This window comes from Lissotriton vulgaris, chromosome 3_1, assembly GCF_964263255.1.
Source record: "Lissotriton vulgaris chromosome 3_1, aLisVul1.2, whole genome shotgun sequence".
Classification (NCBI taxonomy): domain Eukaryota; kingdom Metazoa; phylum Chordata; class Amphibia; order Caudata; family Salamandridae; genus Lissotriton; species Lissotriton vulgaris.
This window is the reverse complement of record NC_141689.1, coordinates 158630685-158702773: the sequence shown is the minus strand read 5'-3', so window position 1 is coordinate 158702773 and position 72089 is coordinate 158630685. Positions and strand designations below refer to the sequence as shown.

The 72089-nt window shown below is 45.7% G+C and overlaps 1 protein-coding gene across 2 annotated transcripts; it reads right to left on the bottom strand.

Annotated features, from left to right (window-relative positions):
• Positions 1-27950: 27950 nt before the first annotated feature.
• Positions 27951-63154, bottom strand: LOC147726146 (mitochondrial amidoxime reducing component 2-like). Of its 2 annotated transcripts, none has more exons than XM_086960252.1 (2): positions 62869-63154; positions 27951-29471 (listed from the first exon to the last, which is right to left on the bottom strand). In XM_086960252.1, the coding sequence occupies exon 2, from the start codon at positions 29237-29239 to the stop codon at positions 28232-28234; it is 1008 nt and encodes a 335-aa protein (XP_086816378.1). In that variant the 5' UTR covers positions 29240-29471; positions 62869-63154; the 3' UTR covers positions 27951-28231. The 2 variants fall into 2 exon arrangements, with proteins under 2 accessions (XP_086816378.1, XP_086816379.1); XM_086960253.1 differs by having other exon boundaries at positions 62611-62933.
• Positions 63155-72089: the final 8935 nt, after the last annotated feature.

Below are 72089 nucleotides of genomic sequence, written 5' to 3'. Positions count from 1 at the left end.
ACAAATCCTTTTAAGAGTGATTGAACAATTGGATAGTAAGATGATAAAGCTTCAATTTCATTGAAATGAGGGGGGTGGGGGGGTGGCATATGTCTCACCAGACTAAGAATTGGATAATTTTAACAAAAAGTCCCAAAATGCTTTTTTTTTCCTGCCCTGAGTTCTATGCAAATCCATCCTAGATATCTCAAACAGTGAGGCCAACCACTCAGAATGCTGGAGGGGATGTGGCTTCCACCCATCTTTTACATATTTGCCTCCTAGCCAGCAGCTTAGCATAAAACGGGAAGGATCTGGCGGGACCTGTGGGTATGCCAAAAATTATCAAAGCCAAGTTTATTTGAATCAGGCCTAGAATATCCGCCACAGAATCCCCTATTCCTTCCCAAAATTCTGCTATGGCCGCACTCTCCTTGAACATGTGTATGTCAGAGGCTCCCACCAAATCACATTTCCTACCACTAACTGGAGGCCCCTTTGACATTTTAGTCCGCCTCAATGGAGATAGGTATGGTCTATATTCCTCTTGAGCCAAGCTCTGGCAAATAAGATCTTAAACAAACTTTGCCACAAATGCTCCCACTGTTCGTTTTGTAAAGAGTCCTCCCACAAATATTCGGCCAATTTAAATTCTCCGTCTATGGCCTCCTCGATGATCCAATACCAGTAGGAGACCTCCTTCCTCTCAACGGGTCTTGGCACTAACTGCGCCTTTAAGATGTTTCCTCAGCCAATGGGTATTTTCAAGTTTTGGGACCAACTCTGCAGCTGAATATATTAAGACCTAGAGAGTCCGGCTTCGACCCTGCTGCATAATGATACCCATGATATAAGCACTCCCTCATAGGCCAAGTCCCCCCACACCTTCAGTCCAGCTGCTCTAAGAGGTAATGCCACATTGTCCTTCAAGCAGTCTGGTGCACCTGGGGAGTCCCAGAGAGAGGCCTAGCTAGAGAAGTAATTAAGCCCCGTAAGCCGCTTAAGACTGGCCCACGTTCTAGCCATTGCTTGTAGAACTTTCAGCTTAAACTATTTGAAGAATTTTGGTTCTCTAAATTTAAACAAAAAACTGGGACAAGCTAGCACGCCTAAGCATTGCAGAAACATGGCCCGACCCCTGTGCTTGCTGGAGTTTTTAACAACATCCTAAAATGTGATAGTTGGAAAGGCCATACATAATACTGCCGGTCCGGCAAGGCCAGTCCACCCTTTTCCCTCCTCCGCCCCAACTTCTTCCAGGCTATTCTAGTAGACCTAAATGCCTAGACAAACAAAATAATGGTCTGCTGAAGCTTATCAATAGTTGGTTTATCAAAATGCAGAGGGATGGCATTGAAGAAGAATGTGATCTTGGGGAGCACCATCAAGTTAAACCTCCCGAAAATAGTTAAAGGGAGATGAGCCCAGGACTTCATAAGCTTCTGACACTCCATTGAGCCACTCCCTAAATTTGTCCCTGAGGTCTTGTCGATGTCCTGCACTATTCTAACCCCCAAATACTGCCTACTGTGCTTGGTATGGTGCTGACCCCCGCAAGATTCCAAGTCATAACCTAGTTTTCTCGGCATTAACCTCAAAACCAGAAACCCGTCCGAAATCCTGTGCCACCTTATAACTGCAGGTAGGGTCGTGGCGAGGTCTGCGGACAGAATCAAGATATCATCCACATACAGGGCCACCCTCCTCTCACAAGCCTCATACAAATACTAGACTTTTCTCTCAACCGCTGAGCAAAAGGCTCAATATACACGTCGAAGAGGAGAGGACAAAGAGGGCAGCCCCGCCTGGTCCCCCTGGTAATCATAAAAGGTCTAGTCAAGTTGCCATTAACCTGAAGTCTGGCCAATGGGTTTTGATAAATCAGCTGGATGGCTCGACAGAACTTCCTGCCCAAGTTGAATGTCTCCATGACTGCCGACAGGTAAAACCAGTTGACCCTGTCGAAAGCTTTGGTGGCATCAAGCATCATAGCTGCAAGAGGGAGCGAGTAGGTAGTGGCGAGATCTATTGCGCCCATAAAATCGTAGGTGAGGTCAGATAGATTCCTACCTTTAACAAAACCCTTCTGATAAGAGTGAAGCATATCTCCTGTGACCGAACCCAGCCTGGCCATCAGAATCCCGGCAAAGATTTCATAATCAGCATTCAACTACGAGATGGGCCTATAAGACCCACAGCTCGCTGGATTCATACTGGTTTTCAAAATCAGGCGTAATTATGGGCTCTCCCCAAGAACCTGGAAGCTTTAAGCCTTCTAATAGAATCTCATTAAAAAGTAATTTCAAAGTCGGAATTATCGCCTCACACAGGGATTTATAGAGTTCTATAGGGAGCCCACCCCCCCCTGCAACTTTCCCAGGCAAGAATAACCTTTTTCACCTCTTCCTGCGAAAAATGCTGCTCTAGATCTTCCTGCTGTATAGGACTCAAGGGGGTGAGCATGGTCCCACATAGCCACTCCATAGCCTCAGTCTTGTCAACGACACAGACTTCCTGGTACAAATCCTGGAACAAGTCAAAGAAGGCTCCTCTATCTTTTCATCCGTGGGCATAGCAGTGACCCCATCTGGGCAGATAATTCGTTTAATATGATTACGCAACCTGTCAGACTCAGCTTTCCATTCCAAGAGTTTGCCTGCACCCTCTCCGTACTCAAAATGGGCGAGCTTACTTGCCTCCCATCTGCTCAAAACCCTAGTTTGAAGAATGGCGACCAACTGCTTCCTTAATTGACTTAATTTGGCCAGATTCTATTGCTGCCCCTCCGAACCGCGCCCCCCCCCCCATCAAACCCAACTCTACTACATTCATATCTACCTTATTCTGTGCTACCCCCTCTGTATATTGTCAATTCATGAAGCTCGTCCTGCTTGTGAACAAACTCCTTTAAGGAGTCCCAAACCCCAGAAGTTGTAGCCGAACCTAGATTACCCTTCAAAAAACATTTGTTCTCATACGATAAATACGTTGTCTCCTCTGCATCGAGAAGTAGAGTTCGATCGAGAGCCCAGGCTCTGGGATGGTGACAATCCACCAGGTCCAGATCCATCAATACTGCTGAGCAGACAAATGAGGAGTCAAGTATCCGATGACTTTGACCTTGCCCCTCAGACCATGGCCGACCAGAATATAGTCAATTCTTGACTTATGGCCATACTTGTTATTGTAGTATGAGTGTCCTCAAGATCCATCTTGTTTCATGTCAAGCCAAGGGCATCTAAACTGGATCCTACTGGTTCGATACTGAGACTCATTGACACACAAAACCCTGACTTGTGAACGTGACACAGATACACATCTCTTACATGCATTTGACAGATAAAATGCCTTTACAGGGTTCTGGCCATGCACATAACAATAGAACTTTATACATCAGGGGTATCTGAGCCACACTCAGTAACACAGATAAAAAGGTTAGTTCATATATAAACCTCAAAAACGCAGGGTGCTGCCACCGCAGCTGTTTGAGCTATACCCAAGACAGCCAGTGTTCCTCTGTCTACTATGACGACATGCTTGCTGCACCTCTCCAGGTCACAGGATAGGTCCACCCGCTTACAGTAATATGACCCTAGGACCAAAATAGAAGAAAGGACACCAGATATACAAACAGTTGAGCACTTCCATCCCAAGGTGAAGTGCAGGGCTCAGCTGAACGGAGTTCATATAAGCTAATCGGGCTGTTGGTATTCTTGATTACCTGACAGAACTGGGGCAACTCTTGATGGGCTCGTCATGAAAAGGCTGAGGAGTGCAGCCTATTTACATCATTTCCTGGCCAGCCCATGTGAATCTCTCCAAGGCGCAATAACAAATGCAGAAAGACTTTTGCGCAGACCTGCTGCCCGGCACCTCGCCTGCTGCACAGTGGGTATGTTGCAGCTGTTGAAGTAGGACGCTTGGCATTTACTTTACCACTTCACATAAATAAGCTGAGTATTTCGAATCAATCTAAACCTGCTAGTAGAAATGTGGATGGACTGGATGTTACCTAAGGGAGGGTCAAGGGGACAGTACATAATCTCACTATACATTCAACCCAAATTGCAATATGGTGCTAAATGTGTGGTCTTTGGAGCAAGTACTAGTGTTTTGCAGTCTCAGATCTACTTTGGAAACTGTTTGATCTTGGCACGTGAGGCTCTTCCTGTGCCTCTGTCTACTAATCTGACAACATGTGAGCACTTTGCAACACGCTTAAGTGGAAGAAGAAATAAACACCAAAAGCATTTTTCCAGTACATGCTCCCAGCATGGTGTTCATGGCTGTTTGCCAGTTGGCTGTATTCTGAGATTGCATCTATAAAGCTGAACATGCCCCTACAGCTGCTCTGTGCAGGATCCTACCTGACCTGCAGCTGAGCTCCTTCCTCCCAGCCACCTCTTTTACAGCTCATTGAAGTACGAAAGAATGAAAGCTGGACTCCCTGCCTGACCGCTTGAGGTGTACCGCATGGTAGCTCGTCTTCCTTCCTTGCATGTGCTCTGAGGATATAAGTGACTTCAGTGGAGCCCTGCAGCAACCTCTTGTAGACCGCAGCACAAACAACTCAAAAGCTGGACACATTTGAAGAAAAGAGGACTGTCGCCCATACAAAGAAAAAAGTAATTATCTGGTGAATCTTGAACGAAAATATTGGTCAGGTGCTTACTTCATCCAGTCGTTTTCACCTCATTACAAATAACTGATCATTTATGTGATTTGTATAGCATAAGCGTAGCCAAAAGGTAGCCTCGGTGCAAGGAAAAATACAATAATTGAGTAATTGGTGGCGTAGCTGGGTTCTAGGAGCAGATGTATATTTTTACTGCATTGTGATGCAGTGTTCTTTAAAGAGGTGCATCTTCAACCCTTTAATGAATTGAAGCAGATCTGTGAGAAAGTGCAACATATTTTAGTCTTTGACTGTGTGGTCCAGATAGAGACAATAAATGCACTTTTTATGAGTATCATCAATATAAAGTCTCTTTTTGCCACGGTTGTTCCACTGCCTGAATAATCCCTTCTTAGAATGCTCTGGCATGGTCAGAATGTCCCAAGGGAATATTATAAAGAAATATATATCTGACCTGAGAAGATGTTTCTTGAAATCAGAAGGTTTGAATAACTAAGCAGAGCTCAGGGAGACTCCTTTCACACGACCTGCGAGGTTATGTTATTCTTAGACTCGGCTAGTGGTATTTTTCTAGGTTATGGCGCCGCAAGGGAATATCCACCTTAAGTGATTCTAGATAGATATTTCTTAGGACGGTGCTAAAAGGAGAAGAGAACCACACTCCCTCTTCTAGGTTTGGCCTGGGCCACAAAGTACTTAAGACTCCTTAGCATACGTTTTGTATTTTTAGTTTAAGCAGTATACATGTGTTTCCACCTTACATCAATCTTTCACTCATAAATAAATCAGATCCTTTTAATCAGGATTGTCGTTGATGTTGTTTAATTTCTGGAGACGTCACAGCCAACACGTGTTTCGTCGTTACGGGAATGTAACCCACGACTTTCTCAAGGCTATTCTCCAATTTGATGCTCTTTATTTGTTGAGGTGATATTTCCAACCCTCAAAGGGGTTCTGTTAGGGGACTTTATTCTTTGCGTATATCTCCTTTGTGGTAACCAGTGTGTTGGTTTCCTCAGTTGGTCAGCTTTCGCTGTAACAGTCGTGCTTGGACCTCTGTCCCCTCTGCCGTTTTACAAACAGTAAATTAGATTGGTTGTAGATTAAGTTTGGTCCTTTTTAGGTTTTGCCTGGCGAAAGCTGCGCTCTGCGCAGCTTTTTCGCGCAGGCGAAAACCTAATGAGTACTGTAGTGTGGGTTTGGGTCGGCCCTCGTCATTTATTGGCTGGCTCCATAAATGGAGCCTAGCCATTGGACGAGGGGCCTGTCCGTCAATGCCGGACCAGATTCGGGGGCGTTCCCGAGATTCTTTGGCTTTTGCCGACGTCACGCGACGTCAGCTGAAAGCCGGGAACGCCCCCGAATCTGGTCCTGCATTGTCGACACCTGTCTCTGCCTTCCTGCTCGGGACATTGCACAAAAGTCGCTCGATAGCCCCTCCCTCCCGCTCCGTGGCAGCCCGTCTCCCTCCCTCTCCTCAGGCCGGCCAGCCAAAGGAAGCAGCCGTCCGCCTCCAGCCAGGGCCGCGCTGGGATTGGCCCAGCCGGCCGAGCCTCCACCACGTCATCGGGAGGAGGAGTGGAGAGCAGGAAGCAAGAGATCTGCCGGAAGATGTCCAGGTTAGTGCTTTGTTTTTTAGTTTGTTGCTTTGTCCGTGTGTGTGTGTCTGTTCCCGCCCCTCACCCTCCCGCTGTCAGTGTGTGGCCGTTCCCGACCCCCCTCCCGCTCTTCGTGCCTTTCCGCCCCCCCCTCCTCCGTTTACCTCGTGTGTGGCCGTTCCCGACCCCCTCCCGCTCTTCGTGCCTTTCCGCCCCCCCCCTCCTCCGTTTACCTCGTGTGTGGCCGTTCCCGACCCCCTCCCGCTCTCCGTGCCTTCCCCCCCCTCCCCCTCCCTCCGTTTACCTCGTGTCATATTCACAGAATACTCCGACATCACAGTCGACCCTAGTTTCTTCTTGCTGCAATCCATAGGAGTGCATGTGTCTTTAAGCCGGCCCCTACGCTCCCCCTCCTTGTTATTGTTTCTTGCCCCGTTGGTTGTTTCTTGCCCCGTTGGTTGTTGCTTGCCTCGTTGCCCTGGCTTGCCTCGTTGTCATGGCTTGCCCTGTTGTCGTGGCTTACCCGTTGTTAGCCATGTTGTACTGCAGCGTGTCGGCTGTGCAGCTTGGTAGAAATTAAAGAAAAAAATAGTGTTATGACACAGCCAGGGCCGAGTATGGCATAGCAGTTTTTTTCCTTAACGTGCAGCTATGTTTAACAGCAGCCGCGGATACAACTTAGCTCATTCCTGCACGTTTATTTTGTATCTCACTCCAAAAACGTACAGTGACTCTCTTTATCTGAGTTGTGTAATTAATCTCGTTCTCAGAGGCATGCAGTGTATCTCGTTATCTGAGATTTACATTGCATCTCATTTTCTGAGGTGTACAACACGCCTCCTAGGCTCTGAGGTGTAAAAATGTATGTCATTCATGGGAGTGTATATGTATAATATATTTTGTGCTCTGAGCAGCACACTCGTTGCATTCTGAAAAGCTTCTAGGAATTTGCTTCTGTGAGATTTATAATGTGCTTACATGCTGCCTCTTGTTATCTGAGGTGGGCGTGCCTCCAGTTCGGAAAATAAAATGCCCTCAAACCGAAATATCTTAAAGCTACATTTCTTGGGGCTGACTCGGATGTATACTTTGGACACCAGATAAAAGAGTAGTGTGCCCTAGCAACACAATATTTTACATCATGTTGCTGTCCTCCTAAAGAAGTGACAACAGCGTGTGCTCCTGGATCTGCTGCAGACTGCTTCCATTAATTAATCTTAGTAAGATGGCCTTGGGAAAATCACCATTTATTTTTTTTCGAAATGAAGTGCCGATTAACATTACTTTTACAGAACAACTATTGAAATTTGTAGCAACATCAACTTCAGAATTCCACAGCAACCCCTCCTCCCCCGTACCCCTACTTTCAACGCCTCAGGTCTGGTGGGCAGGTTTTTACCTTTGATTTCTCTTATATGACCACAAATATTGCCTGCAGCAAACTCAAATGCATGCAGTCGTCCATACCTTGCAAGACACTTATACAGCAAGTCTTTGCAAGGTTAAAACTGTCCTGATTTGCAAACGGCAAGAGTCTATTTTCTGTCCCACTCCGACGCTGCTACATAGATCCTTTCTAGAACTTAGTTGTGGATTTCTGCGGATGTTGTGAATCAGAGTGGAGTGGGTTGGATTAGAGTGGAGTGGATTGGAGTGGGCTGTGTTGGAGTGGAATATATTAGAGTGGAGTGTGGTGGCGTGGAGAGAAGGACAAAACAAATGCACACACAAGGGGTCTTCCTTGTAGAATTAATGTCCAGTACAAATCTCCTGGAACTTTGCCCCCAAAAGCACATGGTAAAAAAATAATGAATGTGACCTTGTGTAATGTGACTTGTGCTCATGTTAAGCGCTCCGGTCGAGTTTGTGCTATTGAGAAAAAAATAATAATAATAAATCAATTACAGCATGTACCTCGTCCATGCGCCACACATGGAAATTGATGCCTGTGGTGCTTCCAATTTAGGCGGCAGTTGAGAAGAGTGAAAATGATGCCAAAGTATGGTAAAAATTGGGCGAGCTAAAAGCCTCTTTTTAAGGTTTTTATTTTTTTAGATACAACAGGTCACTAAGCGACGCCAGCGCATGCATCTGCCTGCAGGTTCGACCTACTTATTTTTTTTTTTAGATTCAGTAGGTCACCAAGCAACTGCAGCCCATGCACGCTGCTTGCAGGCACGACCTAAAAAGTGCCTTACCAACCAGACTCTGTTAGATAACTGTGCCTCACAGGGTACCTACTTATCCTCTGTGGTGCACTCCTCCTCGTAAATACCACAGTCAATTTGTTCATGTTTTATGATTGCCAACCCTTTAAGCTTGGTAATCACTCTTGTTTGACACCGAGCTGCCCTGAAAAGTGTGATGCACACATTTGTAATATTGCTGCACTTCTTGAGAGAATGTTTTTTCAAAAGTAAACCTTCTTTTCTACCTACGGCGTTTATCCTATTGGGATTTCTGCAGAGAGGTGGGTTTGATCCCAAATGCAGCTACATTTCAAGTATTGAAGACTCGTTACTTATTTTTCACTGAGGCACTCATTTCTTTTTAGTTGGAAGGGGAATGCTTAGCCAATATGTCTTGGTCTGAGGATGACGACAAATGTGGTATTTTGTGCAGTCAAATGCAGGGACTGGGCAAGTATTGCGGTCTATCCGGGGTGCTTGTGACTGCTATAATTTTACAATAAGTAAGAATCTTTCTGTGGGCTTGGACATAACTAACATTATGCCCGAAGAGGGGCTGATTTTGTTACCCATTTTTTGTTGGACTTTTTTTTATAGCCCCATGCATTAAAATCAAGTAGATGAACTTGTGTGTCTTCTGTTGATGCAGCTAAAAGTGGACAAAATTCTCAGCTATATTTTTGGTATATAGCGCGGATGTTACCCGAAGGTGTCGGAGCGCGTCACAATAGGAAGAGTAATGAGAAAATTACAAGGGAAAAAATACAAAAGAAAACGATAAGTTACTTGAGGCAAAAGTGACAATTGTGAGCACACAAAATACAAGAGGTAGCAAACGGTACATTACAGGAGGAAAAAGTGACGTGTTCAAGTTACAAAGGCGTACAAAGTACAAGTAGAGGTATAATACTGCAATAAATGGCAGACACTCAAGCACAAGAACAAACGTAACGTAGGCAATGGTGGCACTTTGGCAAGTATCTAAAGCAAACAAAATGAGGTCTCGGGAACGCTCCTACCCCCAGGGAAAGGAGAAGGAGGGCGTTGGATGAGGCCGGGGGAGGAGGGGGGGGGGACATTCCAACACCCCCCCCGAAAAAAAGGAGTGTAGTTTAAGGACGGTGATACTCGCCACATCTTCTAATGCAGACAGGAACCAAAAATAAACTGCGGGCACTTATAATGTCCCTAGCATCTTCAGGGATGACGGCAGACTATATAATACAATATATCCAATGCCGAATATGTTCATACTGCAGAGGGCCACGGAGGTGCTTCGGTACAAGCGATTCCTATTCCCAGTCACGTTTTACACATAATTCAAAGAAGTTAGAAAAGACCATTTGTCAAAAGCAATACCAAAAGCTCAAACTTTAACAAAGGCAAAACCATTGCATTGTAAATGCTTGTTTTAAAAAGTAACAGATAGGATATATAATTCATGGACTAGTGCCATTGTAGCCTATGCTACTTATATAATTGTTTTGATATAATACCGTGGGACTCTCACATCGACAACAGGGAATGATTCAAGCATGTGAATCTCTGAATAATACCAATAGTGGTTCTTAATTCCACAGAGCCTATTCAGGTGGTCCTTTGACCCATATGATCTCTAATCCGTATTTTCTGTCCATAGTCACAAGCATGTTAACTGAAAGAACTGTATAATTATGGTTTCACTTACAATGATACGTTTAATCATCTAACAATATTGCTTACTTGAAGTATACTGTATTGTCTCCCCAATTGTATTGTAACCTCAGCGCCGTGATATCCTACCTAGGATGATTGTTAGCGCTTTATAAATAAATTAAATACAAAAAATACAAATGTATTTGATATGTGTTTATAAAATCAATAAAAAGGTTTAAATAATGCTAGATATTTAAAAGAGGGTTTTAATCTGCAGCTCATTGCTAATTCAGTACTTAGCATTTGTGAATATGCACAGTCACTGTTCACATTCAGATGCTCTCCAATAAATGGCTGCGGGTTGAACGGTTGCTGTTGGCATTTGGCTGCAAAGTGCAAACTACATGTCGCAGGTTCGCATCCCGAGAAAGGTCACGCATTTTATCAGTGCAGATAAAATGAGTATCACAGAGCTGGACATCTTTCACCAGGTCCAATAGACTTGAGCGCTAACAAATAGTATGTTGGTGTCCGCTGCTAGCTCGGGCAGCAGTTCCCAAAAGGAACTTAGGTGCCAAATTAATTTTTACTCCGGTTATCTAGTATTTATTGATTTGTTTCTCCTTTCCTCCAATGCATATTACAGGACAGATTTTACAACATAAATATCGCTTCCTGAATGATTTTGGGGAAAGTTGCCCTTACCCCAAATATCCTAGGGCTGAACTAGGACTATTGTATCCGTTTTCTCTGCATCGCAGCTGCTTTGCTGTTCTGATGGCGCTAAGGCAGCGCAGAGGCTCGTATTAACTGTCCCCCTACGCTTCCTGGGGGGAGACTGGAAACGACAGAGCCAACCGGGACAATGAAAGAAAGAGCTGGCATCTGTTACTGTACGTGGGATTTGCAACTAAGACACCCAAAAGGGATAACCTGTAAAGAGCATAATTTGCATAACACAACAATCTTATTTTTAAAAGACACGCTTTTACACTTTTATTTAAAGACGCAAACGGAAGGTTTATATCGCTACGGCCCGCAGGAAAAACTCAGAACATTTGTCACAATTAATGGTAGCCCGGCCTGAGCCCCTATTCAGGTCTCAGTTACTAGAAAAACAAACCTGGTGTGCGCTCATTTGATTTCACGGCTGCAGGCGCCTTTCTTTTTCCAACAACTTGATTCGTATAGTGTCCCAGAAAGACGTGCTGCCAAGCTCATGCATACGCCACGCCCCCAAGCTTGCCTTACCCAATTAGGAGGCTTATTAATTTACGACGCGAAACTTCGACAGGAGTGCCAGCAATTCTATGGCAGGACGGAGGCTCCGATTATGCTTTCTCATTTCTTTACTGAAAAAACACAGAAGCCAATAAGAACACAGTAAAGAAACAAAAAACTAAATTTCCCATGAGTACCACTGATGACCATAGAGGCTAGATAGTATAAAAGGTACCATAGAGGACAACACTTCCTCTTTCTTTGCTGCTTCGCAGCCAGTTAAGTGCACTTTTCTTTATGCTAATGCTATTGTGTTTTTGCTGTTATTAATATCCTGTGCGCTACTTGTATTTTAGTTCGCCGTGTTCGCTGCTTAATTACTAGCCGTTTTCTTGCAGGTGTTATCTCGCCGCTTGTGCTTTGGCGTTGCTTCGGGGGCATGTGTTCACCCCAACGTTGAAGGCACGCGTCGCCCGCGCCTGTTTTTTTTTTTTTTTTAATTTGTTTTTATTGTTGCCATCTCATGTTATACATCAACGGTTTACATCAACGGTTAGTCATTCTTCAATGCAGCGTCAACATTCAGCTGCAGTCAAGCAGTAGAGCAACTTTTCAAAGTTTTGTTTTTCTCCCAAACTCTTAACTTACTACTAAAAGGGTCAAGATACACGATCCGTGTCATAAATCAAATACAACATTGGCGTGAATAGAAGCATCTAAAGGCATTTTACATATTCACTAGCAAAAACAAGCCTGCCTGCATTTTCAGTTCACAGGGCCCTGTGCATTTCGCTGTTTCTAATGCCTTCTCCCTTGCTCCCCCCTACTACTCCATATCCTCGTCCTCCCCTGAGCTGTCCCCATCTTCATCTTCAGGCAGAGGCTCACAAATATCCCCCCTGTACGTGTTCCAAGGTGACCATATTTTGTTCCATTTGCGTGGATTAAGCCTCTGTTGGTAAATCGCCCTCTCTGTCAACATAAGCATGTCCATGTTCCTGCACCACTGAGCCAGGGTCGTGGTCTCACGCGCCCCCCAATTTTTTGCGGTATCCCGTTTTGCCAGCATCATCCCAATGATCACCCATCGTTTCCCATGCAGTGGCAGGTCGGTTGGGCCCCACACATTCAGTAGGCAAAACCCGCGCCTGTTTTAAGTCTTGTGGGCGGGAGTTGGGGGCTGAGAGACTCGCGCGTCTCTCTATCGACCTGCACCGTTGTTCACGCGCATGCGCAGTGCCTTTGTTATTATTCTGCTCCGGCAGACGTCTTTGGGTGCGCAGTGACAGCGTTTCTCCTCAGGAGACAATTGAATACGGCTTCCTCAGCCTGTGCACATTTGCCTGGTCGACTTGCCTCCTCAAACGCCCCTGTTCATAATAGGATAGGGGTTGTAAAATCGTGCATAGGCTTTGCCTAGAGTGTTATTAGTTTGAAGCAAGCCCTCCCTCTACACTTAATATTCAGGTACTGTCAGGCTCGTTCCTGCATTGCTTTGGCTTGCTTTGGGGTTACACTCCCCCTGCATTGTCCTTTGGGTCGTTAATATTCATTCTTCTCCTCAAGTGGGCATACTCCATTTTTCCTATTGGAATAATGGGAGACTATTATGAAGATGAGGAGTACTATTACGATGAAGTTGAGCCCTCAGGCTCAGTAGATGCCAACTTGATAGGTCAAGCCTTATTCCATGCCATTGCCCATCTGAAACGGCATTTGTCGGAATATGCCACTCAACAAGGTTGGTTGCCTCCTTCCTCTAGGCATTCGAAAAAGTCTCCGAAAAATCCTCATCATGCGGATTTTGCTAAACTTGCAAAGACTCTGTCCACTTCGCGTCCTGCTAAGAAATCTTCAAAGCCTGTGCCTACGCCACAGGACTCTCCTCCGACCCTGTGGTTCCTCCGCCAAAAAAGAAGGCTTGTAAGGAGGACTTTGTGGATGCCCCTTCTAACCCCCAGGTTCTAACCTTTGATCCTACAGACATTGTACATCCAAACTCCAAAACCTGGCTTCCCTCCCCAGAGGTGGGAGAATATGTGCAGACGCATATTCGACATCCATTTGACAAGGATGTTCGGGACCGATTAAGAATGTCCCCGTCCGGATCTTTCGGATAAGTTGGCAGATACGCCTGACTTTGACCCAACAATGGTGACCTACATGAGGAAATATTCCAAGGATCCAAAGAAGGGTCTAGACAGGTCTTGGAGGTCCTGTCAGGACAAGATGCTAGACCTTCTCGGTCCACTGACTAAGATTCTGGATCTAGCGTTCCGCGCAAAAGAGTCAGATGCTCTCATCGACCCAGATGAGCTAGAGGGATGGTCACAGAGAGCTATCTGAGCAATGCCAATTGAGCAATTTCGTGTGAGCACCGTCGCTCTATCCTCCTGAAGCTGGACCCAAAACTGACTGATTTAGCTCTATCTAAATCTGGTTCCCTGGCCCAGGGTTTGCTTTTTGGTCATCCCTTTCTTAAGGAACTTACCAAGTTTGTGGCGACTCAGTGGCCTGGACAAAGCACAATCCAATTTGCGTTGGGCTTTCCGCCCGGTTTTCAAAAGGGCGGGACGAAAGTGACGTTCGTCCGGCCAGGGAGCCAACCAACAAAATCAACGTGGTGGCCAGTCCCAGAGAGGTGGCGGACAAGATAACTACAGTTCGAACAAGTCCAACTTCTATCCCTCGCGCAAAGGGAGAGGACAGTATAAAAAAAGGAGGTTACGGCGGAACCCAAGGTGGACGTCACGATTCCTCAAACTCAGGTGAGCTTGATTCTACCCTCAGAGGTTGTTTTGGGGGGCAGGTTGAAGTTTTTCCTCCACAATTGGCAACAAATCTTAAGCGATGCTTGGGTGTTGGAGACGGTGCAAGGTTACAGCCTCTGTAGTGTAGTTCCTATTTCCCTATAGGCCCTGCGCATTGGAATAACAAACAGCAGTGTAGACGTAGGACTGAGGTCTTTTAGGTCTCTACTGACTATGTTAGACTTAATTTAGGTTTGCACCAGCTAGCTCAGAGGTCACTGGAAACTTTCTTGACTGAATAGGAAGTGATCAGCTTCCCTGGCTCAGACAAGAAGGGATTCAGCTTCCGACAACCGCATAAACATGACAACTTTGCTCCTCAGAATAAGAGTCAATCTCTAGAGTCATGTGAAACAATAGACAGCTATTTCACTCAGTCAGTTGTGCAGATTTACTTTCACCAGAATGCAGAGAATAGAGAGACGGGCGTTTTCAATAAAATATATTATTTATTAAGCAGTCTTCCTTCTCATGCAAAAGAAATGAATTGCCACAATTGCAAGACTTGTTATTATAAAAAATGCGTACAGTAAAAGGAGTATTACGAAATAATACTGTAAAAGCATTGATATGGTTTCTTAGCCATAAGATAGTTAAAATGAATAAAATATATACATTCATATATACATTGGCTAACGACATCAACTGGTGCTTCTAACTACGCCTACCCCGGTGTACCTGACCTAAGCCTAATACATGGCAGGGAGTAAGTAGGTAGCAATTTAAGTTAAGTTGGTTTTGCCAAGAGTTTGTTTCAAGAATTCTCTTTAAGGGTTTAGTCAGCACCGTACCTCTGGAATAGAATGTAGGAGGTCTGGTATCTCCTTCTTAGGACCGGATATCCCAGTCACCCGCAAGGGTAGGCTGGAAACGCCGGAGCTGGATTTTCTCGGCAGGAAAAAAGACAGCGTCTTTCTCAGCGCATCAAGGAGGAGGGGCAGCGTCCGTGGGCTTCTCGCATCTGCTGGGCTCTCTGCAAGGGGACAGCTGTTCTGCTCCAGTATTCACCACCACTGTGTGCTTGCTTAAGGCAACGTTGGTATATTTATACCTGAAAGGTGCCGAGTTTGACGTACGTTTTTGGACAGAAGACGTCAATAAAGATGTCACTAAGAACTGGTCGTTCTTACAGTGCTCGCAGGAGTTCTATTACTAATCAAAACAAAGCAAGGGGGGCTTTCCCAGGTTGCTGGGGGTTTGGTATGTCGAAAGAACTCGGTGTGCTATCTAGGAATCTAAGGAAGTGGTTTCTGCTGTGTCATGGACTGTCATGGACTGCAGAGGCGAGTTACTGAAATATGGCTCTGATTGTTATGCCATTATAGGGATATGTATTGATTATAGCCGTATAGGGGCATGAGGTCACAATATTGATCGGGGTCCTAGATAAAACACTTCACCTCGAGCTCTACGAACATCCTCACCAACACCGCCTTCCTCTACCATTGTTTTTTCCCAACAAGATCAGGTGTTCATCTCCGAGGAAATCGATTCTCTTCTGGCCAAAGTGGCCATCGTTCCCACTTCTCTGCATCCCAACGGATTCGTCAGCAATGATGTTTTTCTGGTGGAGAAAAAGGGAGGCGGTTCACGCTTGGTCCTCAATCTGAAGGACTTCAACGGCAGCATGGTATACCGTCACTTCAAGATGGAAGGAATCCATCTTCTAAGGGACCTTTTTCAGGAAGGGGACTGGGTGGTCCGTCTCGACCTGAAAGACGCTTATCTGTCGGTTCCAATATATGGGCCTCATCGCCGCTTCCTCCAATTTCAATGGCTGGGGAAGTGGTTCGAGTACACTGTCCTCCCATTCGGTCTCTCCTCAGCTCCGTGGTGTTTCATGAAGCTTCTGCGTCTAGTGGTGGAGTCTTTGCGAGCCCGTGGGGTTCGCCTGATAGTGTACCTAGACGACATTCTTCTCATGGCTCAATGCCCTCTCCTTTTGCAGACTCATTTACAGTGGTCCATAGAACTCTTACAATCTCTCGTTTTTTTTTGTGAATCCACTGAAGTCCAATTTCCAACCCTCTCAGACAATGAACTTCCTCGGGTTCCAAATCGACTCGGTTACCTGCCAACTCCTTCTGCCTGGTCAGAAAATCAGAACCATCAAGCGGGAATTGCGGATGGTGCTGTTCAAACAGATGGTCTCATTGAGATCGGTGGCTCGAATTGTAGGTCTGTTGTCCTCTTCGATCCAAGCGATCTTCCCTGGTCCGTTACAGTATAGGGCTCTTCAACGCCTCAAGATCAGGCATCTTCAGAGGGGTCTTCGATACTCCGACCTCATTCCTCTTTCGGAGGATGCACGGTGGGAGATGTTGTGGTAGTTGGAGCACATGGAGTCTTGGAACGGTCGAGCGCTGTTCGGGAAGACTCCGGATGTGGTGATAGAATCGGACGCAAGCCTTTGGGGTTGGGGAGCCTGGTGCGGCCCTGTGGCAACGGGGGGCCGTTGGTCCCAGGAGGAGTTGTCCCTTCACAGCAATTGCTTGGAGCTTCTAGCGGGCTCTTTCGCAATTCGTTGCCTTACCCCTCAAGCGTCGAATTGATGCATTCTCCTCCACATGGACAATATCTCGGCAGTGAGCTATGTCAACAAACTAGGGGGTACCAAGTCCAGACCCCTGGCGGAGATTGCGAAGGACTTTTGGCATCTTTGCCTGAAACGACAGATCACAGTTATTGCAGAGTACCTTCCTGGTCGCGACCATCGAATAGCAGACTGGAACTCTCGCCATCTGCGGGATTACAGCGATTGGAGGCTTCACCCTCTGGTATTTCGGGCATTCTCCCGTATTTGGGGGCGCTGTCACCTCGACCTGTTTGCCTCTCGCCTCAACAAACAGCTTCCCCCGTTTTACAGTTGGCGCCCGGATCCGGAGGCCCTGGCCACGGATGCCTTTCTCCAGTCTTGGCCTCCTATCCTGTGCTATGCCTTTCCACCTTTTGTGATGATTACCAGAGTTCTGGCCCGCACAAGGCACTTTCTATCGGAGCTCATTCTCATCACTCCTCTTTGGAGAGCCCATGCGTGGTTTCCGGTTCTTCTGGAGATGTGCTGCTCAACGCGGCTCCTTCTCCCCCACAAGTGGAACCTGTTGCTGGAACCTCACCCCCTCGTACTATCGGGTTATCTCCGTCTAGTGGCTTGGCAGATTTCAGGGGTCACTGGCAAATCCCAGGCCTTTCTTTGGACTCTGTCAGATTTATCGGTGAAGCTTGGGCCCCCAGCACACACAAACGTTACGCGTCAGCTTGGAAACAATGGTGTGATTGGTGATCACAACGGACGGTGGATCCCGCTTCTGCAGATATCACTTTAGTTCTAAATTTTCTAGCATCCATTGCTTCGTCTGGTTTGGCATACAAAACTGTAAATAATTTTCGTTCTGCCATTTTATCTGGCCATGTTTCTGTTGATGGTAAGCCTGTTGGGGAACATCCTTTGGTTTCCAAATTACTCAGAGGCATTCGGATGGTAAAACCTCCTTGTCCTAAGTATGTCGCTTTATGGGATGTCTCAGTTGTTCTATTTTTCTTAGAATCATGGTCTTCCAACTCTTTGCTGACACGCAAGCAATTGTCTGCCAAGCTCACTATGTTGTTGTGCCTGTTGTCCTGCAAACGCGTTTCAGATGTTCGAGCTTTAGACCTTGCTGGATGCACGTTCTTCCTGGAGGGAGTTTCCTTTGTAATTTCTCAACGTACTAAATGTAACACGTCTTCTGTGTCTTACCCTTCTTTTCCACAGAATACAAAACTTTGTGTGGTTCAATGCATCAAGGATTACGAGGAGAGTACTGCTCCTTTTCGACATGATTTAAAGGGTCAACTGTTAATTGCTTTGCAAAAGCCTTTCAGGCCTGTGACTCCTGCAACATTGGCGCGATGGTTGCGTTGGCTCATGTTGGAGGCTGGCATTGACCTTTCCATCTTCGGTGCTCACTCTGCACGGGGGGCTATGGCCTCTAAGGCTTTTTCCTTGGGTGTCGGTCTCCATGATATCATGAAGGCCGCTGATTGGTCTTCGCAGTCCGTGTTTAAAACATTTTATTTCAAACCTATTGTGGATGTTGCTTCAGTTGTGGTGGCTAAGCTTTGAACAAGCATTTTCGGAGCTTCCGTCCTGCCATAGAATAAAAAATTTGCTAACATTTGTGCCAAGAATTTTCAATTCTATTAAGGACAGGAGGCGAGGATTATCCCACCTTTGTTTATATCAGCATTGCATTGTTCTTTACCACTGCTTTGTATGCAATTGTTATGCTATGCTTCATGCTGTTCTATGCCTTATTTTTTGCACACCCTATTTGTTTATTATATGTCTCGTACATTCATGGGTGTTCGGTATCACAGCTCTGTTTTACCTTTCAGGTTCAGACCCTAAATGAGATGCTGCTCTCGTGTTCCACGTTGCAAAGAGATGGTGCCTTGCACGGACGATCCTCTGCTTCAGTTTCCTCGTTCTGCCTTTCAGTGGCCTGTTCTTCGTGATCTCCTTCATGGATTCTTTTGCTTCTTGAGACTTTATTCTTGTTGTTGAACTGTTCTGGACAAAGAAAGAGGAAGTGTTGTCCTCTATGGTACCTTTTATACTATCTAGCCACTATGGTCATCAGTGGTACTCATGGGAAATGTAGTTTTTTGTTTCTTTACTGTGTTCTTATTGGCTGCTGTGTTTTTTCAGTAAAGAAATGAGAAAGCATAATCCTCGCCTCCTGTCCTTAATAGAATTGAAAATTCTTGGCACGAATGTTAGCAAATGTTTAATTGTTACCACCCCCTGCACTGTACGCCAGCACTGCCCATTCCCATTATTGTGAATGCAGATTTACTGACCGCGCCCTGGGCCATTTCATAAGCGCCCCATTGTAAATCCATACACTGCACTTTATCCAGACACTCCCACAAAGCTAATGTTCCCGCCTCCTCACTTGTACCTCGAGGGCGAGGAATGTCCTCGCACGGCCCAGCGCCACCTAGCTAGCACATGTGCAGCCTGCAGGAAGACTTTGCGCACCAAAAGATATTTTAAATCGTTTCTCGGGGGATCAACAAACAGTGAGCAGCACTTCTTTCAAAGCTGCTCAATGGTGTTTATCCTTCTCTCCCTTTCCCCGATGCTGGTAGGGCAACGGCCCCTCCGCTCCTTAATACCAGCAGCCACTTGAGTGATAGTCAAAGAATAGAAAATCCTAAATGTGTATGACAAGTGTGGGTGGTACACATGTATAGCTAGGACTACCAATAGAATGTGGCTATTAAGAACATGTTGCATTCATATAAAAGGGGACCACTAGGGCTGGGTGAAATTTTGCATACTATCCTTTGTGGAAATTACACGAAATGTCCAAAAATAATACGATCCAATATGTTACAGAATTTGTTAGCATGAAATACATCCTAGCATCCATTTTGGACACAAGACGGCATTACGTGCTACAAAAAAATCTAAAACTCGCATGTGACACAAGCTACAGCCGCTCAAATTCCATTCATTCTTGTTGCCGCGCTCCTGAGTTCTAACCCGAACGAACCCTCAGTTACATGACACTGTGTAATGGCGTCATCTCAGCCATTTCGAATAACAAACAACACAAAATGCTGGAAATGACACCGGTGTGAACAAAATTCCGCACGGCTGTGGCAAAACTGGGGTTACAGATGTGCAGGATGAAGACAAAGAACCGGAAGTGCCTTTTCATCGCCAGGTTTTGGTAGTGCAAGGGAGAAGGGCTAGAACTCACCACCCAGGGCTGTGATATTATTCTTGGCGAAAAAACTGTTTGTAATGGCGGACGATGTCTGGAAGTGAAGCAATTTGTTAAAAATTAACACAATGTGAAGGCATTGGTAGTTGCAGATGTTGTAATCTGTGCTTTTTTTTTTATAGAACCAAGATAAGCTTGTCTGGGTCCATTAGGCCAAAGGCTCTTTACATAGTTTACAGGAATGAGACAAAGCAGAAAAGGTCATTAATAGGCCTGGGAGTCATTTTAATTACACCAGATTGATCGGAGTAATTCTGTGTTACTCTTTGACATGAAATTACAGAAAAATAAGCCTGCTCACGTCATGCAATTAAGAGTGTTGAGGGTGTGGGATGGTTAGCACAAAAACAATTAATATTGTTAGCACAAGTATCTGCTCGTGCTGCTGTTCGTGTTGTTTTGCCCATTGCACTAAGAAAATAGTGCTAAATACCAGGAGTAAATTGGAGGGGGGGGAATCCTATCCCCAAGAACAAATTTAGCAAGTGCAATCGTATACTCACACAACTCTTCATATTCTGTTGCATTCAGCACTAGGTCTTCGTGCAAAATACACCCTTGTGTCGATTTCTGACAAGAGGGGCGTTTTTGCGCAAATACAAAAGCGTTAAATGCAGAATTACTCTTCTTGCGTAATTCCCTATAGTCACGAGGAATTTTCGGTAATTCTGAGTGATTAAGCTACACAGAAATGCACGCGATATGCCCACCCCTAGTAATGAACAATTTCCAGATTTTTGTTGGAAATTGTTCTTGTATACAATTTGTTTCCAAGGAATAATAGAGGAAGTAGAAGTATCAAAATTATTTTTCTCTATTGCTGTGGTTCAGAAGGCTGGAAGCAGTTTAAGGTTGTGCATATCCTGAAGGGATTAAATGGTAATTTCTAGGTGAACGCACACCCTTTTCACTAGTGAGGTTTCATCGCGCTGGGATTTGGGAGTACAGCTGTCTCATCCCTTCCAGGCCAGTATGGATTACTACAATGCTGGTTGGTCTGGCATCTTTTTCCTCGGTTTTCAGAGCAATGCACAACATAAACAACAGGATGTGGGAGCACAACATATTCATAATGCACAACATATTCAAGGACACAAGTCCTAATGTTAAATATTTCCATTATGATGTTCTTGTGTACACCAGAGATGAAAGGTCACATGAAGAAATGTTGAACAAAGTTTGCTGGAGGATGAAGTATAACGGTCTGTTGTCAGATACATGGGACATACAATTATGGAGCATGGAATCAGTCTGAAACGTTGAAAAGGCACCCCTAGCCACTGAACAAAAAACATTTCCTAAAATTGCAGGGCCCGTGTGATTATTATTCTACATCTGTAGGGGATTTTGATGACAAGATGAAAGCACTGACGAATCCACTGTAAAGGGGTACAGTGCGAGGGTGGTACCGAGCAGTGAGAACCTTTAACTGATGTGAAAAGGCAAATATCAAAGGCACCCAAATTAAGACTCCTTACCGTTGGGGTGTGTGAATGGCAAGGCTAGGTTGTATCCTATACTGGAAGGCCAAGCTCTCCTGCCGAACACCATACCTGGCATTTGAAGAACAATCTCACCGTGTAAAGAGGGGCGGGCCACGTACCAAGTACCTACGCAGCATTTTGAACACTGAGCCCCCCACCCCAAAAAAAGCTTGCTGATGCCGATGTCCTGGGGTGTGTACACACCCCTTAATGTACATCTGCAGTTTGAAGGCTCGGAAAACCACTATTTAAAGTAATTTTTTTTTTGGGAGACCCTTAGGGGTCTTGGACATCAGGAGGGTATCATCCGCAAAGAGGAGTGTGGGGGTTTTCTCCCCGGCAAGGACAGGGGCATCCGCAGGGTCCTCCCTCAAATGGTCCACCACCCCATTTATAAAAAGGGAGAACAGTTTCGGAGCCATCACACATCCCTGCCGCACCCCTCTATTGACTGGTACCCTCCCTGTCAATTGACCCTGGCTCCCCCACCGAATCCTTGCATAATTATCCTCGTGGAGCTTGATGATGAATTGCAGCAAATAGCTAGGAAAACCCATGTCCAATAAGACCCCCCAGAGTTTGGCACGTGGAATAACATCAAACGCTGTTTTCAGGTCTATGAAAGCCAAGTAGAGGTTACCCTTGGTGATAGACACTGACTTCCAATAGACCGCACAAAACCGGAATACCTGATCCATCTCACCAACATTACGCCTAAACCCCGCCTGGAAATGGGTCAAAATTGTGTCATCTATTAGCCATGTCTCTATTCGTTTTATAATGACCCTGCCAACTACCTTTTGAATGGTATCAATTAAACTTATTGGTCTGTAGTTGGCAGGGACCTCTCTATCACCTTTCTTGTAAATAGTGATAACCTCCGCGCCCTTCCAGGATTCAGGGACAGGATGGCCATGCTGAATTAAGTTCATTAAACAGGCTATAAGGTCTGTCCATATTTTGGGGTCATGCAGTAGTAAATCCCCAGGCAGGCCGTCTGGGCCGGCCGCCTTCCCTGGTAATATTTTTAAAATAGCATCTTGGACTTCCCGCGGGGAGAATGGCTCTTCCTTGCTTACTATTTCCATACTCGGTTCACTCTGAATTTCCACTCCTGGAGCTATTAGTTAACCCTGAACACTATCCTCACAGTGCAATTTTAAAAAAATGGGAATACCATTGGTGTTCATTTATATGATTTAAAATCGGCTCTGCCCCCTTCTATCAAGGGCATTGATCAGTTTCCAAAACAGAATAGAGTTTTTGCCTAAGGGTCTCCAAAAATTGCTTGACCGCTTCAGCGTTTTCTCTAAAGACCGTGGGTTAACAGTTAACACCACGAAAACGAAGCTGATGGTATTATCTGCCAATAGAAATCCTAGGAAAGTTTATCTTTCCTTGAATGGGTCCTCTTTAGAGGTGGTGGATGAATTTGATTACCTTGGGGTTAGGCTATGTAAAAACATGAGATGGGACTCCCATATATCAAAAATGGTCCTAAACCTTAAAAGGGCTTCTGGAGCCATATTGAAAAATCAGTGCCTCTCTATTAGTAGACCAGTAGCCCCTGCCCTGGCAGTTTACGAGGGGAAAGCTCTAGCCTCGGCAGTTTATGGCTCCAAACTGTGGGGTGCCGAGAATACTAAGGCATTGGTAACTGCAGAGAACAAGTTCATGAGAGACATAGTTTCACTTCCTCCCTCGACCCCTTTGTAACCATTATTCCTTGATATGGGTAAAAGATCAATTTCAGAAATAGTTCAACTCCGCCCTTTGCTATTCTGGGTGCGCCTTAGAAGGACCCCTGAATTAGCAAAATATGCTCTAGTGTTGGACGAGTTAATTATTTTGAATGTATCCAACAAAATAAAGTGGCTCAATAATCTAAAGAAGTTGGTAGAGTCTATAGGTTTGGCTGAGTTTTGGGCCTCACAGTCCCCCCCCGGCTAAACAAATTGTTAAAAAATTATACTGGGATTGGGTAGAGGCCAAGGACCTCAATAGTATAAGTTGGGGACCTTTGACGAATAACTTTCTTGAACATAAACCTTCCAGAAAGCTAGAACCATTCCTGGACTTCATCCAGACCCCTGGAGATAGAACTTTGTTCCTGAAACTAAGATACGGTACCCTGCCCCTCAAAAAATGTATGGAAGGATGGAAGGTCAGGAGGGTGCATGATTTAAATTGTCCAGGTTGTCCATGTCTGGAAGAATCCCTTGGCCACTTTTTGTTTGCATGCAAAGCCTATAAGCAGGTTAGAGCAAAATGGTTAAAACCCGTGTGTAGGGAGTTGGGAGTTAGGGATCATAGATCAGCTCTGCGTATTATTTTAACCAACACTACCTCTTTGTACATTGTTTGCGGGGTCGCCAAGTACCTTGCCAGTGCTTGGTTTATTCGATCAAGGTTGCTAACCAATGTCTGATCAGATTTTCACCAAGATGTATTTTTAATTCTGTGTAGACCTCCCTCTATTTTTTAAAAACTTGCTTGTAGTGTTGATTTTTAATGAATTTGTAGTAATACCTGGTAAACTGTCTTATGTTTTTTTATGTCTGTACTTTTATGATATATTTATCGAATAAAGTATTACAACAACAACAACTATTTAAAGTAGTTTTCAGCTCGTTTTCCCTACCACCGTGTGATATCAACTTCTCACCGAGAGACCGTGTGATGGGAGCCGCTATCGTGTGTCACAGTGGTACCGTATGACTTGGCAGGTGTGCAACACTCCTGCTGCACTGGCTAGTGCTTGGTGCTTACATCACTATTCAAAGATATGTAATGCCTCAATCTTTAGTGATGTTCAGGAGATAAACAGAACTATAAACAAATTTGATATAACAATGCCTTTTATAAAGGTGTGGACCTTATAAAAGGCATTCTTACATCAAATGTGTCTATAGTACTGTATTACAACAAGGTTACGTGCCCAGATAACCACTGGTGGATCATTTGTCATCAGATGGCTTGGGCTTTCTCACAGATCTTAATGCAACAACCTACTTTGAAACATGCATCTGCAACCCATATCAGATGTGATCAGCCTCTAGCTTGTTTAATATGGAGTACTGCTTGCACCCCAAACTTTAGTGATTTGGAAATGGTACACCATATAACTTACAATATGCACAACCACACTTGCCTCTAGAGCTCACGCTATGTGCCCACTTGCATACACAGTAACTCCATGCTGGATAGGACTATGGTGTTATCAGTGATGTCATCAATGATGTCATTTAACATGTCATGAGTGATCTAATAAATGAGGCCATACACAGTTAACAGCAGGTACACACGTTATTGTTAGCTCAGTAAACTAGAACCTGTGAATTTCAGTGTTTCTTAACTGTTTTAAATGTTGTTATCTCATTTAAACACCTAACTATAATTGTGTGTGTGTGTGTGTGTGTTTACACACACATACAGACATGCAGGAAGTGTTTGTCGAGTTCAGGGCTAGAATAAGTGTAGGTGTAATTATGTCTGGGATCGTAGGGGTTGGGAATAGGCTAAAGTGCAGGGATTGTTAGGGGTGTATTTGAGTATAGGGTAAAACATATGTTCTATGTTTCTTTTAACCTCTTTAAAAAGACAGTAAAACATATATACATTTATAGTGCTAAATAAAAAAAATAAAAAAAGAGTTAAGGTAATCCAAAATAATCGTACAAAACCCTACTAATCTGAACTCATTACCATTCTAAGTAACGAATTCAAAGTCATGGTATGTTTTGTAAAGGAAAACAGGTTATAAGACCTGCTTCGAAGCTTGCAAGTAGAGAAGTTGACCTACATCCTTCAAAAGCAGGCAAGTGAAATCAAGATATTTATACCAGGTTTTAGGGGAATTCAGGAGTTGTTTTGTTGCTAAAAGATGGGAACTGTAATCTTTGTGAGAGGTTTGAGGGTCAAACTAATATTACATACTCTTAAGTAACATCCTAGGAGATCAACAGCATTTAAGCTGCTATGTGACTTCTATGGGTGGCCTGATTTAGATTTGGAGGCTAGCACTGCGGGTGAGGAGTTGGGAGATGCGTGGAAGTGATTGGATGTTGAGGGTTCTCACTTCCCTAATGGTACAAGTTGAGGGGTTGGCAATCCCAAGCCTTTGATACTGCTGGACCAAGAAACGCTTTACCTGCAAGAGACAGTTGTGTTCTGGCCCTTGTTGCTTGCCTTCCAAGTGATTGGACTGAATCTGGGCAGAGATGCTTCACCAAGAAACACAACAGAATGGCAGAAAAGGGTTTCACAGGGTGGGATTTCCCAAGATATTGGCCTTCAGTTATGAAGTACAACTGCTGTAAAGAGATTTTTTGGTCAAATCTGGAATACCACATGTCACACCTGCACATTGCACTGGCATGGTGGAGGGTATCTGTGTATTTAAAGCCTGTGTCTGGATCTTGATAACCTGGTACACACTGTATATCTGGGCGGCGGAGACATGGCCGTAGAACTTAGTTAGTAGGGTGACTTTCACATAGGAGTTAGGTGTCCCTTGATTGTTCTTCTCCTACAGGATGGGGCCACCCATCGGATACGAGTACTGGAGCGTTCCAGAGGGACCTAGTAATAATGCTTGCAAACAGAGTACAAGCATGCACCGGATGCTTGTTTAAAAAGATGATGGAGAGGTTAGGCTGGTCAGCTGTTGAAATGTCATACATTATTTAATGCTAAAGAATTGCAAAATAAGCTTCCTGAGGGGTAGAAAGAAGTGATTATACAGTGATAAAAAGTCTTTGAATCTAGATTAAAATGGGTCTAGTTGCCTGCACAGGGTTTACCTGAGAAGAGAAACGCTGGCTCAGATCCACAATGACTGATGAAAAGGAGTGAAGTTGTGAGGATGCCTGTAGTGTCAGAAGTCCCCAGGATACCAGTGGTCATTATTCAGGATGGGCAGGGTATGTTTTCCTGTACATTCACACTATTGTCTCAAATGCCCCACATACCGTCTACTAGAGTGCTCAAAGCAGTTGGAGCAGGTGCAGCCAAGTGTACTCATATGCAAGGGAGACCCCTGCCCAGGTTATGACTTGTCCGGTGGTTCCTGGAAGATGATCGCGGCTAGCGTGGGGGTCTCTTTAGCGTGGATCTGGAAGCAGTATCCTGGCCCTGCTTAACAAAACCAAGTTTGGTGCAAATGAAACCCTCACTTCCATGGCAGAAAGCAACATGAATGTGATGCGCGTGTACACGCATGATTGGATGGGTGCTGGGGGGGGTTAGGGTGGTGTGTGTTCTGAAACTACAAATACTGCAATGGATCACGGAGGAGCCTTTTGTCTTCCCACACTGGTAGGTAAGACTATATGGAGGCTGATTCCTGTTTCCAGGGTCAGCAGTGAGGACTGCAGAGCCATGCCACTCCCATCTTGGTCATACAAATGCCAGCTGCAGGAAACCCTAACTGGGAACCACATGCCGTTGGGCGTCGCCTTGTTCTACAGTCGAAAGGAGTATTCTAGGTATTTCAATATTCAAATCAGAAAGTTATATTAATTACATAAAGGCAGATGTACTTGTTCTGATCACCTGGTATGGTCATGAAATTGGTGCATAACCAACAATGCATTATTACATTTATCCCTGTAATGCTTAGAATGTAGTCAGGAATGTCCCCTCGAGGATATTCAAGGGCTTTAGGAGTGTAATTGACAGAGTTTAACCCCTTCTGCAAGTCTCCCTATTACTGATACATGTAGAAGCCTGTTGGCCTGTTGCCTATTCGCATTGTTAACCTTAAGCGTACCGTTCTGGCATTAATGGAAATACGCTCCGTTGTCCTTTTCCAAGTATTCCCATCTATAGAACAACTGATTTTCCAAGTTTATAAAGTGTATTATGTTGGAATCAGGCCTTGTTCCACGATTCTCTAGCTGTAAAGCCCCTCCCTCAGCTATATCACAATGTACATCTGTTAAAAACGGTATCTTTTTTTTGAGTTGCAAATCTTCCATATCGCCAGCCCTCGCTCGGTCGGTCGTCCCTACTCACAGCCTTCTCCTTTAAAGTGCTGCTATGCCTCACGGGGAGACATGTGAATAAACAGTTTGAAGAAAGAAGGAAAAAAAATATGATTAAATAAAAGAAATTGGAAACTTTTGTGAGTTAAAAACATCTGGAGAAAACAGATACATTTAAGGGGTAACGAAAAACTAGAAAAAGGACACGTAAATATATAAATGCGCATAGATGTGTACTTGTATGTATGTGCATATCTATTCTACATGCACATATATAAATATGTATATACACAAACATATGTGTGTGTATGTGTGTATAATGCAATGGAAGTATATAGAGGGGGTGGGAAATAAGCTCTCTCCATGAATAAACAAATGAATGCAGTAATAGGTACCATCTACGGTTAAAAGAACGACAATATCACAATTTCAGATTAAAACAATATACTTAATGCTATATTTTTCCAAATAGATGAATACAGCATTCTGAAATGAATTACTCCATTACCCCCCACCCCCCGAGATTAAAAAAAAGCAATTGTTGAGTCATCAAAATATATAACAGAAAGCCAGACACACGAAGGTTAGTTAGAATATAGCAACACAAATTTAAAATATGCAATGAGAGGCCCACAATCTCTTTGATTAGCAAAGTTTATGAAAGTATTTATTCAGGAAACAATGTCCTGCTCAAGCAAGACTTTAGCAAAAAGTAGTTGATTATTACAAATCATTACAAAATTTTAGACCACGTTTGCGGACCATAGTCAGTAGTTGCTATACATAGACAATTACTACCTTCAAAATAAGTTTACGGTCACAATTCAGTGAAAATTCAGTGACATCTGCTTATAAATCTACGTCAAGATTAGAAGGCGCTTGTGAGAATCCAATTACGCTCTACACTTGGGAGATCTTCGGTTATTGGATAATTTTGAACACTGGGTCACCAACATGAAGTACTCCTGTTTTATCAACACCAAAATACTGTCCAAACAGAGGAGAAGATTTGTATAGTGGTTTCTCAGAGGGATCACACATCCGGTAAGTCTTCAGTGTGTCCAGGGGCTCTTTACGATCCAAGATTCCAGTGTCCGGGTCCACGGTGGTGAGGATGCACCTCGAGCAGGCCATTACTCTTTTCAGCTCCACGTTGCCAATGAGGATTTGATCCCATGAATCCTCCTGAAATGCATTGCAATTTGAAACTACAATGCAAGGTCTGAAATTGTGTATGGACACTTTTTTATCCAGCTTTGTGTTTAGATCTTTAAGAGAGGTCTCCGAGAGAAGCATGACTGGGCTGGCGTCTGGATATGCCACCTTATCAGTGGATCGAAAAACATCAGCAATGTCCTTTGAGGACCTCGGTGTCATGTTGAGCTCAAACTGGACCAAACGATACGGTTCACTGCTCTTCAGGAAGGTGGTGATCCAGTCGCCAACTTCATCCCCGCAGTCTCTGCCCCGGATGTCTAAGCCAAACACCCGGCAATCCTTGACTGGGTTCGATTTAGACAGCTTGAGTGGAACATGTAGATCTTCTTTGTCAGGAGCATGGAGCACCAAGTGGCCTTTTTCTTCGGAGATCGATATAAAGACCATGCGAGGCTCCTGTCGAGCAGTGACCATGTGCCCATCTTCTTTTACCACGAGCCAGTGTCTATCCCGGAGTGCTCCATTCTTCAGTCCCAGCGGCGTGCACTCTGCTTCGGAGACAGAAACTCCTTTGCAGGACTTGATGGGGTAAATCAAAAGTTGTGAGACTACACCAACCTGTTCCAGCTTGCCTCTCCTTTTTGTGCCATTCTCTCTCTTCCACAGCCACACAGCAGCAATGGAAGTTCCCAACCCTGCTGCGCACAGCCAAGCCACGCGATGCTGAGACAGATGCTGAAGGCCAGCCTGAAGAGTAGCAGAAATACCCATGGCTTGTAGACTGGGGACCAAATTGCAATTAAAAAAGGAGTTGTATTAGGCCTGGATCTGCTCCGTATTAAAGATGGGACGTAGTATCAAATATTGCTTGGTGGTTTGTCCTCTTCTCTGTTGAACTGCAGTGGAGGTTGAATTACATTTAGTATCAGGCAGGTTAGACCCAGTTACAAGACATCTGTTCTCAGTCCAGATGAATAGTTCAGTCGTGAGTGCTGGGCTGGACCTGTTAACAATTAATAAAAAGGAGATTTCAATATACCACTTTGCAATAGCTCTATCAAAACAGGCACTTCATTGAATTTATCTAAACTGCTGTTTGCTTAAATATATTAAGAAAACATTACATATCTACCCATTTCTGAGCAGTTTATTTTTTCACAATTATGAGAAATGGGCGATAGAGAGACATAGTGAGTTGCTGAAGATTGCACAAATGAGTAAACCAGGATTTCTGCCTACCTGTGTCACACTCTACAATGTATCTGCTAGACCATGTCTCCTATTGAATGGTGGTTCTCATTAGTTACAATAAATTACTGCAAAGACAAATACAGACAAAGTAAATGCAACAGACTCGCACTCGAGCTTGGCGTGGTAGAAGAGGCAATGCAGACTTGGCGTTTGTCGGATACGGATTAGAGTTTGGACCACTGATATTGGGCCATCAGATACTACCTCCACATCCTGCAGAGACTAACTTATCACACGCCACGGGACCATGTGGCCTGGAATTATCGCCACATGAAAGAAACACATCAATGACCATATATACAGCCATGAACAAGTCGCATGTTCTTATCTGTACAAGAATCGACGAAAGACGTGTTAGCTTGGCTTGGAACACATGGACCCCAAACTCCGGGATGTCTGAATAAATGAGAAGAACATAAAGAATAAGACTCATCACTTTCTGTTGCATTTACTTTGTCTGTAATTAGACTGAATTGAATTTTACTTGTGCTAGGGTACCCGAAATGTGCTCTGTTCTATTGGGTTTCCAATCAGAGGTTTAAGGAGGCAGGTGGTTCTCCTCTACCTTATAGCAACGTCAATTAATAGTGCCAGAACACACAAATAGCTACGAGTGGATTGCCCATCAGCGCCTGTGGACCTATCAAAAATACCACCTTTCTTTCTCCAGAAAAAATGCAAAGACAATTAGTTTGGGACTCTGAGCCCTTACTCAGCTTCCACTGTGAGCAAATTCTCCATTTAATTTTATTCCAACAAAAAAATATTTAATTTGTCAGCATTCAACAAACCTATTTCAAAATGCGGCGATCTAGGCTGCTATGTGTGAATTACTCTTTGTGAAACTGACTAGCTGAATAATAGCTTCTTAACGCGGCTCCTCCGCATTTAGCGCTGTGAATATTTTTAAAATCATTGTTTCTTTTAATTGCAACTGGCTATTGGTGTTGCTTATTGTGAGTCATCCTACCTGTTTCCCTTCGCTCCAGACCCCGTTCCGCCCCGGCTGAGTGCCGTTTGTGCGGAGGGTCGAACTCCAGAGCGCCATTCCCCGCCTTTTCTTCTCCACTTCCGCCCTGCTGCACCCAGCGCAGGTTAGCGGTCTAGTGGCTATCAACCATAGAGTATATATTGGTTGTCAATGCAGGGTCACAGTTGACAGACGCGGCGATCTAGGCTGCTATGTGTGAATTACTCTTTGTGAAACTGACTAGCTGAATAATAGCTTCTTAACGCGGCTCCGCCGCATTTAGCGCTGTGAATATTTTTAAAATCATTGTTTCTTTTAATTGCAACTGGCTATTGGTGTTGCTTATTGTGAGTCATCCTACCTGTTTCCCTTCGCTCCAGACCCCGTTCCGCCCCGGCTGAGTGCCGGTTGTGCGGAGGGTCGAACTCCAGAGCGCCATTCCCCGCCTTTTCTTCTCCACTTCCGCCCTGCCGCACCCAGCGCAGGTTAGCGGTCTAGTGGCTATACGTCCCTTCCTACAAAATGACGGTGTGGCGGAAGCGCAGCAGACGAGCGCAGCGGGAGCGCCGACTTCGCGCCGAAGTCAAGCCAAAGTCCTGCCCGTCTGCGCCCGTCCGCGGCCGGCCGCGACCTGCGGCCTTACACCCTGCCCAAACATTCCTGTATTCTTCTGCGGATTTATGCTCTCTCCAACATGCCGTCCCTTTACCGCCTGATGCTATCCGGAGGGCCCAGGTGTGTGGTATTTTTTGCCCCCCGAGCATGTCTTCTCCTCTCCCGCCCGGTCCTGCCGCCTCCTCTGTACCCTTCAATATCCCTCCTCCCACTCCTGTCATCCGTGCCCTATCTATTCTTTATCTAAATACACGCTCCCTGGTGAAACACCAATTAGAGATTTTCCGTCTACTAGATGACACTAACATAGATATCCTCTTCCTGTCCGAGACCTGGCTAACAGAGGACTCCGTGCCTGATATCCTAGCCGCTATCCCAAACGGCTGCTATATTTTACACGTTAACCGTCCCACGGGACAAGTTGGTGGTGGAGTCGCTGCCATCATCCGTAAAGAATATGTTTTTTCAATATTGGACTGCTCTCCCATCCCCAATACTCAAACCCTCGTTATACAGCTCCGCTCCATCACTACCTCCCTTATCTGTGTTGTTATGTACAGACCTCCCTCCTACATGCCTTCCTTCGCTCAATCAGTTGGGGAGTTGGTCTCTCAGCTTTTTATTAATCACTCCAGGATCCTCATCCTAGGTGATTTCAATTATTGGCTTAATGACCCGCAAGAAAGCCGACTGTCTGAGCTGTACTCAGAAACCCTTACCAGCTTGAACTGCCAGCAATTGATTTCCACCCCGACCCACTGTAAGGGACATATACTTGATCAGGTTTGGAGGGCTAATCTTGACATCGACCCTCCACTGATCACCCCTTGCACCTGGTCAGATCACCACCTTATCTCCTTCTCTGTTGATCTTCCTAGCTTCCATCGCCCTCCTCGCCCGGCTAACATCACGGCCCGCAATTGGAAAAATGCCGATTTGCCAAAACTTCACTCTCTATTGGCAGCCTCAGTTCCCCCAGTCTCTGAATCTGTCTCTCACCAAGCCGCTATTCTTGAGCACTGGCTGAAAGCAGCAGCCGACACTGTAGCTCCTCTAAAAACTATAAAAGTTCAGTGCCCCCATGACGCCCAGCGATGGTTTAATGACCAGTTTAAACTCGACAAATTAGCCCTCCGCCAAGCTGAACGTCGTTGGCGCCACAAGTACGACCCTTTACTCAAGACAGAGTTTACCACTCTACTTAACAAATATAAATCCTCGATACTTGAGGCTAAGACCTCCTACTTTTCCTGTAAAATCTTGGAGTCGGCTTCTAAAGCTAAAGACATCTTCTCGATAGTCAATGAGCTCTCCCTTCCCGATCGCATCACTCTCCCTCCTGTGCCCACCCAGGCACTGTGTGATGAGCATAATGCCTTCTTTCGAGATAAAATCTCCTCTATTAAAAACAACATCCATCCACCTTCCCCTTCCAAATCAATTCCCCCTCCCCTCCGAAAACTCCCAGAAATTTCACACTTTTCCTCCCATTACCATTACTGACCTCCACAGTCTCCTTCACAAAATCTGTTCCGGTTCTCCTAAGGACTGCTGCCCCCCACATATTCTTAAAGAAATCTTCATGGCCTGTCCTGAGCCTGCCCTGGCTCTTCTCAACTCCTCCTTAACATCAGGAGTTGTTCCAGACGCTTTTAAGCAAGCAGTGGTACTACCCATTCTGAAAAAACCCAACCCAGACCCACTTGTGCTGAGCAATTACAGACCCATTTCCCTTCTCCCTTTTCTTGGAAAGATCCTAGAAACTTATGTTACTAGATGTCTGAGTACGTTTGTTGAGACTTCCCTTTGCCTGGATCCCCTACAGGCTGGTTTTCGCCCCCTTCACTCCACAGAGAGGGTGATTGCGGCTGTCATGGATACTCTTAGAGCCGGAGCTGACAATAACATCCCCCAAGCCCTTGTACTGTTGGATCTCTCGGCGGCTTTTGACACGGTCGATCATATTATCCTGATCAACCGTGTCAAGAACGCCGGCATCCAGGGCTTTGCCCTTGACTGGGTTCGATCCTTCCTGCAAGGCCGCTCCCAGGCAGTCCACCTTTCTACCTTCTCTGCTCCTTTCTCCCCCCTCACTTGTGGTGTCCCCCAGGGTTCAGCTCTTTCCCCGCTCCTTTTTAATTTATATATGCCACCACTTATGGTCGCCCTTCGTCACTCCCCTGCCACTATATATAATTATGCAGATGACCTGCAGTTGGTCTTCCCTTTGGACACTTCACCATCCTCCGGTTCTAATTTTCAAACAACAATGTTGCTCATCTCTGACTGGATGGCTCACAGCCAGCTCAAGCTGAACCCGTCTAAGACGGAACTTGTTCTGGTGGGTGGTCCTACCAATCCATGGGATGACAATTACTAGCCCCCTTCTCTTGGCACTCCCCCTTGCCCGGTCAGCTCTGTGAAAAGCCTTGGAGTGGTCATCTCTGAGGACCTATCTATGAAATCCCAGATCTCGGCTGTTACATCATCCTGCTTTTTTCAACTGCGTAGGATCCGTAAGATCTGCCGATTTCTTACCAGAGAGGCTCTCATACTGGTCATACTGGCTTTGGTCATCTCCAGGATTGACTTTGCTAACATCTTGTACGTGGGGATACCTACCTATCAGCTTCAAAAACTCCAGCTAATTCAGAACCAGGCCGTCCGTTTGGTGTTCCACCAACCTAAACACCAGCATGTCTCTCCCCTTTTAAGGAGCCTCCATTGGCTCCCAGTGGCCAAACGGTGCTTCTTCAAACTTGGATGCACCATATTCAAATCTCTCCATAACCGCACCCCTGAATTCCTCTCCTCCAAGCTAAAGAGATACCTTCCCACCCGTAATCTCAGATCTTCTGCTGATAATCTTCTCTGCATCCCATCTAACCGCCGCAAAAAACACGGCGGAATGCGTTTTTCTTTTTTAGGCCCTTCCTTCTGGAACTCCCTCCCTTCTTCTTTTCGCCACTGCCCCTCTTATGAGTCATTCAGGAAAACCTTAAAAACATTCCTCTTCAAAGCAGGCTCAGAATAATAACCTTTGCCCTGGCTCGTTATGTCTGTTATGAGCGCCAAGAAACCGTCTCGGTGTACGTGCGCGGTATAAACTTTTTAACATAACATAACAATGTATGTGACTGCATTTCACATTTTAATATGCAGCTCATCCAATTCGAAAACACAGACATTAAGAGCAAACTTTTTACTTTAAAATGATCTTGTGTAGGTTATGAACAAATATAGGATTCAGATTAGAACTTCATATTGGATGCAAGGACATGATTTACAAGGACCAAACATATCTTCATCAGGAGCTTGACTCAGTATGCCCTCAAAAGTAACTCTCCTTCAAACTATCACCTCTTCTCCTCAGCCGGTAACCAGCAGGCTTCCTTCATACTCCAACACAGCAGCTTTAACACGTATCATGAATCAGGATTTGAATAGCCCCTTTTTATCATCATCTTATTTTCCTCTTAAGTATACCCCTTTTTGAATTATATACGTTGATTACTGAAATACAGAATGCCCTTTTATTCACACCATTATACACTGCAATGTCATAATCAAGGGTGCTTGAATATATGCATGTGGTTTAGTATGAATCAAAATTCTCTGTTTTCAATAATGAACAAGGTTCCAAGGAGGATGATCAGTTCACTTCTCGTTGACTGTTTTTACACAAAGAGCAGGGTTCTAAAGAATGTAAATAAGTGAAAGAGTGCCAAGGCCTGATCTGCCAACTGTTTCTTCTGAAAGGTTCAGCAATGATCAGACAGACAGGTTGTGTAAACTAAGAACAGAATGTGAAGAAACAGAGAGGAACTTTGTATATAAGCTACAGACACGCCATACAGATCAGTTATCATATGCCTTTGCTGAAGGCTATCGGGAGGCGATTTACGGAACAGTGGTTCTATTGTTCAGACGAGGTATGGGGTTGGGTCAACCTCTTTAGACTTGAATTAGGCCCCTTTTTTAGTGCTAAGATTAGTTGAGTTATCCAAAGAAACGAGTGTGGGATTGTAAATATTGCGACAAACAAAACCTTATGATTTTATCAATATGTACAATATAAACTGTTATTCACCCTTTTGGTAAATTTTGCTGCCACTATTTTGTTGATTTTCATAACAGTTGCTATTCATATTGAATACACTAGGATATGATTTTGCTTTTAAAAAAAATCTTTAAAGCATATCTATGGTTTCCCAGATTTCTTGTGTGTGCCTTCCCATAATGAAAGGGCATCTGAATTCCAGTAATTAGGCCTGTGACATTCAATAGGACTTTATCGTTATTCAAAACCCATCTCACTCCAATAGTGCAGAGTGGGTTGCGAGGTGGTTGCAATTAAATTGGTTCTCTCTATCGGGTTAGCACATTGACAAGGTCCTTAGGTGGCAGGACTCCTAGCAAGACAATTCTCGGACTGTACACTGAAAAATATCTATTACACGCATCATTGTCTTGGAACACATATTTCTGTGACACTTTAACTCTAGAAACATTTTACATCATCTGGGTGCAAGGTGGATTACACATTCAAGGAAGGATCAACCTTCTAGACTGAAGGCATATAGCACCCATTTTTTATACTTTTATGAGAACTCCTAATTATTTAGGATTAAGATAAGAGTGCTCATTAATATTCAGTGACCACTTAGACCAACCTTATCATGCCGTTACTTACATCACTTACTATGAGAGAAGTGTCCTGGTTACTTAAAGTAATCTTCATTACTCTGTGATATACCTCATCCCAGTCCTTACCGAATAAGGAAATGTTTCTCCTAGCAGAAACTGTTTAGCTATATCAGCAAATAACTTAAATATAATTAGGGCCTATATTACTTCGTGTGCTGTAAAGGGGGAGGAACCATAAAACATTCCTATTATACACCAGGCTGATGAGCTTTTCTCTGGTTGTTGTCTCATATCCTGGGAAAGGGCAGAGAGGCAATCTTGGATTGAGATGGGGAGAGACCTGAGCTCAGAGTAATAAAGGTTATCAGTATAACTGGGTTATTACTTTCTCAACTGTTTTACTTATCCCAGTTCATATTGAATGAAGGTATATCCAAACAGTGATGCACAACCAGAAAAAGAACATACAACATATATACTGCATTCACCCCATTACTTAATGAGCATTTATCATCCAAAACTAAATTCAAAACTATTTCATGAAAGTTTGTCGAAACACCACCTATAATCTGAAGACTGTAATGTACCATGACCATATATGGGGTTGCCCAGGTAACAGCTCAGAAGATCTCTCTCATGGTTGCACGCTTTAACAATATCCAAGAATCATCTACGCCCCGGAATATCTTACATGTACAGTTGAGACCAAAAGACAAGCCCCCAAAGGCCATTAGAATTGTCTGCTTCAGCCACCCACTCAAAGCTGATGAAGAGGTGCATAATCCTTGCTTTGCAAAGCCAAAAGTTACACACAGTGAAACCATCTTTATAAACGAAGCACTCCTGTCCACATAAACCATTAATGCCCTCTGGACATCAAGCGTGTGTTCTACACCTCCTCAGGATACCAGGAAATGTGTAACTACTGGTAACACCAAATCTTCTGAGACGTAGACTGGAGAAGCAACCTTTGACAAAGAAGGTGGGACTATCAGGGTTACCTTATCAGCAAAAGAACCAAAGAAAAGGTTTAGCACACAACAAGGCACCAAGTTCTTCTATTCTTCTACCAGAACAGATAGCAGTCAAACAAGAACCATAAAGCCAGAAATGTTAAATCTGCAGAATCCAAATGTTCATAAGGAGGTTCCTAAGAAACCTCAAAACTAAAAAGGTAAGTATCAAGAACCAACATGAGAAAGTAGCAGTGATCTTGTAAGAAAAAACTGTCTTAATGAGCCACTAACCAAGGTGTCTAAAAAATTAACACAAGTGTCTGAAAGATCGAATTGCATTCACATGGCTGCAGAAACTAGACACAGACAGACCCAGCACAAACCTATCTCTCAAAAAATCAAGAATGGTCATGGACTCACAAGTACTGGGATGGAAAGACTTAGAAAACCACCAGTTCAAAAATATTGCCAATGTCCGGCATAGACATTTACAGCGACCGATCATTATATATTTGCAGCCATCTCTGCAGAACAGACAAGGGATTGCAATGTCATCCTCTCAAGGTCAAAACCTATAATTGGAAACAAAGCAAGGTTGCTGTGCTCAAGATTGGGAACTTGAGAGGGGAGTGTTTGAGAGAAAGTAGCCCTTGTGGGCTGACAGATAAACAAACAAGTAGGGGGTACCAGGGATGTCGAGGCCAGCAGGAAACTACTAGCAGTACCTCTGTTCAAGGTCCCTGGATCTTTTGCAGAACATTTGATATAAGTAGGTTAGGTGGAAATGAATTAAATAGACCCTTGCCCATATAATTGTCAATGCGCCCGCCTCCCAAACTTCTCTACAGTTGCAAACAGGTCCGGACAAGGGGCTGAGAACCTCTGAATAATCTGGTGGAATAGTATGCAATGGAGACATATAGAGGAGGTAGATGGCAAGGACAGGCACAGTTGGTCCACTTGCCCATTATCTCTCCCCAGAAAATGCACTGTATGCCCCTGAGAAGACTGTCCTCCACCATACAGACATATCTTGTGCACCAGCAGAGCTCGATGGAAAGACTACCTAGTAGACTTTTCTTACCAACACGGCCTGATCGTTCAGGAGAGGATCAAAGCGAAGAAGAGCCAGTTGAACCACTGTCAATTTCTTGACAAACTGTTATATCCTGCTCTTCCTCTCTCTTTGTGCTCTTCCTCTCTCTTTGTCCCTCCTTAGTGTTAGTGTCTGCTTGTCTAGGTCATGTCTCTGTGATGTCATCCAGGATTCTAACTGTTGCTGTTCAAGGGATTTATCAGTTACCTGGAGGCTGAGCAGGAAGTTATCTGCTCCCAGTGGGGTTTCTTACCATATTACATTCCTACCTGAATGCTGTACCTTCTATCTAATCTCAAGAATAAATATACTATATGTACATTACAACAAGGACCCTTCATCTTTATTTTACTGAATGCAACACTGGCGACGAGGTAAAAAAGGACCCATTTAAAAGAAAAAGGACTTCATTGAATTTAAAAAGACATTATTGCAACCAAAGACAAGAAGAGAAACGTTTAAAATTACTTTCCTGCTTCTGGGTACCCCACCGGTGTCTAAATCCAATTGACAGCCTCAACCCAGAGCATTGGAATAACCTTTGCTGAAATAATACTACTACTATATCATCTGGCACTAGAGCAAACTTAAAGGACTCCCTGTTTTCATCTAGTGAGTCAGCGTTTTACGTGAGTAACGTTGCTGCTGCTGTCTGTCCTAAGTGTGCCTGTGCTACTTCTGCAACCTCCTGATTAAATGGAAGTGTGCCTGTGCTATTTCTGGAATCTGCTGTTTAAAAGATTGTCAGCTCAATTTGTGACTTCCGTTTATTGCCTGTGCAACTTGTGTCAATCTGCTGTTTAAAGGTCTCCTGTTTACAAAAGCGCTACTTACTGGGACCGTTACAACCTGCAGTTAAACTTAAAGTCTGCCTGCATCAATCTGTGTGAACTCCGTGTTTCGGTACCTTTGAGGTTGTGCACTGGCAGTTTGAGTGAAGAGACGGCTATTCTACTTTGTTATTTGGCTTGCCGTGCGGCCTACGCTGAGACCTGATGCCTATTTCTGCCAACCACGTCCTGAGCATACTCTGCAAACTGTGCTGGAATTCACATGCCAGCGCTTGGATCTACACCATTTGGGAGTTTGTCTACATTCCTGACTTCGAGAATTGGAACTTGATCTGCACACCATTAACTTCTGACATTACACTACGTTTGGATCTGTAACCCGGGTGAGAGATCGCTCACCGGTGTTTGCTGTTTCGTGATTTATTTATTTATTTTCCTTGAAAAAAAGGGTGTTCTTCAACAAGGTACTGTTTGATTTTCTTTACATTTTCCCATGGAGATTTCTACAGAGCTGTTTGTGTCTCCCTTCATTCAAATGACAACGGTGACTACTTTTATTATTTTGATTTGTTATGTTTAAGATGTTGTGTACAATTTAGCATTTTTCCTAATTTATGCAATGTGTAGTTGGCTCTGTAATTTACCATGGAGTGCATTTCTTCTCAGTACTGTGGTGTGCTAAATATCGATTTATATGCTCAATGCTTAAAATTCTGTTTCTAGGTTATTTATGTATGCAGTTTCATGTTCTTTTCTGTGTGGATTTGCAAGTGATGCATTTTGAAATAATGTATTCTATTATTGCCTACTATACTGGAGCCACGTTTGTGCTCAACCTTTGTTGAGGTGCTCATTTGCTTTCATTTTGGTGATGATTTGTAGGCGTTATGCTTATTGGGGTCATTTATGTGCTCTACTATGTTGAGGGGCTCCAGTTTGTTTTCATTCTTAGTGATGATGAGCTAGAGTGATGCTCAATTTTGATGTTTATTTCTGTTATGAACCACTTTATAGTGCTCTATTGTTAGAGGTGTTCATGTGCTTGCTATTAGAAGCCATAGGGGCTCAATTTTATTGTCATTTCAGATGAACCACTTATAGTGCTCTATGGTTAGAGGAGTTCATCTATTTACTGTCAGGAGCCGCAGGGCTCAGTTTTATTGCTGATTTTCTGTTACTTACTGTGAGGAGCTGCATGGTCTCAGTTTTATTCTATTGATAGAGAAGTTGTACATTTTCTGTGGAGAGCCGTTTTGTCATGAACCACTTTTACTGTGCTCTATTTTTAGAGGCGTTCATGTATTTACTGTGAGGAATTGGGTTCATTTTTATTGCCGTTTTATTGTCATGAACCAATTTTACTGTGCTCTATGTTTAGAGGAGTTCATGTATTTACTTTGAGGAGTTGGGCTCATTTTTATTGTGCTTTATTTTAGAGGAATCAAAAATATTCGAATTTGAGGAGTTGATATTTCATTTTCTATCTACGGTACTGAGCCATACTGTACCTTTGTTATGTTATGTTATATGGATATTTATTGCGCGCACAACTACTCAAGAGTATCCTGGCGCGAAGCATAACCACAGAGAAGTCAAGAGCTGAACAGCAGAGCAAAACAACTTTAATAGGCTATGTTAAAAAGATGGGTCTTAAGGAGTTTCTTAAAGCAACCAAGGTCTCTAGTGTCCCTAAGAGTGAATGGGAGGGAATTCCAGAGGGCAGCGGCTTTGACCGAAAAGGATTGACCGCCCAATCTGGTTCGCCGGAAGCGGGGAACTACCATCCTTCGTTGGGAAGCCGACCTTAGGTGGCGGCTTGGGACATGGAAAGTCACTCTTTTCTTGAGGTAGGCAGGACCAGTATCGTGAAGGGCTCGATGCGTGAGTACCAGGGCCTTGAATTGGACTCTTTGGGCCACCGGCAGCCAGTGAAGAGTAGCCAGTTGATGTCTTATGCTGTTTCTTCTAGAAATACCCAGCAGGAGTCTTGCGGCAGCATTCTGGATAAGCTGAAGTTTATTAACCAGAAAGGAAGGGGAGCCCAGATACAAAGCGTTAGCGTAGTCCAAGCGGGACAATATGAGGGCCCTAGCGACCGTTTCTTTAGCTGGCTGGGGTAAGAGAGGAAAGAATCTACTCAGAGATCTGAGGGTCCCGAAGCAGGCACCCGTCAATCGCTTGATCTGCTCTGCGAACCTCAGATCTTCGTTAAACCATATGCCCAGATTCTTGGCTGGGCCACCTTCAGAGAGGGGACGGGGAAAATCAGGTGGCCAAATTAATTCAGTGAATTGGCTTGGAAATTGGCCGTATAGTAAAATCTCTGATTTTCCCTCATTGCATTTAAGTTTGGCATGAGCTAACCAGGTGAAAACGGCAGCCAGGCATTTTAGTGCGACATCAGTTTCTAATGTCGTGTTGCCCCATGTAAACAGGAGCTGGGTGTCATCGGCATAGGCCATAATTTTTGCACCCAGCTCCTCGGCCAGGTAGATCAGCGGGGTCATATAGATGTTAAAAAGAAGTGGGCTCAAAGTAGAGCCCTGTGGGACCCCTGTCTGAACAGACCTGGCCGAAGAAGAGTACGGGGGCATCCAGACTTGTTGATAGCGGGAGTCCAGGAAAGATTCCAGCCAGGACCACACAGCCCCAGTGATGCCAATCTCAGTGAGGCGGGCCAGGAGGAGTTGGTGAGGAACCGTATCAAAGGCGGCAGAGAGGTCCAATAAAATTAGCGCCGCTCTGCCACCCTTGTCCGTACACTCCCTAATGGCTTCCACCACCTCCACCAAAGCTGTCTCAGTGCTGAAGGATGACCTAAAGCCCGACTGGGCTGGATGTAACGCACCAGATTCCTCCACAAAGGCATTTAGCTGCCGAAAGACAACCTTTTCGCAGACTTTCGCCAGTGCCGGGAGCAGGGAGATGGGGCGGTAGTTGGCTGCAATAGCGGGGTCTGCCGAAGGTTTCTTCAGGAGAGGCAAGAGTTTGGCTTGCTTCCACTGCTTAGGTACCACTGCCGATTGTAAAGACCAATTGATCAAAGTAGTGACCTCAGAGCCTACACAGTCCGCTACTCCCGCCAGAACTCTTGCCGGGCAGGGATCCGAGGGGGAGCCTGATTTTAAAGATTTTAGAAGTGTTAGGGTGTCCAATTGATCCACCATAGTGAATTTGGTAAGGCAGCTACTAGCGGGGGCGCCGGGTGCCAGCTCCGGGGGGAGTGAGGCAGCAGTACTCATAGCTAATCCCTCTTCAATAAGCCTGATTTTATTGATAAAGAAGGAAGAGAGCTCCTCACACCATTCGGCGGAAACCGGGATCTTTTTATGCTCCGCTATAGGTGAAAGAAAGCTTTGAACTATAGCAAAGATTTCCTTATCGTTGTTATCTGCTTTTAGGATCCTAGCCGCAAAGTAAGCCCCTTTCGCAGTCTTGACTGCTGTGTAGTACTCTCTTTGGGCTACACGAAGGTCTGCTTTAGTTTGCGGGGAGTATGCAACCCTCCAGAGCCGCTCCAATTTTTTGCAAGACCATTTTAGTTCTTTTAATGCTGGCGTGTACCAGGGTTGGGAAGGAAGCACGCGTTGGGAAATGTTCCGAGCCGGTTTGGAGGCAGTCACAACCCCCCGACTGACCCAGCTGTTGAAAAGATCCACTTGGCTCTCTAGGTTGGTGGACCGGTCAATTTGGGAGTGCATGAGGGCCTCCACCAGTCCAGGAATATTAATTTTTCGTGCTAAAGGGCCTGACTGGGTGGGAGGGTGGTGGGATGACAATGTCACATACCAGGAGAAAATAATCACAGCATGGTCGGACCAGGTAACAGGCTGGGGGTCTTTGAGGACTAAAGCAAAGTTGGAACAAACCAAGTCCAACACGTGACCTAGTGAGTGCGTCGGTTTGGAGACCCACTGAGTTAGGTGCGTTATGGCCAAAAGGTCTTGAAGACCCAATGAGTCTGAGGAACTAGTGGAATCTAAATGAATGTTAAAATCTCCTAAAAGGAGAAATTTTGGAAACCGTAATGCACGGTCTGTCAAAGTGTCTCCCAAAGAGTTCAGGAAGGAGCCGATCGGCCCCGGCGGTCTGTAGATCAAGGTCCCTCCCAGGGTAAAATGGGGAGAGAGAGTAAAGGAGAAATCAAGGGCTTCACCATCCAGCACACTCAGAGATTTATCACAGGAGAAATCCCATGTTTCTCTGAATATAACGGCAGTGCCGCCCCCTCTGCCTGAGGAGCGATCGGCTCTAGCCAGGCGATATCCACCTGGGACTGCTAGTGCAACCACAGGGGCACATGAGTCGCTTAGCCACGTTTCTGTGACGAACAGAATGTCTAGGTTATTGTCTCTAATGAGCTCGAATACATTCTCTGCATGTTTCACCATAGAACGGGCGTTTATGAGAGCTGCCTTGATAGGATACTCACTCTGGTTTTTGGAAGATGAATGAGATAGGCATGAGGGGAGGTGAAAATTACAGACCTTACAGTCCCATATGGTGTTGGAGCTTAGCGAGCACCTCTGCAGACCCACATGAGGGCCAGGGTTCAAGGAGATCAGGAAATCGCGACTATAAGACAGGGGACTCAGGATGTCTAAGGGAGTAGGGGCAGCCGGACCGGCTCTGGGCACGGTCCAGGCACGGACGGGCGCAGATGGGCTTGACTTATGCGCGACTTCGGCGCGCAATCGTCGCGCCCGCTGCGCTCGTCCGCTGCGCTTCCGGTGGGGACACATGCTTTATAGCAGAGGGAAGAGGGGTCCAGAGGGGGCGTGGCTACGGAGGTGGGCGTGGCCTAGCGACCGGCCAATCCCGTCGTTTCAGCAGGGAAGATTGAGCCTACTTCAGCAAGCACTCTGCTGAGTAGGATAAGATTCGAATGCGGCGCAAAGTACAATAAAACAATAGAATTCTAATCCAAATGGTTTTAAAATGGGCTGTCTGTGCCCTGCTCCCGGCTGTGCCTCAAGAGCTGTAAGTGGTGCAAGCAAACGCGGCGCTCGAGATCAGCGTGCGTTTATGTCGGAGGGGGCGTGGCTACGGAGGTGGGCGTGGCCTAGCGACCGGCCAATCCCGTCGTTTCAGCAGGGAAGATTGAGCCTACTTCAGCAAGCACTCTGCTGAGTAGGATAAGATTCGAATGCGGCGCAAAGTACAATAAAACAATAGAATTCTAATCCAAATGGTTTTAAAATGGGCTGTCTGTGCCCTGCTCCCGGCTGTGCCTCAAGAGCTGTAAGTGGTGCAAGCAAACGCGGCGCTCGAGATCAGCGTGCGTTTATGTCGGAGGGGGCGTGGCTACGGAGGTGGGCGTGGCCTAGCGACCGGCCAATCCCGTCGTTTCAGCAGGGAAGATTGAGCCTACTTCAGCAAGCACTCTGCTGAGTAGGATAAGATTCGAATGCGGCGCAAAGTACAATAAAACAATAGAATTCTAATCCAAATGGTTTTAAAATGGGCTGTCTGTGCCCTGCTCCCGGCTGTGCCTCAAGAGCTGTAAGTGGTGCAAGCATTTGTATTGAGATGTTCAGTTTTCATTTCATTTAAGCTTACATCCTTTTGTTAGCTTACGGTGCGTGTACAACCATTGTACCTGCCCCTTTGATGTTACCTCTTCTTTACGTTGAAGAGGGTGTTTATTTCCTGTGCATATATGTTCTTTCTTCTGCTTTTCTGCTTCTGCCATCTGTTTCATCTTAGCCATTTTTTCAATTAAAGGAGGGAGGTGTGTTATATCCTGCTCTTCCTCTCTCTTTGTGCTCTTCCTCTCTCTTTGTCCCTCCTTAGTGTTAGTGTCTGCTTGTCTATGTCATGTCTCTGTGATGTCATCCAGGATTCTACCTGTTGCTGTTCAAGGGATTTATCAGTTACCTGGAGGCTGAGCAGGAAGTTATCTGCTCCCAGTGGGGTTTCTTACCATATTACATTCCTACCTGAATGCTGTACCTTCTATCTAATCTCAAGAATAAATATACTATATGTACTTTACAACAAGGACCCTTCATCTTTATTTTACTGAATTTAACACAAACCTATTTTCCCTGTACCTCCCTTCAAAGCACTCTTCGAATGTGGCCCCGCCACACCAAGACCAGTGGCATGTGTCATAATTACATTGGCACTGGGAAGGAGAAACACAACCTTTGTTCAGAGATTCTGGATGAAGCTACCACTGGAGGTTTTGTGAAATCTGAGATTGAACAGGTATCGTGAAGTTGTAATCCTGTGAAACATGAATCCAATTCCTTTACACATGGTTTTCCAAAGGATAAAGATGCAGCTGTGCCTATGGAACAATTGTCGCCTTTGGAGTCATGCTGCCTTGAACAACCAACCACTTCTTGACTGGGACTTGCGCCTTGGCCAAAAGCACCCTTGCATGAGCCGGTAGCTACACCTTTCTATGTTTTGGAAGAAATATATTCCCCAGCGATGTGTAGAACAAAGAGCCTATGAATTGAAGACTCTGGGAAGGAATGAGATTGAATTTCTCTGTCCATAGAAGGCTTAGAAGCTCATTCTGCCAGAGCAAAGGCTGCTTTCACTGCGCTGGTGCACATTGTGCCGGTTCTGGACATTTGCCAGGCAGCTCCGTTGACATCCCTCCACACCTTCATGAAGTACTATTTCCTGGACAGCCAGTGTATCAGAAGAACAAGTTACTTGCCTTCAGTAACGCCTTTTCTGGTAGAGACTCTAACTGCTGATTCCCCACCGACTCATCTTCCTCCCCATTCTGTGGAATGGTCTCATACAATCCATTATTAAGACTCCAAATCTGAAGGTCTGCACACTGCCATATTCTGATTTCAATGGCTTTGCATCAACCAGAGCAGACAGAGATCAGAAAACAATAGAAGTGAGTGGAGGTGGAGCTTATATGGGGGCCCCCAATGTCACATCCGGGGAAGGACGGATCATACATGGAGCTGCATGATGTCACCAGCTGACGTGCAAGAAAATAGGTAGTAAAAGTTTCCAGATCCAGTCTGGCGCCTTGGAAAATTCACAAGGTGGGGAGTCTATGGTTAGATAAGAGTTTCTGACAGAAAAGGCGTTACTAAAAGTAAGTAACTTGTTTTCATAGCTGCTTGGCCCAGCAACCTTCGAATTCTCTCCAAAAGGGATCTTTAATGGAAGTGGATTCCTTAGTAATGGTGTTTGACAGAAAATATATTGTTCTGGGACAGTATAAATCTATTAACAACCCCCTCTGTAAAGATCCATTGCCTACGTTTCAGGAATCATCTGTTCCCAAATCTTTGTAAATATGTCAGTCAAGCTTTTGGGAGCGGAGTGTATTGGCTGGTGGAGCAGTCTGGAACCAGGAATTGTTGTCTAAGCCCCAACGCAATAAACCCAGTCCGAAAGAGCTCGCAGAAGGGCAAATAGCTCTCTTAAAGGCAAAACCTGTGAGGCTAAAGGATGATCATATCAGTTTTTATTATTCACACTGAACCGTTCACTAGTTCCTCCAGCTGGTGACAAAACAGATTTGCTCCAAGAGATGGAATTGGTTCATATGTGAGCATTTGTGCTCTGTGAGCCCTTGCATAAAAACATGTTTTTTCCCCAGGTGGGAACCCATCCTACTAATTTGTTTCCCCAAGCATAGGATATGAGAGTTTTCTTGAGCCATCCCTACAGTCATAATTCTTTGTGCGAAATCCTACTCCCACCACACCTATCAGCACCTGAACACAATAGTGCTTAGAGGGTGATATGCCTGAATTACCTGTAGCATCAGATTCCAGGTTAAAAGTTGTATCAGACAAATATTCCACATCACTGTCAATATTGGTGGAATATTCCCCTCTAATGACTGTCAGACAGCCATAAAGAGCCAACAGATGCATGTTTGGCAGTGTTGACAACAAGGCTGGTTCAAAAACAACCACAACTTAATTTCAGTTCCACATTCCAGCGCCATTCTGCTTTTCACAGGAGAAGAACTTCACTAGTCAGCAGTGTGATGATGGAGCTTGATCAAAAAAGTTCAGATGTGAGGGCAGATCTACATCCTGTAGAACTCAGGTGTAATACATTACTTCTTCAGAAGAAAACAAATTGCCCCCTTTAATCACTTCAGGTTTCAATGTCTATCTAATAGATAGTCATTCAAAGATGGACAACATCTATCTTTGTATTACAGAAAGATAGTCTAGCAACACTATCTTAAAGACATGTATTTCTCGGCCCTCTTCGTCTCACTAGAGAGCCTTCCTGTTTATCTGGGAAGGACAGGTCAACAAGTCACCCAGCTATTGTTGGATCACTAATGTGCTGTTCAGGGCTATATTCTTCCCCATAATCCAGATCCAGGTCTTTCGCTGTCCAGGGTAAGGGTGACTGTTTCTAGAAGTCACAATGTCATCACACACTGGAATAAGTGGTAGGCAATTGCCCTCGAGAAATGGCTACTTTCTCAGGAGGAAGAAGTCAAAAGTCATAAATTCCTTGCTGATGAAGCATTCAGAGGGTTGGCGATAACCAGGAGTCGGGAATCTAGGTCAGGAAATACCGATATCGAAGAGTCAGTATTAGCCAGTGGAGTAGTGAGGAAACAAGCAATGGAACACAGCATTGTTGTGAAGCACCCTCCAACCAGATTGAGGCCTTTAAATATTAAAAGAACACATAAGGGAAAGGACATCGAACAGCACAGGACAGAATCTTATAAGGAATCCTAACTCAACCCCAGAAATCCATCCTCTCTCTACATGGTACCCCTTGTGTTCCTTAAATAAAAATAAAATCAAGATCAATCAATACACCAATGACACTCACCTCTACCTTAAAATTTCCAGTTAAATTTATCCACCCATTTCCTGCCTCAAGCTACTCCAGGACTGGACGATCGGATCTCGTCTAAAGCTCCACCAACAAAGACGAGGTCCTGCATGTTCACCAACATCTCCAGGGAAAATGTCCAAGCCTGGCTATTCAACAAAAATGTAGGCAGCTTCACCCCACTGCTGATAGCAAGCTCTCCTTAACACCGCCGTTAGCTTCAAAGACCACATATAGAGTTTCCTATAAAGAGAGAAACTCTTCCTTTTACAAACCAGTTACAGAAGAGGACAACCTCTGATTTACTCACCAGGATGAAGACACCGCCCAAAGACATCCTACATGCTGCCACAAGTACAAACACAAGTACACACACACAACCTAAAAAAAAGCAATTTGATTGGCTCCTCCAAGCATGCATCTTCTACAGATCACCTGATTACTTAAAAACCCATCCTAATGGCACTACAACTGACCTGGCAAAAAAAACTATTGATCTCAGATGGGCAGCGAGCGCCATACCAGATGCAAGAATATTGCCAGACTGGAGACAAAAAGTGTGCAAGATAGAAAAACCCACATGGCAGCTCTACTGTGTTTATATTCCCAGGATATGAAACAGCATCCCCACTGCCACCAAAACTGGTCCAACCCACCTGCAATTCAGTCTCTTCAAAGAACACTATACCAGCCCACAATAGAAAAAAATACCTTTTCCATGCCTCTCTGTATATTATATCCCTAGGCTCTCACCCTTGGTCAGCACACCATTGCTTTGTTTCTACGCAAATCCACTCGCATTCATGTTTGCGCAAACGTAGAGGCCATTTCAATGGAAATTGTGCTGTCTGTTAAGGACAGTGCACTACCATACCATGTGTTAGTGATATATTTGCAACAGTGTGCTACAAAATGCACAACCAGCTACACCCCGCACACTTACCACTCTCCTATGAATCTGAAAATATGAAAATTGTTCCAGCACCAGTGCTAGTAGGAAGATCTAAGTTTCTAATGGATAGAAGGAAACGATAATTGCGGTAGGTATGTAGTAGTAAAGTTGTATCATTATATTGAACAATCTATGTAAAGAGGAGTGTTCAGTTTGGACAGTGCTACACTGGAAAGAAATGTTCATCAGAAGTCTTCTTGCTGCAGCAGGTGACGTTAACTGTGGCTAGGAAAGGGTACATTAAGGAGCACCCATGAGAGGGAAGCTTGTACACTTACTGTCTATTAATGATCACACAGGGTCCAGGGTTCACTGTAATAAACGTAGCGTATTGCTCACATTGGCTGATTGTCAAAGGATGGGGTGGTGCTACTCCAAACACCCTCCCACACCCCGGTGAACTATACTGCTGCTAAGTCAGAAGGTGATAAGTGGGACCCATGCCTGGTGCCAAAGAGTTGACCTCTTGTACTCCCAGTGCCTGAGATCCAGAAGAGCATCTTGACGGCACGCGCCTGGACAGCTAATTAAACCATTATTCTTGATACCAGTAATAACATTATTATACTGCACTTAGCACTACAGTATGTGCCATTTCTAAGCATGCGCGAAGGATCAGCGCTTCGGAGACGCCAAACGAGACGAGGAGACTTCGTTCCTTAGGAGTCGAAAGATTATCATCCAGCATTCGTCTAAACTCGTGTAGGACGTCTGCCTTCCAATTTCAAAAGCCTACTTTGTACAGGCACCCCCGACCTCGTCCGCCTCCACCTTCCAACCACGACAGTGGAGAATCACTTAGTCCCCGGTCCACTTTGATCAAGCGAGTGTGACTACGCCCTCCCCCACAGTGAGCGCTACCCACCGCATCCCAGCTTTCTACACCTGTCAAGTGGCCTAGCAGACCAGTAGGATAACTCCTCCGGCCCTGATGAGAGTCCCCCCATTGTATAGGACTCGAAACGCGTAGGCCCCCTGCAAAGTGCTGCTCTCTCTAAAAGTGAAAAACTTAAACAAATGTGAACTCGAATGCTCTAACCTGTGTATATACAATGTGTGACATCATTTAAGTTGTTCATGAGTAGTCTCGTGTTGTGTATATATGTATAGATAGATGGTATATTACAGATGAGTATTGGTTGAGCAGCCTTTGTTTCCTTCCTTCTGAATTCTTTTTTCTCCCTCGTGATTTTTCTTTTCCCTTGTGATAACTCTTTAATTTATGTACATATGGATGTCTGCTTTTGTATGCGTGTGATATGGATGACTAGTTGAATGAGTGTTGTATAATATAATGGTGTAGTACTGTATAAAATGTATTAATTCTTGTGAAACAATTTCCTCTGAATTGATTGAATAAAACGCTATTTATTAGCAATATCTTAGGTTGGAATGAGTTTTTCTAGCTTATGAACAAAATTGAATGTTTATTTCACACATCAGTTTTGGCATTTTCTTCGGTTTATTATGTTTAAATGCTCAGCCTAACTGATTAGGAGCAAACTCTTCGTTGTTTATTGAGATCCAGAAGAGCATCTTGACGGCACGCGCCTGGACAGCTAATTAAACCATTATTCTTGATAACAGTAATAACATTATTATACTGCACTTAGCACTACAGTATGTGCCATTTCTAAGCACTGTCAATGGGTTACAAATTATGCAGGCTAAGATTACTCAATTCACCAACTTCTAAAGGTTGAAAGGTGTAGTTGCCTTGCCAGGATTCGAATACTCAAGTCATAGCAGATGTCAACAAGGAGAGTTTACTTCACTAGGTCATCTACCCAGCCAGATGTGTTTTAGCCAGAGGAGACAATGTGAAACATGATTAAAACATCTTATGAGGAAAGGTTTTAAAACATATGAACAGGGTGGTATTTGTTTCATAGAACCTCAATCAATCACACTTATAGAGCGCGCTACATACCCGTAGGGTCTCAAGGCGCTGGGGGGGGGGGGGGGGGGGGGGGGGCGCTACTGCTCGAACAGCCAGGTCTTCAGCTTCTTCCTGAAGGAGAGGTGGTCTTGGGTCAGGCGCAGGGAGGGAGGGAGGGAGTTCCAGGTCTTGGCGGCCAGGTAGGAGAAGGACCTTCCTCCTGTAGTCGCTCTTCGGATGCGGGGGACGGCGGCGAGGGCGTGGTTGGCTGATCGGAGGTGGCGTTTGGGAGCGTAGAAGTTGATCCGGCTGTTGAGGTAGCTTGGGCCTTGGTCGTGTAGGGCTTTGTGTGCGTGGGTGAGGAGGCGGAAGGTGATTCTTTTGTTGACGGGGAGCCAGTGAAGGTCTCTCAGATGTCTGGTGATGTGGCTGGTTCGTGGGATGTCGAGGATGAGTCTGGCTGAGGCGTTCTGGATCCGCTGGAGTCTCTTCTGGAGCTTGGCGGTGGTACCGGCGTAGAGGGCGTTGCCGTAGTCCAGTCGGCTGGTGACGAGGGCCTGGGTGACAGTCTTCCTGGTCTCGGTGGGGATCCACCAGAAGATCTTCCGTAGCATGCGTAGGATGTTGAAGCACGCCGAGGAGACGTTGTTGACTTGCCTGGTCATGGAGAGGGAGGAGTCCAGGATGAAGCCCAGGTTGCGTGCATGGTCTGTCGGTTTGGGTGCGGTGCCCAGGGCAGGAGGCCACCAGGAGTCGTCCCAGGCGGAGGGTGAGGAGCCCAGGATGAGGACCTCCGTCTTGTCCGAGTTCAGTTTCAGGCGGCTGGTCGTCATCCACTCGGCTACCTCTTTCATCCCTTCGTGCAGGTTGGCTCTGGCGGAGGCGGGGTCGTTGGTCAGGGAGAGGATCAGCTGGGTGTCGTCGGCGTAGGAGATTATGCTGAGGTTGTGTTTGCGTACGATGGCCGCGAGGGGGCTCATGTAGACGTTGAAGAGGGTGGGGCTCAGAGATGATCCTTGAGGGACGCCGCAGATGACTTCGGAGGCCTCTGATTTGTACGGTGGTAGGCGGACTCTCTGTGTTCTTCCGTCGAGGAAGGAGATGATCCAATCCAGCGCCTTGTCCTGGATTCCGATGTTGCTGAGGCGCTGTACTAGGGTGCGGTGGCAGACCGTGTCGAATGCCGCGGAGAGGTCTAGGAGGATGAGGGCCGCTGTTTCTCCATTGTCCATCAGGGCTCGGATGTCATCGGTGGCGGCGATGAGGGCGGTCTCGGTGCTGTGATTGGCTCGGAAGCCGGACTGTGAGGGGTCGAGGGATCCGTTCGTCTCGAGGAAGGCGGCCATCTGCTTGTTGACGGTCTTCTCGATGACTTTGGCTGGAAACGGGAGGAGCGAGATGGGGCGGTAGTTCTTGAGTTCGGTGGGGTCCGCTGTTGGTTTCTTGAGTAGAGCGCTGAGTTCGGCGTGTTTCCAGCTCTCAGGGAAGGTGGCGGTGTCGAAGGATGTGTTGATGATGTCTCGCAGGTGGGGTGCGATGACAGCGTCGGCCTTGTTGAAGACGTGGTGAGGGCAGGGGTCGGTCGGTGATCCGGAGTGGATGGAGTTCATCGTGCGGATGGTGTCATCGGTGCTGATCGGGGTCCAGGCGTGGAGGGTGGTGGTGGGGGGTGGTTGTTTGGTCATGGTGTGCGTTGGTTGGTTGTTGAAGCTGTTGTGTATGTCCGCGATCTTGTTGTGGAAGTATGAAGCGAGGGAGTTGCAGAGGTCTTGCGATGGGGTGATGTCGTTGTTTCCTGCGCTGGGGTTGGAAAGCTCTTTAACGATGTTGAAGAGTTCCTTGCAGTTGTGTGCGTTGTTGTCCAACCGGTCCTTGAATGCTGTTTTCTTGGCGGCGCGGATCAGCTGGTGGTGCTTCCGGGTGGCGAGCTTGAAGGAGGTCCTGTTGTCCGGTGTAGGTTCCCTTCTCCAGGCTTTCTCGAGGGCTCGGCAGTTCTTCTTGGAGCTCTTGAGTTCGTCAGTGAACCACGGGGCTTTCTTGCTGCCGGGTCTGCTGGGCGGGGTCCTCAGCGGGGCGAGCTCGTCCGCGCAGATGCTGATCCACTTCGTGAGGTTGTCGGCGGCCTGGCTGGGGTTCGCTGAGCTGGCAGGAGGGTGCTGGCTCAGGGAGGTGGCGAGCTGGTCTGCTGTGATCTTGTTCCAGCTTCTGCGGGCGGCCTGTTGCTGGTGGTGGTGGGTCGTCGTTCTCTTGAAGGTGAAGTGGACGCAGCTGTGGTCCGTCCATTGAAGCTCTGTGGCGTGGCTGAAGTCGATGTCTGTGCTGGAAGAGAAGACTGCGTCGAGTGTGTGTCCGGCGAGGTGGGTGGGGGTGGACACCAGCTGCTTGAGTCCAAGATTGGCGAGGTTGTCGAGCAGGGTGCTGGTGTTGCGGTCGTTGTTGTTCTCCAGATGGAAGTTGAGGTCCCCCAGGAGGATGTAGTCAGCGGAGGGGAGGGCATGCGGGCTGACGAAGTCGGCGATGTCCTCGCTGAATTGTGTGCGTGGTCCAGGGGGTCGGTAGATCAGGGTGCCTCTGAGGGTGGTGTTCGGGTTGCCTCTCTGTATGCAGTAAAGAACACAATTCGAAATAACATAACACTGGAAGCCGGAAATAATTTCTAAAGTGCCAAAACCATGCGATACTGAATTGCTAGCCGCTTCATTATACCAAATTATACCATCGGAAACAGATGAATCTTCAAACATTTCTTCAACTGGGCAAGATTGGAATACAAATGTAGTTCTAGAGGAAGCTCATTCCTGTATTTCAAACCACACTATTACATGGTTCACAGAACTCACACCCAACTATTGCCTAATTAAAAAGAGAACTTATATCAGCCAACAAGTTGGTCTCCGCAGTTGTCAAATGTCTGGTTGGTACATACAATTTTACTGAATTAGTCATTCCAACCAGGAATTGATGCAAGTTGCTCAGACTCAAAACATGGAAGAGCTCATAGGATTAGCAACATCAACCTGCACTAGCTACAGAATTGTGTACCTTTTGCAGTCTAATTCATGTTAGCTGAAGCTCCCACATATAATGAAAGGCATCTAGAACAACAGAGTTGCAAACTCAAAGGCTCTTTTATGTTCTTATGTTTGTACCACTTCCAAATGATGCCTTCCTTTTTATCAAAGATTTGAAGCGGGTTATTTGGTTTGGGAGGATAAAATTGTTTTATAACCCTTGAAATATTCTTGCATCTACTGACCTGCAGCTCAGATACTTCTGTTTCCAAATCTCTCCCTCCAAATGCAAACAGTTCTGGTTCAAGGTCATTCCATTCAGACTCAAGTCCCCCCTCACAAGTCTTAATCCAAAGGCTTACGTGTGCAGCCTGCAAGCGGAGGCCTTAGGATACATCCAAAACCGAGCAACTGGTTTGCACATGGTCCTTTATTACCCCAGACCTACAGCCAGGAAATCCATTGTTTTGGGAGAAAGTTTATGTAGATGTTGCACCAGGAGAAATTTAAAAACTCGCCAAATCATCGACAAAGCATATTACCCAGTATAAAAGCAAATTCTTTCTTCTGATTAGGAGAGCGGCTAAAAATTGTGTCTTTATGTTAATCGGTCACCTCTACGCCATGTCCTTCAAGAACTCGGTGCAATACTGTGAAGGGTGAACATCCTTGAGAAGTGGACCCCAGAAAAATATTTAAATCTTTCAACCGGTGAAAATGCAATCCAGCTTTCTCAGTCCCCCTGGGCAGTTATTCGAACCTGACAAGAAATGAAAATACAGTAGCCAGATTACATGTGGCTTCACAGAGGATAACAGATTAGAAGTCATGCAGCCTGATGAGCAAGCTGCTGGGCTGAGCATCCACCTCTCCTGAGAGCAATCTATATCCTGAGAGTAGAAAATAGGTGGATGTAGTGTCCGAGCAGTCGCAGAGCTTTCCCAATTTCTTTGTACTACTACTTGTGGATAAGAACACCTCCCTTCTCTGTGTGCACCATTCCTCTGCAATGTTCACAGGAAGGTAGCACGAGGTCTTGTGGCCCTACAGTGGTATGAAATGAAATAAAATTAAATGAATGAATGAAATTAAATGAAATTAGCATTTATAAAGTGCGTGTTCACCCGTGGGCATCCCAACGCTAGCGGCAACAACTTATCAATTAAGCGATCATCAAGGGAAAAGATGGGTTTTTACTTTCTTTCGAAAGGTCAGATGGTCAGCCTCTAAGCATATATGCAGGGGCAAAAGGTTCCAAAGCTTTGCCAGATCTTCTTCTAACCCACAATGTAGGGTTCCATCGCCCCAATGCTTCTCAAGTAGCTGCCCATTCTCGAGTTGAGCCATTTGATATTATAGATTTGTAGTCTGAACAGCTCTGCCAGCAATGGACAGCTTTGTACAAAGAGAGAGAAGAGGCCGTCGTTCTGCAGCGTTCAAAACAAATTCAAGTCAGTGTTTTTTTTTATCCTGGCACTCTAAACAGTCAGATTCTTCCAGAAATGTTTTTCAACTGGATCTTACAACCACCACCAGGAGGCACCAACAAGTATATATTGGGTGCTGCTATCCTTCTCCCTGGAGTCTCACCATCAACCATAACTGGACCCTGGTACTCCTCACATGCCATTCCCCCCTCCCTGCTATGAAGCTCACTACCTTCTACCTCGTCTATAATATCCTGGACAGAACAAGGAGTTTATAGGCGAGTTCTAAGAAATTCTCACCATCCCATCCATCCAGCACACCCACACACCATACTGGGTGAAATGGACGTACAAGACAAATCAATCATGACAAGAAAAAAACACCACATTCCTCAACCTCATTGACACAGTCAACATGGTACAGCATGTCATCCAATCAAAACACTCCAAAGGCCACATGCTGGACCTCAACCTCTCGACGCGATCAATCGTCCTTTGCAGGCCTCCCAAACCTCTGGGCTGGAACGACCACCTCACTATCCCAACCTCTCACCATATTTCTTTCTGAACAACGATAATGCATTTTTGGAAATCCATGTGAGTAACCACACTGCAACTAAAAAACGAAATTGTAAGCTTGACCCTCCAGCACCCTGGTCCTCTAAAGACCTCTCCGTCAAAAAGACCTAAAACCAATAGAAGGAAAGAAAATGGAAGAAAACACAGGATCTCCGATAACCTCATGCTGTGCTTCTGAAGTCCTATTATAGAACACACAAACAACGTATCACTTTGGCTAAAGTGAACTACTACACAAACACTATCAGTGAAGTTCCCAATCAAAAGCAGAAAACTCTTCAACAACAACTGACTGATACTACTACTACTTCACAGACAAGTTCAATGCCACTAAACTCTTCTTCACCGAGAAAATACAGAATATCCAACAGCACAACAACAACATCAAACCTGCTTCATCTCTGAGACCAACTCCTCCGTGCTGCCTCCCACACTGGTCATCCTACAAATCCACGTCTTCTCAAAGAGCTTGCCAACTTTTTCAAAGCCACCCCCTTTGAAGGGGATCATTTCCCATTATCCTTTATATAAAACCACCTTCAAGCGAAGCTTTCTAACCCCTACTAACCATTCTCAACACCTCCTTCACTCAACACATCTTCTCAGACGTTCTCAAGTCAGACCAAATCCTCAAGCTCCTCGAAAAAAAAAAACCACTGGCCCCACCATTCTACTACTCCTCATCAACAAGATCCTTTGAAAAAGCAGGCTGCGCTCAACTTTAGGATCATATCAGTGCCAACCATCTCCTGAATGACCACCAATCTAGATTCAGATCATGCTGCAGTAGAGACAACTACCTTACAAATCACAGCCAACACCCTCCTGACCACAAATTAAGATATTCCCAGTCTCCCAATATTACTGGACCTCTCAGCTACCTTCGACACTGCACACAACCCCACGATCAGTGACACTGTAAAGTCTCAAATGAGAATCTCTAGAAACATCCATCGTTTGTTCTCTTCGTAGATATCCAAACAACTCCAGTTGGTTCATGCATGCACCTCCAAGTCAAAGATTGATTGATTGATTGATTTATACCTCGAAAGGGATCAACAATTTTAAAACAATGAATACATTTCTCATTGCAGATAAGAATTTTAAAACAATTTCAAGAAAGATTTAAAAAAAACAAAAAAAGTAATATAAATAATTTATAGGAAACTTTATTAAATAGATCAATGTATCATCTCGTGGTCTATTAAATTTAAAATATAGGGTATTTCTGTAACGATTACGTGCTGCTGTAAGCACAGGGCTGATATAAAGTGCATGGCTCTTGTATCCCTCCTTGGCACAGGTTGCATATACTAAACTTGTGAGTAGAAGTGGACCAATAACGTTTGTATGCACTTAATGGAAGGACACCCAACCTGAGTAAAAGGATTACTCTGCTAATGCTGTGATCCAATGTAAGAGAGATTTTTTTTTGCAGTTGCTAATACTCTAGAATAATAGAGAAAGATTTATACATTGCATCTCTAGGTTCCAGAAGTTCCCAAACACCCACAGGGTTCCCAAGGGTTCCATCTGCCACCCCTCCTCCACGCCATCTTTGACCTGTACATTGATCCCCGCTGGCTCTACTCGCAGATAACACCAAAACGAACCATTACGGCAATAGCATTCATCGACGTTTGAAAGTCTCAACTTATAACAATATCCAATGCCTCAGACACTACCTGCACTTCATCAAGGCCTGTCTATTCAACCTGAAGATTAACTCCACCAGAACATAATTCTTGCTATTGGTTAAGGTAAAAACAGGCAAAATGAAAACCTGATTGAACCATAGGAATCCGGGCAGGTTAAAATGACTACTTTCAAGCAGTACAAAGTCACTCAGATTCACCCTGGACATCAATCTCATGCTCATGGAACACACTGCCAACAAAAGCCTGGTACCAGCTCTCTCCACATGAGAAGGTGAGACCATTCCCCCAGAAAGTGAATTAAGAAATGCATTTTAAGCCCTCCTACTTTTACCTCTGAATGATGGCAACCTACAAGATGTTGCAGGTCTCATTAAGGACCTGAACAAATGGGACCACATTACCCCCTCCTTCCTCAAACACTGCAATGTCTATGATAACCTTAAAGGGGTGAAGAGCAGATGTTGGGAAGTTGGAGACAGAGTTCACATCCAGAGACCTGAGGCACCATATAGTGATACATCCTGGGGAGAGGAGCTGGCCGAAAGGCTAGGGCGGTCGACCTTGAATCTGGGGAACTGGGTTCGAGTCTCAGCAATGACGCTGAACATCCTGTGATCACCTAATCTCCCCGTGCCTAACAAAAATTAATGTGTCCTCGTGTAATGGAAGTGGTGCCATGTAAAGCGCTCTGATACCCGATATGGCCTTTTGGTACTGGGTGCAGGCAATGTGTTATATGGTAGCATGAGGAGGGGTGCGAGTAGTGTCTGCTCCTCGGCTGTGGTGGAGAAGCGCAGCCCCACTGCTTTTAAGCAGTGCCAGGCAGAAACATAAAATGATAACTTAGAGTTATCCTTTTATGCTGCCTGACCTGCGGGCGGGTGGGGCTGCTCTGCGCTCGGAGCAGGGGAGGAGTGGTTTGCTCACTCCTAAGTGCACTAAGACTGTTTGATCGGCCCTTCATGCGCACTTTCCCCGTTCTCCATGCAGGCTGCATTACAGCCTGCATGGAGAACATGCCCACCCCTCCAGCCTCTGGCTGAGTGCTGTGTCACGGCGCACTCAGACCATCACAACACTGCATTGCAATGTTGTGATTGGCTTTGGGGAGAGAGCCTGGCTGACTGCTTCCTGTTTCTGGAGTCAGAGACAGGAGCAGGACCACAGATGCAGGACCCAGCCTCAAGGAAAGTTTTTTTTTTACCCCCTACCACGTGACCCCCAAACCCCCAATACTTCCCCTGCGCCCACTCCGCAACCTGCGAGCCATGCCGGCCGCAACTGGATGTGGGGGACTCCCAACGTAGTCGAAAGTGGAGCATGGAGCATGGAGGCAACATATGTCCTTCAATTTGCTGCTTATTTTATCCTGGAGGTTGGTATTTGCTTTTAGAGTTAGAGGATATTGTGAAATGACCTGCCTGACAATCATGCTTTACAACAAGTGTGAAATGAAAGGCTGTAGGAGGTCAGGTTTTTTTCTAACAGCTTGTAAGTGAACTCCACTAATAGTTCAAAGTACTTCAGTAGTTAGGAAAGCACATTGTAATTCTGTGTGATGGAAACAAAGATTTTAATAGGAACAAAACAATTCAGAACACTTTACTTGGAGATTTGCAAATTATACATATTTTTCCTGAAATCCAATTTCCCCACATTATTGTTTATACACTAAAAAGTTTTATCAGCAAAACTGCATGTTAAATAGGCGTATTAGTGGCAAATACAATGGAAAATGTTCTGTCTGTAAATGACTAATTACAACATCATGCTATAGTAATATATTTATTAAAAGTACGTTTTTAAAGATGAAATGATAACCATCCCTGCCCGCCCTGATGACAATGCTATTCGTGAACTAAGGCGCAAGTCAGCCATCGTGTGTCCCCTATATGTGAGCTAGGTTTTTATTATACATGGAGAAGAAGTTTAGTCTATCAAATACAGCAGACATGCTGAGCTTACTTACTTGAAGGCACTCTTCTATGTCATAATGAAGAATAAGGCAAGCACACGACAGTTAGATCATTCAAGTCACTACAGACCTGCAGGTACGTTAACATTTGTTTATGATTTTAAGGGGCCTGGATGGGTTGCCCCTGCTACAACATGGAAAGATTGAAATACAAGCAGGACCTCTGGAATTATGGGATTGTGCAGCAGTGCTTTTTTTCTGCAAAATGATGGATTTGCCACATTCTCCATCATTTGCTGCATAATTTACAAAATTTAACAACAAAAAAATGTAACTAGGGTAAATGGATCAAAAGTTACTAAAAACATCACGTGTAGTGGAAGGCCCTTCACAGACCTTGATTGGTCACCTTTTAGAGTCTCATTATTGTATTTTGGTGCTAAACTGGTAGTAATGAGGTGAACATTTTGCCTGCTGCTAATATGTGTAAAAATATCCAAATAATTAAGTAATACAATACTCCCCTAATTGCAATTTAGGACGACCTCAAAAGCATTTGACAAAATGGAGACGCTGCATTACTACGGTTTGTTCCTTATGCAGCTTTTGACACTTGACTTTACACTGCGACACATTATTTTTTAGACTGAAGTTGGAGCAGATGGCATCCCCTCTACTGGATTTCTTCTTACCTAAACAACAGATCACACCACATTCACACACCACCTTTCTCTTCTAACCCTTACTGCCTAAAAAAAAGTTCCACAAGGATCTATCATCGCTCATCTACTTTTTAACATATACATGGAAGCACGTCTAAGTCTCATCAACAGTTTCAAACTCACCTGCAGACAATGGATAATTTTGAAAACAGGAAAACTCTAAAGACCTAGGTAAACCAAAACTTAACACTTGCATCATAGCTAAAGAACAATAGGTGACGTGGAAGCATGTCAAGTGGAATGCTTCAAAAACAGAACTACCGACCTGCGGTGATTGGAAAAAATATGACCCTATAAATTTCTGGACAGATGTACTGGGACCCCTCAAAAAATAGCTACAGAACTGACAGATTTAGGAATTTTCTTTGACTCTACACTTTCCATGAATACTCCAGTGACAAGCTGTCCCTATCAACCTTCGTCTACACAATGAAAACACCTACACACATTTTTCCACATCTCAGATTTCCTCAAAAGGTACAAACATCACTCATCCTCTCAAAACATGGCTATGCGTACTGACTGCACCACAGCAGTCCACTCTCAGTTATTGGACTGCTACAAACAATCTAAAACTCAGTAGCAAGGCTACTTCTAAATATATGAAACCACATTTTTCCAAACTTGATGGCTTTAAACTGACCACAAATTCATTTAAGAAAAAATAATGATAAAATTGCAACACATTCCCAATCCAGAAACTTATGTTCCACGCGGGCACTGTGCTTAATAATTCCTGCGTAGAGGAAGAAAGCCAACGTTGGCACCACTTCCTCTTTGCAAGCAGTAGATTTTGGAATTCCCTACCTATAAAGATATAACTCAGTGCCTCGTATTAAAAAAAGTACAAAGTCAACCATTTGTAATAGTAATAATAATTCCACATTTGTAAAGTGCAAACGTATCACCCGAGGGGTTTTCAGACGCAAGGGTGATTAAGTGAGCTATTGCCTAGAGTCCCATGATCGAACCGTAAGTCCCGCGGTCCGGATTCAGCTGCTCTGGCGCTGCGCCACACCAATAATGTTCAATATCTAAGTAAAGAGAACAAACCATATAAAACCACTGATAGCCAAACCAAAGAAACTAAGACGGAGCAACTTATCAAATGCCCACATGCAATTAAACTTTCAGCATTTCTTCTACTTTATCAGACTGCATTGTACCTCAACTTTGAAAAAGCTAGAGTATTCACTCGCCTTCCTTTCTAGATGAAGGATACTCGCTTCACACTCACTCCTCTGCCTGCCTTATTGTCTGAGTTGAATCTACTCTCTTACATGCTGCTGAAGAATTCTTTACTCTACTACAGTAAACTAACCGTACCCCATTCAAACCCTTCTTCCGAGTAACCATTCCGGCAACCCCAAAACCTTTCGGACCTGAAATCATGATGTCTCGTTCTGTGTAACCTCTCCTTGCTCTTCACCCTATTTCTTCACCCCTCTTTAAACACTTGCATTAACTCACTCAGTCACACTGATAATTACACCCAACTCCTGTTAGCTTACTAGATCGCTGAAAGTGAGTAGGAACGCACTGCTTGCATGTAACAGCACCATTACCCCACAGTATCTTGGTAATTGCAGTTCAGTTTTTCACACAAAGTTCATATATTTTTTAGCTAATGCTGTCTTTCGAAATTGTATCTCTAGACACCAGTGTTTCGGGATTCCTCCCTCATCAATAGAGAATATTTATGGGTTGATGGAGATGCTGCCAATTTCCTCAGGTATAATCTCACTCCTAGGGTGCAGGCGTTCCAAAGCTCCTCAGCTTGGGGGCGGCTCTCGAACTACATGAGAAACAGGGTCAAAACTGATTTGCGTATGGCCATGTCTGAACTGGGGTGGCTAAGTGAGAAAAAGATTGATGATGGATTCAACCCAGATCAGTGACTGGGAGCGGGTGTCTGAAAAGTTTCAGAGCTCCGTCCACCATCTCCTTGCTTTTGCTTTCTTCGCCCTAAATTGGCAGGCTGTGCCCAGATGTGAGACCCTTGTTCACTTTGCCACTGGATTCAAGCTAGCCTGGCTGATGAGGGGTGTTACCACAAAACCAGTATCAGACTGCTTGTTTCTGGTCCAGGGAAGACCTGGCTTGTCAGTTCGGGCTGGACTGTTCCCATGAGGCAGAGGGTCAAGACTGATTTGCATATAGCTTTGTCTGAACTGGGGTGGCGAAGTGAGCTAAAGAATGATGATGGATTCAACACAGATCTGTCTGTGACTGAGGAAGAGTGTCTGAAAAGTGTCAGCGCTCCAACCATCATCTCCTTGTGTTTACATAATTTAGCAAACCCTGCCACATCATTTGGTCCTTCCACTGAGCATAGTTTCAGGGGCCCGACTATAGGTTGCGACCATTTAAGTCGACCCAATGTGTAGCAAATATTATTTTTGAGTCCAGTTATTCAGCATCTCCGTGTTATTCTGTGTGAATTCATTAGTATAATAAATGGATTGCTTTTACAGGGGCATGGAAGGAGGGAGGGGGAGGGCGTGCTGATGCAAGTGGCCTGCCCCTCTCCCAGCACAAGCCCCCGCTGCACGACCCGTGGGTGCAGCCAGTGAAAGAGCTCCGTGCCCGGCTCCTGGAGCATGAACACCGAGCGAGGTCCGTCTTTCAGCTCGAGATTAAACTAAAATGGAGCCTCGGTTATGTAATCACGTCTTTGCTGCCAAGATTTAGTTGCAGTTTATGTTGCAAGAGTACTTAAAAATCTGTGGTTTCAAATTGTAAAATGTCCCTGGTACTTATCTTGGCTCATAATGTTTGGGGCGATTGCAGACCCCTCCACCCCAACCTGAGAACGCCCCCCTCCCTACCTCGTCTACCCTCTGCTGACACATGGCTCTTGGTTCTCTAAATACATACTTCGGTCAGTTTAGGCTCATTGGGGGGTAAATTCCTGAGGCCACTCCCGCGCGGGGGAGGGGGCACCGTCCGGGGGAGCGTCGCTACAGGTGTCGGGAGCTGTGCACGGTCTCCGAGCCTGCAGCTGTCGGGGGGCTTGTTAAGCACTGGGGGTGATTAGGGGCTTGTTAAACAGAGCAGGGGGCTCGGGGGTCTTGTTAAGCAGGACACTATCCCTCCCCCCTCCCCGGCCGCGTGCTCGGCGCTCCCCCGTGTTACCTGCTGCTGCCCCGGCTCTGCTCGGTTCCTCCCCCGGCCCCTCTCTGCCCTGCAAGCCCAGCGCTGTCGGTAGAGGGCGGGTCCCCTCGGATCAGCTCTCGGTGCCAGCCCCGCCTTAAAGAGGAACGGGCTCCAGAGACCGCCGCGCCGGAGAGCCTGGAAGAGATTCTGTGCCGGAAATAGCCCTGTTTAGGGGTGCTGGAGTCCGGAACCCCCTTTAATATACCGCAGACCCCCTTTATACATTTCTGCTGCTGTGCAGTTAAATATCTACTTGCCCTGCTGCAAGAAGCGTTCGGCGTTGGCATATTTTGAGACAACCCCCTCCCCCCCACCCCCCGAAGTTCAAGTCCAAATTCAGCCGAACTAAGATCAGGACATTTTAAACATAGACGTCAATTCACCAAAATGCCAGGGGTAGCAAAAGAGACATCACACGCCCCCTTGAACTTCAATTTCACTGACACACTTGATTGCATACACACATATTCACACTTGCACACACATTCTCTTTCTCATGTGAACACACACTCACCCACAAGCAAGCACACAACATGCATTTACAGTATTTGTTTTATTTACCTCAGCTTCCAGGGTAGGTCATAGTCAAACTAATTATGTTCCATTTTTAGGTATCGCCTGAGACAGCGCATATGCTGACTCTTCGAAACATTTAGTAAGTGGCTTTTAAAAGTGCCCCCAGGGGCTTTTGCTGGCCTACAACTTGCGTTCACGAGCTCATGCACGAGCACAACTACCATCTGTGTTTTTATTGCTGTAATCAGGCTCCTCTGCTTGCACTCCCCCCCTCCCTTCTCTCCCTATCTCTTCGTCAGTTTCATTTGTGTCTTCTATCTGTGAATCATGCTCCTCTGCTGGCACTCCCCCTCCCTTCTCCCCCTCCTCCCCTTCTTCTTCTGCTCCTGATTCCACCAGGCACACACACCACCAGCCGTCAGTGCACGCTTCCACCAGGCACACACACCACCAGCTGTCAGGGCACGCTTTCACCGGGCACACACACCACCAGCCGTCAGTGCCCGCTTTCACCAGGCAGACACACCACCACTCCCAAATGTGCACGCTTTCACCAGGCACACACACCACCTGTCGTCAGTGTACGCTTTCACCGGGACCACACACACCACCAGCCGTCAGTGCACGCTTTCACTAGGCACACACACCACCAGCCGTCAGTGCACGCTTTCACCAGGCACACACACCACCTGTCGTCAGTGCAGCAGGCAGGCTCTTCTCAGAGTTTCTTGGTAAATATGTGTTCAATGCCTGGGAGGGAGTGGGTCGAGTTTCCTTAAACCATGCTGAGTATACAGGTGCAGTGCATGAACTCCTGTGTGAATGAGCCATGCTGCCAGGGGCTCACTCACTCAACACTTGTAAATTGCGCCTGCACCAGGCTTTTTTTATTGCGCACAGCTAGGCAGACCCCACACCCCCAGGAATGACTGCTTCCTACAACCAGAATGGAAACAACATTCATAGCAATGAAAACAAGTTCATTTGATGCAAAGAACTGTTAACAAAAACCATGTCCAGCTATTGTAGATCTGACAACTTAAACAAAACAGCAACAAAAAATAAATAAGTATTTGCGTAGCCAATAGGTCTCGCTTTTTTGATGCTATAAGTATTTAGTTATGCAGCAGAATAGCCTTGGTGCAACAACACCAACTGTTGCATGACTAAACACTTATAAGGTCCCAAATGTGAGACCTATTGGCTTTGCCAATGCTTGTTATTATACTAATTGTGACTAATTAAATATTATTTACTATAAGGGAAATAAAAAAATTGTGAGAAAACATAGATAGTTGAGCCCCAAACGATGACCATAAGGACGAGCTGCTAGTGTGTGTGTTCTTGGCACTGATTTTGCCACCTGTGAGTCCAGGGGTCGCAAGGGGCTAGCCAGGGGCGGAGCTACGACCCCTAAATGGCATCCATGATTTTAAACATAATGCTAATTTCTATTCAATAAGTTTTTATTGACAGGAAGCTAAATGGGTATTATGTACATTGTAATCTAGTCTAAATGTTATTAATAACTTCTGATTTTAATGATCGGTCACCGCTTTGACCTTTTAACTAGTACTTCGGTCACCCCAAATCCAAACTTGAACCTGACATTGATGAGCAAACGTTACAGGAGCAGGCTAGAACCCATTTTAATGAAGTGCGAGTGCAGGAATGTTGAAACTGTTTAAGTAATTATGGTTCCTAAAATAGTACATTTAGTAGCTCTAACAGGATTAGCACCACACAATGTTACACATATAAAGAAACAACCCTGGGGTTAAAGCAATTGCATAGTACCTTGTTTTACAAGCTGCAACAAGAGGCCCTCTCGCTCTAGTTAGAATGTACAATGGTAGAAAAGAGACCATTACTTTTATGAGTCCCTACCCTTCAATCCAAAGTCATTCAACATCACCACCTACTGTGACACTAACAGTTATACAGGACCTACTATTCATGGGGAGATAGCAGCAGCAGGTGGGATCTCCCAGAGTTGCCTGTCGTGCTTCTTCCATGCATTCCTGGATGCAATAGTACAGAGGCTACAACATCACATACAATTCCCCAGTACACAACAAGCATTAAAGCAAACAAAACAGGACCTCTACCAGATTGCATATTTCCCCCACGTAATTGGCTGCATAGATGGAACCAATGTGGCCCTCTCACCCCCAGCAAACAGTGATTATGTATTCAGTAACCGAAAAGCTTATCATTCAATAAACATACAGGTCATCTGCAATGCAAAATACATCATCAATGATATTGTAGCGAAATACCCAGGTAGTGCTCACGACTCATTTATCTTTAGACATAGTGGGATATACAGACTTCTCAATGCTGGCGAGTTTGGTGAGGGCTACCTGCCTAAAATGCAGTAAATATGTGGGGTCGGAGGACAGTAACCTACCTCTTATTTACAATCCTGTAGGTGACAGTGCATATGCAGTGCGGGACTTCATCATGACACCATACCTCAATCCAGCCAATGCAAGAGATGGAGATTTAATAGCACACACAAATCTACACGCTGTGTAATTGAGCGGACATTTGGGATACTGAAGAGCGGTTCCGCTGCCTTCATAAAAGCAGAGAATCACTACAATACAGCCCAGAGACCTCTGCAATGCCCAAAAACATAGCTACAAAAAAAGGCATTCCAGTAGAACTGACACAGATACCTCTGAGGATGAGGGTCCAGGTCCGCCTTTCAGACCAGCAGTTGGAGTTGGGGCAGCTGCCGGACAACAGAGACTTGATGAGATGACACAGAACAATTTCTAGGTGAGAAATAATGACACAATGCTAAAGATGTTGGTGCAGGACTGTGTTTAATCAATCCTTTAGCAGCAGGATAATGTTAGTCACGCAGCCTGACAGACACATCATGGTTGTCACTACATGTTGCACATGTTATGGCCACAGTGCAGGTATGTAGGCAAGTCACAAGGCCAGATATGGGTTGCTTCACCCATTTGCTAAACTCAGTTAGCACTTCATCTCTTCCGGGAACAGCCTGCTGGCGCATGCTCAGGGTGCTGACTGCCCTCCCTTGACTCCTCAGGTGTTGTGCCCTGTCTCCCACTGTGCCGTCTGGTCTCAGGAACTGGTGGGCTTATGCTGCTCCTGCTTGCCAGCTCCTCGCTTTCCCCTGAGCCCAGGAGTCCTGTGCCACCTGTGGTGGCTGTCTGCATCTGTTCCACAGCGGTTGTGCCCTGTACCAGGCCTTTGGCCAAATTCTGGCTGCAGTGGGCCATCTCCATTTGCATGATCTCTGAGCGACGTGACACCAGGGTCGTGGCAGTACACAGGTGGTTCACTGCCTTGCTGTGGGTGTCCAAACGGTTGTATAGCCGTTGTCTCCCCCTATATCTGGCTGCCTGACCTTGCTTCATTGTGGCACACAGTTCTCTGATTGCACCTGTCATGTCCCTGATGCCCTCCTTCATGTCACATAAGTAGGCTGTCTGGTTTTAGGTTTAAACCTATAGTAACTGATAAAACCCTACCATAAGGGAAATAGCCCTCACCAGTGTAAACATATAAACACTGAAAAAACACCTGCACAACCACAAACTAAATGTCATTCAAAGATAGGAAATGGAGAGTGAAAGACTAATTTTAATTTCTTCCTGAGGAGGCCAATACAATGCAACTTTGTTATATAAGGTAGCGGTATGGATGGGGCGTGGCTTGACCGCCGACGGGAATGGCGGCGTGAGCTTGGAGCTCTGCGCCTGATCCCCTTATTATCCTGAAATCAGTGAGGTGAACTTCGTGAAAAGGGTCGACGGCACGAAGGAGGAGACCGGGACCGCAGCAGCCCTGTCTGGCGCAAACAAAATACCCCGTAAACTGCTGGGCGAAGAGAACAAAGACGGCGAGACCTTTGGCCGACGCGGACGCAAAATGGTGACGCGAGCTGATCGGACTCCGGACGGCGGCGACCTGTACGAGTACACAGGGCTCCAGCAAGACTCGGCAGGGTAGAGAGCGCAAGTCGCATAGTGCAAGAGGGCGAGCAGTGCAGAGAGCCGAGAGAGCGGAGTGACTCACCCGGAGCCGACCCAGAGAGCGGGAGCGCTGACAAGCGGCTTGCAACGAGAGGTGAGACGGGAGGAGAGGAGAGGAGACCTGCGGGGAGTCCGAGGACTGTGCCCTGTGGTGAGCGAGGGAGACGGAGCAGCATTGCCGAACGGGAGACGGAGCCTGGGGACAGCGAACCGCTCAGCGGCAGGATAGTGGCCTAACTCGAGGACAGAAGACAGTGGGGTGTACCGGCACTGCACGGAGGCTGCTAACACTGGGCGGGGAGGATTGCCAGCCAGGAGCACATTGATGTCCCACGGCAAGGGGAAGAGGGCACGCAAACTAGGCCCCGGCATGAACCACTCGCACTGCGACCAGTGAACTGGGGGGCTGGAGCACGGCCCGCTGCTGATCCCCACTGGGTAAAAGGACACCCGAGACCTAGGCTGGAGGGGGCATATCGGCGAGTGCTGTGTGCAGTTTAGCGACGCCGCCAAGCACCAGTGGAGTAATGTAAATGTGAGAAAGGGGCCCCAGGAAAACCAGAAGGGCAAACTAGAGGCCAGGTCAAGAAGGAGGGAGATTGGAAGCACTGGAGGCCCCAGATACGCTGACCTTGAGGAGTCTCTTGTCCCCCGGGCGGCTTCTCTGCGCAGAGAGTAGACCCGCTGGTGAGGACAGTGGAGTGAGCAGCTGGATGAACGAACTGCCCTATCACTGCTGAGGAACACCACAACTGAGGAAAGAGGGGATAGGGGCATCACCCTACTATAGGGAAATCCTAAGCTGGGAGCTGTAAATACAACCGCAAGGCTGGCCGGGACCGGCGCCTGAAGGGAACAGCACGCTTGGGCCTGAAGTTCACCGGGATCGGTGCCGTGCGGACGATCGACACCTGGGAGTGCCCGAAGAGGCGTGAGCCCGGCACGCGGGCACCCTCCCCAACATAATCGGACTTGAGCTTCCCCCGGCGGCATTGGAGGTTCATTAGAATCGCGGGAAGACCCGAATCATGGGAAAACTCAAGGGAAAAGCGGATGGCACCGCGACCGTAGAGGCGCAGGAACCTACCACATCAGGGCCCACGGACCTCCAGCAACTACAAGACCGCATACTGGAGGCCATGACGGCAATAAAAGATGCCTTGCAACAGGACATCGCACAGGTGGCTTCTGGATTGGGGCTACTCCGTGCGGATCATGCCAAGCTAACGGATAGGGTCAAGCAGAATGAGGTGGCGCTGCAGGAGCTGACCCCCGCTCACTCAGTCCTCGAAGGGAAGATGGAAAATGCCCTAGCCCGGATAAAAATGCTGGAGAGGAGAGCTGAAGACGCCGAAAACAGGAACAGGCGTAATAATATCCGCTTGGTCGGCCTTCTAGAAAAAATTGAAGGGGGAGACATGATCGGCTACCTGGACTCCTGGCTCAGGGCGACAGTGGCTCCGGAGGGACTGTCGCCCTTCTTCACACTTGAACGGGCACACCGGGTCCCTGCTAGGCCTCCTAAACCAGGCCAACCACCTAGGCTGGTTATAGCAAAGCTGCTCCACTACAAAGACAGAGACTTGCTGCTACAAAAAGCCCGCGTAGCGGGACCCTACTAAGTGGACAATAGCAAAGTGACCCTGTTCCCCGACTACACCTACGAAACTTTTACTTCTAACAAATTGGCGACAGGGCTGCGCGGGGGGCAGGTCCTGGTCTTCCCCCGTTTATACAGCGCTGCCGAGAGCCAAGACACCGTTTATTGAAGGAAACCGTGAGTCTCAAAGAATCTGAAAGCAAATTGATTTTCTCGCCAAAGCGCTTATTGAGAGACTAGCTGGTAAAGCAGTGTGCGCTTAATTGGTCGTGCCCGCACTGTGATTGACCCCTTGTTCCTTGAGGTGTCAGGCTTTAAGACGTTTACGGGAGGCGTATTCATAGCGATGTCTGCGTTCATTTAAATGTGTCCGGACAAAAAAAAAAAAAAAAAACGCCTCGCTCCGTGAACTGTCAGCCTGTGGGACATTTACAGGAAGCGACCGCAAAGGCGAGATACTTTACTGTAAAGTCGGCAATTTTGAACCGACGTTTATCACGGATTTCTGCTTAGTTCAAAAGGAAGTGCGGAGTCAAAGTATTTATACAACCGTTCTTCTTCAATATACGTGTACAAGTCATGTGAAAAGAGACTTGATGGGAGAAGTACTTGATAGTTAATGTGGGCGAAGTCTGTCAGCTGTTGTCAGCCAAGGGAGGTGCCCCGGTGTTCTGTCAGCTGCGATTTGAGGCGAAGGAGCGGCGCAAACGCATTTCAGTCAGGAGAGGGCGCCCTGTGTGTGTATCTCGACGCATGGGTGGCTTAGGAAGCACCTGATCGTGCGGAAGCTGAGCACATTCCTGAAGGGAAGCCTGATTGTCGCTGAGGTTGGCTACACGCTGATAGGCACAGCAATTGAGAAGCCTATCGGTGTTGAAGTAGTGAAAGGAAATATAAATAATTAAACCAGGCTGACTGGCACAGCTAATATCCAGGAAGCCTGTCAGAATTCTCTCCCTGGTATTCACGCTGATAGGCACAGCTATCGGAGGACTTTTAGGAACATAGTGTGGCCATTGACATTTAAAACTGCGTGTGTTGAAAGGATTTATATTAATACTGATGTAAATATTTTCATCCTGTAGAAGTCCAATCCTGTGAAGGAGGGAAAATGGCATAAAAGTGTGTATACTTTCCTGTGTACCCAAAGGTTATGAAAATTTGATTAAGGTTATTATATCTAAGTAACGTGTTGTAGCTAGTAAATCATACATCCACTATCCCTGCTCATATACTTACACCTTGGCATTCATTCCAAGCTTAATTCATTAAATGGCAACAGTAATGTCAATGTCACAACCACCTCCCTTCCTAAATGAGGATGGTGAACCCTTCACTCCGTCGAAGAATTGTGTAAGGATATTTGAGTCCTATTTAATAGCTATTGGGGGCAACAGATTCTCATCTGTGAGAAAACTTCACATTTTGCTACATAACTTGGGAAAGCATGATAGAGAGATTTATGACAATTTACCCGAAATTGCTAGCGAAAGCAGTGGCGGAGGAGTGGATGGTGATGCTCCACCTGATGTATATCAAGTTGCTTTGATAAAACTAGATGCACAGTTTAGAAAAAAAATTAATGTTGTTTTGGAGCGACACAAATTCTTTTCAAGGTCTCAAGGGAAGTATCCCCTATTTTCTCACTATAACCCCCCCTCTCCCATTGATCCTCTCCGCACCCCCTCACTCTCAAACCCCCTTGCACCCAATCAACCACCCATTCCCCTCCCTATGACCCCTCCTTCCGTGCCCTCTTTCACTGTCTCCCCTTCCATTCCTCCTCCAACCCCCCTCACTCCTCCTATCCCAACTCATCCTCACACCCACCGAATCACAACACTCCTCACCCAGATTCCCCTTCCCTTCATCCTCCACCCCCTCATTCCTCCCCTCCCAATTCAGCCTCACACCTTCTGAATCTCACTTCCCCGCACACCTCTTCTCCCAACTCATCCTCTCCCTCGCTGAACCATATTCTTCCCATTATCCCCCCTCTCACTCCCACACCAATCCACAACTGTACCTCCTTGCTATCTCAAAACTTCTCATCCACAGATGTCCCTTCTCCCCCCTACCCCGACATGCCACTCCTTCTCCCATACAACTACAGCCCTCCCTGCTCTCCTACCTGCTTCGGCTCTTCTCCTCCTCAGATCAGGCCTCCTGCCTGCATTTGCTCATTGCCTCCTCAGAGCAGACCCCCCTCTGCAGCTAACTCTGAACCCCATTTGTCCTCCTCCCCCCACACCATATTTACCCCCTCACTCTTATTTCAAACTCCCTTCGCTACATCGAACGTAACCTCACCACCCTTACCAGAGATCTCTCTCGTCTCAGGAACGATGTCCTCAACCTCAAATCCAACGACCTCCCTCCCCGAAAAAACACCGCCAGCCCTAGGCTAATAAACCCCACCACATCTAAAACGTGGAAAACAAATCCCTTGCTTTGCCGGGCTCAAAGACCACTCCGCACCACTTGCACCCTCTCTCACCAGGAGATTTCCGACCTTCAAAATTCCTAACCTCCTTACTCACCAATCATGTACACGCCTCCCACCTTCTCAAGCATCCCGTCATATTGGGAACCAGTCGTACTCCCCCTTCACCTGTCTCACCTAGACCCCCTCCTCATCTCACCTCCATTCATACCCTCCCATCTCCCAAACCCACTCCCAAACCCCTCACCTGCATGCTTGTTAACTGCCGCTCCGCTGCCTGACATGCCATAGAAATCTCTGAAACCATCCTTAGCGAATCCATCGACATTGCGTTCCTTACAGAATCCTGGCTTAATGAACACTCCACTAGCATTCTTGACCTACTCTTTCCCCCGGGCTACTCCATCATTAGAAAAGGTAGATCCATCTGAAAAGGCGGTGGTGTAGCTATCATCTTCAAAGACGAACTACAGCTCTCCCTTATCAATAACGCCGAATATGCCTCCTTTGAATACCTTGTAGCTGAACTCAAAATACAGGATTCCCCCCCATCCACCTTTACAATATATATAATCCGCCTGGAAGTCACTACCCATTCATCGAGCTATCTAACCTTCTTACGCAATCC

Coding starts and splice junctions, on each gene's coding strand:
- LOC147726146 (XM_086960252.1), bottom strand. CDS start 29,239: ATGGGTATTTCTGCTACTCTTCAGGCTGGCCTTCAGCATCTGTCTCAG.